Genomic DNA, 72089 nt, shown 5'->3' on the forward strand with positions numbered 1-72089 from the left:
GAGGGCGTAAAGTGATGAGACCCAAATTTTTTTTCCTATAGTTATGCTTCGAGTCGGGTCGGGTATTCGATTCAGGTCGGGTCAAATAATAACAGTTCCAAATAAAACTAAAAAAAATCATTCATTCAAAGGACTTGTTCTTGCACATAGAAAAACTAAATATTGTATAACAAGCAAAATACCTATATATAGGGGTAAGATAAAAAAAAATTTATTTTGCCTAAGTAGGATAAAAAAGAATCTTAACCATTCATTTTTCAAATCAATGGTTAAGATTAAAGTGTAGGAGAAATGAGGAGTGCAAGTGTATCTTAGGAAAAATCCTATCTCTCCACATGCAAGGCACATGCATATTTCACCCCCATTTTTTAAACATTCATAACTTTTTTTATACGACATTATTTTTTCATATAAATTTCATCATAAAATCAAGCATTTTTTTATCTTTAATTTGAGTACCATATTGCTATATAAAATATGAATGACTAAAAAACTCACAAAAATGTGTTGTATTTCTATGTTTTATAACATTTTTTTATGCTGAATTTTTATAATATATTTTTGTGCTAAATTTTTTGTGCTGATTTTTTTTGTCTTAAATTTTTTTTTCTCAATTGTGTTGGATTTTTTTGTACTACATTTTTTTGTGCTATATTTTTTGTACTACCTTTTTGTGCTAGATTTTTTTGTACTAAATTTTTTTGTGCTATATTTTTTTGAACTACATTTTTTTGCTGAATTTTTTCGTGCTATATAATTTTTTGTACTAGATTTTTTTGTGCTATATTTTTTGTACTACATTTTTCGTGCTATATTTTTTGTACTACATCTTTTTGTGTATATTTTTTATGTTATATTTTTTTTGTTGTATTTTTAAAAAACAAAAGTGGTGTCACATGTCATTTTCATTCCTATTTATAAGAACCAAAATGCCCTTTATTCCTACTTATTAGGAGTGTCACATGTCATCATCACAATCCTTCTTAGGCTACTTAGGCAAAATTCACTTTTTAGTGGATCCTTCCTCCCTATATATATATATATATATATATATATATATATATATATATATATATATATAGGGTAAGGTTCATGCGAGAACCACCTTTATTGCGAGAACCGCGAGAACCAATGTGAACACAAGCTAAAATAGCTAAAAAAACCTAAAAAAACCCTAAAAAAAACCTAACCCCCACCCCCCAAAAACCTAAACCCCCCCCCACCCCCCCCCCAAAAAAAACCTAACCCCCCCACCCCCCCCCCCCCAAAAAAAACCTAAACCCCCCTCCCCCACCCCCCAAAAACCTAAACCCCCCCCCCCAAAAGCTAAAATGCTAAAAACTAAACCCCCCAAAAAACCTAAAAAATCTAAAAAAATAAAAAAAAAATTTGGGTGTTTTTTAGATTTTTTTAGGTATTACTGTTTGTGTTCACACTGGTTCTCGCGATTCTCGCAATAAAGGGTGGTTCCTAACGGATCTTTGTCCTATATATATATATATATATATATATATATATATAGGGGAAGGTTCATTTGAGAAGAAAAAATAATTGAGAAGAAAAAGAACAAAGGGTATAATTGTAAAACATTAAATACTTTTTCATTTATCTCATTTATTATCATCTTTGACTAATTAATTAGTCATAAAAACTATCATCCTTCACACTTATGTTTTTTTACTACACACATCAAAAGTTACCCTACATCTTTCGGAATTTACCCTACACATGTTGAAATTTATCCTACACAACCCATAATTTATCATATACAAATTGTAATTTATCCTACACTCTAAATTATTTTATTTTATTTTTTTTAAATATATATTTTGAAGATAAGTTACAAATTTTAATATAGTTACCTATTAAAGATGAATACTACTAATTAATGATCTTTGTAGGTTTACCATATTACCCTTATAGTAACATTAAATACTTATAATAAATGAAGTAAAATGAAGGATTTTTATTGGTTGAAATTTCTTCTTTTTTCTTCTTAAAAAAAGTTTCTTCTTATTTGAACTCTACACTATATATATATATATATAGGGCAATGCTCTATAAAAAACCCTTGAATTTAAGAAAACTTTGCAAACCCAATGCATGGTCTAGATTTTGCCACGTGTCCATAGTAAATATCATATTCTTTTTGTCCTTGAGGGCATTATGGTATTTTCACATCTATCTTAGATATCTTCCCCTATTTGATTTGACAATAATTAATACCCATCACATCCAAATCTACTTTCAAAACCCAAGATCCACCATTCAAAACCTCCATTTTTTCATTAACTTCATCTCTGTGTTTTAAGATCCACCCTTTCAAAACCTCCATTTTCCATTAACTTCATATCTATTTCAAGTTCTACCCAAGATCCATTTCCATGAACTTCATTTCGGTTTCAAGATCCACCATTTCAAAACCTCCATTTCAAGATCCCCACTGACGGGAACGTCATTCACAACGAGTTCCCTACTGACGAGGACAAGAATGATCAAGGTTTTTCATCCTTTTTTTTATGGGTTCGAGTTTTTTTTTTCTTTTTTACACCCCTAATTCAACTTTACATGTTAATTTCTTAAAAGAAATCGAAGAACCAAGATACTGTCGAAGAATCAAGATCCTGTCAATAATAAGTTGGTTTTGGTTTTTAATTGTCATTTACTTTGATTTTCGTTCTTCACAATTGGTTTTATTTTTTCCAGAATTAAGAATGTTGCCAAAAGATTAATTATTTTTCAATACCATTGATTATTGTTTCAAAAAAAAAAGAATGACGTTTATAGGTAATAAATTTCAATACTATTGATTTTAGTTTGGTTTTCATTCTTCTGGTGTTTATAAATTTTGATTTTGATTCATGGATTACTTGTTTTGGTTTCAAACTCGTTTGATTTTGATCCATGGATTAGTTATTTTTGTGTTAAAAATATGTGTTTGTTGGTTTGGGGATTTTGATCTGAACAGTAACTGTTTTTTTTGTTGCTTTGGTTGCCTTGTTTGCTGCTTTTTGATCTGAATAGTAACTGTTTTTTGTTGGTTAGGTTGCTTTGTTTTGTTTTGGGCTTTTGATCTGAATAGTAACTGTTTTTGTGCGTTATAGTACAGAAACAGACCCATAACATGTGTTAATCCCCTGTTAGAATGATATATAACGTGTGTTGCTTTACAGAAACAAACCAATAAAGATATTCAATCGACAAGTCGGATGGATGTAGGCGACGCTAATGCAGGGGCATGTGTTAAAAAAAGATATTCAATAGGTCACATTTTTTGGGAAGGAACTCTTCGTTCATTTATAACATGTGTTAGTGGTTCATGCTTTAACAGAACTCCATGATGTAACCTGACATGTGTTCATGTATAACATGTGTTAAGCCCCTGATAGAATGATATATAACGTGTGTTAACCTTTGTTAATTTAAAAAGTATGTACAAAGGACAAAAAGAACATGATTACTTCTTTGACCATGTGGATAAATGTAGACCATGTATTTTATTTCATTTGACTAGATTGACATTCGAAATCATTGTGAAATTCTATGAAGCCAAAGATCAACCATTGATTATGTTTTATTAAATAGATCTATGGTTGTCATTTAATTGGTATATTTATAACATTTAAATAAACCAGTAGTTCAAAAGCAAACATCCTGAACCATGGCGCCAACATGGTACAAACACACAAAACTTTTATTTGTAGTTTTCCAAACAGAGATTCCTGCATTTGTTTTCTATTTTGCTGAGTGTACAACAATGACGAAATTACGTAGGGGATGACTGAGTACGAGTGCAAAAGCAGCAACAATTGAGAATGGCACATGGTACACACAAACAAAAATATAACGTGTGTAACATACGTGTTTTCATTAACATGTGTAAAGTTCCCGATATACGTGAAATATAACGTGTGTTAACATGTGCAGCCAGCAGGAGGATGGCATGTAAATGTGCAATATGATTAGCGGATCACGTATTGTAACACATTTATAGGTAGCTTGGGAATAAATAAAATGAAACGCCGTATTTATTCCTTCAATGGAAAAATGACTTTCCCCAGTAGTACCAGGGGATAGTTGTTGGCTCTTGTGTTAGTGGTTCATGTGTATAACGTGTGTTAACATGTACAGACAGCAGGAGGATGGCAGGTAACGTGAAATATGAATAGCGGACCATGTATGGTAACACATGTATAGGTAACTTGGGAATAAATAAAATGAAACGCAGTAATTTTTCCTTCGATGGACAATGACTTCCAGGGGATATTTGGTGGTTCATGTGTTACTGGTACGTGTGTATAAATTGTTAGGTGGTTCATGTGTTACTGGTACGTGTTGTTGAATCCAAAAAATATCATTTTTGTTTCTCTAAGGCCGAATGGATCGCACGATGGAAAAATGACTGCCCCCAATAGTTGGTCAGATGCTAACATGTGTTAGTGTACATGTAAGGTCACATTTGTTTTCATTAACATGTGTTACGTTTATGTCAGCGTTTGTTTTCACATTTGTTTTCATTAACATCCGGAACATTTTTAACAACACGTCCTAGATAAAATAATAAGAGTCTCACATTACATATTACTAGTAACCAAGGTTAACACACGTTATATATCATTCTAACAGTGGCTTAACACAAGTTATACATGAACAGATGTCAGGTTACATCATGGTGTTCTGTTACAGCATGAACCACTAACACATGTTATAAATGAACGAAGAGTTCCTTCCCAAAAAAATGTGACCTATTGAATATCTTTTTTTTACACATGTCCCCGCATTAACGTCGCCTACATCCATCCAGCTTGTCGATTGAATATCTTTATTGGTCTGTTTCTGTAAAGCAACACACGTTATATATCATTCTAACAGGGGATTAACACATGTTATGGGTCTGTTTCTGTACTATAACGCACAAAAACAGTTACTATTCAGATCAAAAGCCCAAAACAAAGCAACCTAACTAACAAAAAACAGTTACTATTCAGATCAAAAAGCACCAAACAAGGCAACCAAACCAACAAAAAGCACAGTTACTGTTCAGATCAAAATCCCCAAACCACCAAACACATTTTTTTAACACAAAAATAACTAATCCATGGATCAAAATCAAACGAGTTTGAAACCAAAACAAGTAATCCATGAATCAAAATCAAAATTTATAAACACCAGAAGAATGAAAACCAAACTAAAATCAATAGTATTGAAATTTATTACCTATAAACGTCATTCTTTTTTTTTTTTTGAAACAATAATCAATGATATTGAAAAATAATTAATCTTTTGGCAACATTCTTAATTCTGGAAAAAATAAAACCAATTGTGAAGAACGAAAATCAAAGTAAATGACAATTAAAAATCAAAACCAACTTATTATTGACAGAATCTTGGTTCTTCGATTCTTCGACAGTATCTTGGTCCAAGTTTTCTATTGAAAATGAATATAACTGAAAGCATATTGAACCAAATTGGAAAATAGTAAATTACCAAGAGCAATTAGACCGAGAGGAGAGAGAGCACCGGAGAAGAAGTCCGGTGAGTTTCGCTGGAGAAGGTGGTTGCTGGTGGTTGTTGTTTATTGAGGAGAGAGAGGGCAGGAGAAGAAGTCCGGTTAGTTTCGCCGGAGGAGGTGGTTGCTGGTGCTGGTTGTTTGTTTCTCCTGGAGAAGGTGGTTGCTGGTGGTGGTTGTTTCTCATGTTTGTTTGTCTTCAAGATTGGAGTAGAAGAAATGAGAAAGAGAAAGAGGTAAGAGAAAGATGAGGAGTGTTATGGTGATTTGATTGCACTGATAGTACTTCCAATTCAAAAGGTGATTCTTCACTACCCAAAATGCCCTTATAATTGTACCAGCATGGAATATTTTAATGTTTTAAATGCTAATAGTTGTCTAAACAAATCATGACCCTTAATCTATTAAGATGAAACAAGATCAATGGACCACATAGAGTTTCCAAAGTTTTTTAAAAAAGATGGGGTTTCTTATAGAGCCCAGCCCTATATATATATAGGGGACCGCTAAAATGAAAACCACCTTCAGTTGTAAGGGTGTAGGGAATGGTTAAACACTTTGGAGTGGCAAACCAAAAAACTGACCAATCAGAGCGTGCCATGTCAATCAGTCAAAAGTGTTTAAACTTTGGTGAAAAATGTTGGCAATGGTTTAGACACTTGGTGAAGTGGTAAACTATTTTAAAAAAAGGAAAAAGGTGTGCTTGGTTCAGATAGGAAAGGACCCCACCCACCACACACACACTCCCTTCACAGACGCGGTAACCGAACACCGATTTGGCAAACTTGGAAGCGGCAAAGTATGTTGGTGGTGGTGTTTACCGCACGGTAAACTTGTTTGCCGCTCCTTGCTGATCACCACTCCGTATACCCTAAGAACCGCGAGAACCAATTCCTAACCACTAGATCAAGAAAATGGATGGATGAGATTAAAAGTAACTAAATTAATATTAAATACATTTTGTCTTATTATGTCTTTAATATTTTAATCCAAAAGGGTAGTTTAGTAAATTACTTTTTTTTTGTCTTTATTATTTTTTATTACTTTTTTGTTTTATTATATTACTTTTTATTTTTTTAAAAGAATTTTTTTATTAAAAACATTTTTTGAATTCAATTTTTTTAACAAAGACAATTATTTTTGCGCGCCAGTTTTTGCACGCCGTTTTTACGCCCGGCTTTTTCACGCATCGTTTTTTTACGGGTCGTTTTTACACGTCGTTTTTTCGCTCGGCTTTTTCAAAGCGTCGTTTTTTTAACGCGCCGTTTTTTACGTCCCGTTTTAATGCGGCGTTTTTTACGTCCCGTTATTTTTCGCGGCGTTTATATTCGCCGAATTCACGCCCCTTGTTTACGTCCCGTTTTAACGCGGCGTTTTACGTTAAACTTTTTACGTTTTACGTTTTAGTTTTTACGTTAAAATTTTAAAACTTTTTATGTTAAACTTTTTATATTTTACGTTTTTACGTTAAAATTTTTACGTTTTACGTTAAACTTTTTATGTTTTACGTTTTATGTTTTACATTAAAAAGTTTACGTTTTACGTTTTACGTTAAACTTTTTAGGTTTTACGTTAAACTTTTTACGTTTTACGTAAAACTTTTTACGTTTTACATTTTACGTTAAAATTTTTACATTTTACGTTAAACTTTTTACGTTTTACGTTAAATTTTTTAAACCTTTTGCGTTTTACGTTAAACTTTTTACGTAAAACTTTTTACGTTTTACGTTAAACTTTTTACGTTTTACGTTTTATGTTAATCTATTTACGTTTTACGTTAAACTATTTACGTTTTACGTTAAAAACTTTTACGCCAAACATTTGTTTACAGGCCCGTTTAAAAACTTTTTTTACGCCAAACATTTTTTTACGCCCGGCCCCGATATGTGAAAAAGCAATATCATAAACATTTTAACCTGCAGATCCAAAATTACTAACATCTCACAAATCACAAAACAAACAGTTATCAAATTCAATTAAACAAACACCATTCTCAAATGAGTTTCCAACAAAGATCAAAATTATATGAACTTGAAACCAAGTAATTTAGAAAACGATAAAAATGCAATTTGCGTCCCTGTGGTATGTCCCAAAAATCAACTTGAGCCCCTAAATTAAATTTTTGGATGTTTGAGCCCCTGACCTTATAAATTCATAACAGTATGAGTCCCTGCCGTCAGTCTTCCGTCAGTTTGACCGTTTGCTAGTTGTAAAAAGTCCATAATACCCCCCACCCTTTAATATATACACTGAATGGATTCATTATCATCATCAACAGCCGTTCTCAACTCCCAATATCATTATCATCATCAACAGCCGCTCTCAACACCCAATATCATCATCATCATCAACAGCTCTCCTCTCCCAATATCATCATCATCAACAGCTCTCAACTCCCAAGATCATCATCATCATCTTCATCGAAGAGATCAACAGATCATCTTCATCATCGATCAGGTTCATCTTCATCCTGTCATTCGATGTGTTTATGTGCTTATATTGTGAAAAAAACAGAGCGATGATTCTGGGTTTGATTTTGGGTTCCATTCGATGATTTTGGGTTGATTTTGGGTAACATTCGATGATTTGGGTTGATTTTGAAAAAACAGAGGGTTGATTTCATTCGATGTGTTTATGTGTTTATATTGTGAAAAAACAGAGCGTTGATTTTGGGTTCCATTCGATGTTTTTGGGTTTGATTTTGGGTTCCATTCGATGATTTTGGGTTGATTTTGAAAAACAGAGGGTTGATTTTGGGTTCCTCATTTTGAATGTGTTTGAATGTGTTATTTGGGTAACAGTTATTGATTCGATGTGTTCCTCATTTTGATTGAATGTGTTCCTCATTTTGATTCGATGATAACAGTTATTTGGGTATGGAATTTTGGGTATGATTTGAATGTGTTATTTGGGGTTAGGGTTTAGGGTTGAATGGATTTTTGGTTTGATTCTTGTGGGTTTAGGGTTGAATGGATTTTTTGGTTTGATTCTTGTTCAAAATGCATCAAAACAGAGAGTTGGTTTGAATGGATTAGGGTTTAGGGTAGCAATGTGTTTTGGTTTGAATGTGTTTTGTTTTGTTGTACAGAATGTGTTTTGGTTTGAATGTGTTTAGGGTTTAGGGTATCAACTGAGTATTAAGAACTGATCGGATGTACATAATGTGTTTTGGTTTGAATGTGTTTAGGGTTTAAGGTATCAACAGAATGTGTTTTGGTTTGGTTTGTACAGATTCTTGTGGGTTTAGGGTTGAATGGATTTTTTGTTTGATTTTTGTTGTACAGAATGTGTTTGGGTTTAGGGTTGAATGGATTTTTGGTTTGAATTTTGTTGTACAGAATGTGTTTTGGTTTGAATGTGTTTTGGTTTGAATGTGTTTTGTTGTACAGAATGGCTGCGGATGTAAAGATACGCAAAACACCAACTACGAAGGCGAGAACACTTGACAACCTCCTAGAAGATGGCGCGGTGCACATAAGGAAGTGATTGATATGAATGAATATAACCCTAGTGGCAGATATGTAATTAGCGAGCTCTGGAATTTCATATCTACCGCTTGGGTTATATTCATTCATATGAATGAATATAACCCTAGTGGCAGATATGTAATTAGCGAGCTCTGGAATTTCATATCTGCCACTGGGGTTATATTCATTCATATCTACTACATTCCGAAGTGCACCCGTCAGTAAAGATCCACAATTGCTTGTGGATCTTTGACGTTTTGTCTCTATTTGTATGTTTCGATCTTTTGTTATCGAGTCTGTACGTTACGGTCTTTTGTTATCGAGTCTGTACGTTACGGTCTTTTGTTATCGAGTCTGTACGTTACGGTCTTTTGTTATCGAGAATTCTATTATGAATGAATATAACCCAATTGCTTGTGGATCTTTGATATATATATATATATATATATATATATATATATATATATATATATAGGATACATTTAATTATTATATAAAAAATAAAAGAGTTAATTTAATTATTATTAGATTTCTTAAGAAAAAAGCAAAAAATGAATTTAGGGGCTCAGGTTGATATTTCAATCATACCATAGGGACGCAAAGTGTTATTAATATATGTCAAAAGACGGTCTTACCCCTGCCTCAAACAGTCAAACTGACGGCAGGGACTCAAAGTGTTATGAATTTATAAGGTCAGGGGCTCAAACATCCAAAAATTTAATTTAGGGGCTCAAGTTGATGTTTGGGACATACCACAGGGACGCAAATTGCATTTTTCTCTTAGAAAACCCATAACAAACTTGGTGTAGTTCTTTTACATTCGAATCAAAATTTCAAAAATATGTAAAAGATTAAAAGTTAAAAACCACCAAGAACACTAGCTTACTTACCAATTGAACAATCCAAAGTCTTATAGGCTTCAGAAGAACACCTTCAACAATTGACAAAACCAAAACCTTCAGTGACCACCCACTTGAAACCCATCACCACTTGAAATCGACCACCACATGAAACCCATCAAAACCTAAACTTACACCCCATTCTTTTCTCCTAAATCAGTGACTACCCACTTGAAAACCATCACCACTTGAAAATCGACCACCATGAAACCCATCACCACAGAAAACGAACAAAACCGCAACAAATTTGAAGCTAGGGTTTCATTGGATCAAAATTCTCACAAATTCTCTACAAATTCTCTGCGTATATGTTGAATCAGTGAGAAAAACACTTGTTGATTCCTCCATCTTTTTTAACGTCTTTATTAGACGTAAAACTTTATTTTACATACGTATATGTAATATTGGACATAAAATGTGATACGCATATAAAAGTAACAACACAATCTATACGTTGTGTATCACATGACTATAAATAACATGACTACGACTATATAACACCCATCAAAATAACTACTATTCTATTTTTAACATCTTTATTATATAATTTTTTAACGTCTTTATTAGATAAATCAACCATATTTTACAATGCAATGATTTTTATCCAAAAATAAATGAACAAAAACATTAATAAAAATATAGATCTAAATCCACCACATTATTCTAGCCTTTAATTGCCCTATCATAATTGGTGTCGGTTGACTTTTAAAAATAAAGAGATTAACCTAAACACGCTACTTTCACAAGGGTTGGTGATCTTTACCCAGGGCAGAACCGTAAATAACCCCAAAACCAAGGGGCAAAATCGTCACACAAAAATTGGTGGTTGTACATCTGAATATATATACACACACTAGTGCGTGTAAATACACACAGTCTCACACACACAATCGAAGCAAGGGATCGCGTAATAGAGTGGCATATTGAAGAAGAAATGTGTGGAATATAATCGTTTAAACAAGATCGATATATGCACACACACACATATATATATATATACAGATGTGTGTATGTATATCTAGTGAGAGAAAGTTATAGAGAGAGAGAGAGTTTCTCAGTCAATAGTCGCCGCCATTTTTGTTACTGTGAAGAAGTTTTGGTTTTTGATTGGAAGAAGTTTGTGGAAGAATCGGTTAATGTGAACCGTTGGATCGGTATATTTTGATTTGTTTTGTTCATCAGGTATTTGAAACCCTAGTTTGTGCTTTTTGTGTGTGTTTGTTGCATCTGTTTGTGTGTGATATTGTGTTGTTGAGATTCGATGGTTCGATGCTTGTTAGATCGGTTTGATTCGTATATTGGAGTGATATTGAAGTTTATTGCATAACAAATCTGAGATATATGTTCCTGTCAAGTGCTGAAAGTTGAAATGAATGACGGATTTGACGGTTTTTTGTATCGGATGCGGTTGTTTTGATGCAAAATCATATGTTTCCGGTGTGTTTTCGAGTTCACCGGCCGCTTTTGTTGTGGTAGTTTTCACTCTGTGTGGACTCACTGAGTTATTGTGTTAACTCGGTTTCGAATCGTATGAATTCATTCATCTGCGGTGTAGAAGTCGATCTGATATGTCGTGTTTAGATCGATTTTCCGGATCTGTGGTTTATCCAGGCTAGTTTGATTTTTGGCGAAGCGGATCTTGATTCTCTTCGATAGATTTGATATATTTGGGGATCTAAAGTCTCTTTAGATGTTCATCGTTTGAGAAGAGTTACTCAAGTGGCAACAGTTACTGGTCAATTAGGGTTTTCGAATCGTGTTTCTTTGATTTACAATGCCATGTGTTAACAACATATATGTTTGAAGGAAATTTTGGGATTAATTTTGTTATGTATGTGTTTGATATTTTGCAGACTCTGAATTCAAGTATCTTGTGTTTTGAAAGCTTTGGTATGCTAACTTTCATCTTTAAAGACAACACAATGAGGGGCCACATCTAATGGTGGGAGTTGAAATCACTGAAAAGTCTTATGTTGTGACATTGTCGTAGGACATTTTGACGGAGATTATTATTGTTTCTGGACTTGCAGATTCATTTGTGTACCTGCATTGGGGGTTCAACCTCAACTATTAGTTCAAGAAAAAGACGCGGTGGAACTACTGTATCCTGCAAAAACTGTGGTGGGAGACCTGCGATTGATGGGAAAAGTTCTTCGGGTTGCTTGCTTAGCACTGTTTTGGAACTAACTAGTTTGATTAATTCAGACGTTACTTGGACAAAGATTTCAAAGGGGTGTAGGAGTTCATCAAGGAGACCTCGAACGTCAACTTCAAATACGGTTAATTTTGCTTGCGGAGGATTGGTAAACAACGATTCACCAGATTTAGAAATGCCTGTTTCCGAATCAGAGAAGGTAATATTTGATGTCATACACTCATACTGATTATCTCTTTGCGTAAATCGTTTTTTCTAATGTGTTTATATGATATTCGCAGTTGGGAGTATCGGTTCTTGAGTGTCGTTTCAGTGAGAAAGCGGAACACATTCCAATCAAGAAAAGAAGATTTTTATTCAAGCCGTCATCTCCGACACATAACATCTTTAATCCACCGTCGGATGGTACAGAAACACATGAAACAACTCCCAAGTTAGATGCAAGTGCAAATACTCTTTCTGCTACGTCTGGAGCAGTCACTGAAACGTGTGAAAGTGGTAGTAAAGATCATACACTGGATCAAAACAAGTTGGTGAAGGATGACGACTTTTCTGGCATATCTATACTTGCTGCTGCAGCATGCAGCAACAGTTTGGGAGCTGAAACCGATCGATGTGAAGGGTCTACAGTTCTGTCATCTATGAATGATAGCGTTCCAAAAAATGTTGAATTTAACGAAACCAATGTGAAAAAAGAACCTGATTCCCATACATCAACAACGTTAACAACGCCCTCTAAAGTTGAGGAATCAACATTGAATAATTCTTCTTCACATGCCCCTCTGGAACCAGCATTCAGCAAACCGAATGAAGAAGAACAAAGCATGCAAACATCTCCTGCAAGAGATGTCCGATTTAGCTGGGATCTAAACACTGTTATGGATGCATGGGAAGAACCAACTGTGAATGAACACGAAGTTTCTGCATCAGATGCTGCAAATAACAATGCGACATCTGTCGATGAGAAAAAGGACGATTATACGAACGACAACTCTGGAAATTTACCTGTTGAGTTGAAAAACTTGTCTCATGAAAACAAGGAGTTAAAGGTCGAAAAATGTGAACCATTGACTCATGATTTTGAAATTGCTCAGAGTGCTGTGGTTGTGAAAACAGAGTCTATGCATGATAAGCATACAGATAGTGGCAGTGTTGACGTACCTGTTACCAGAACCCTAGCCGTTGAGAACCCGACACATGGCACCTTTTCAAAGTGGGCTAATCTCTCTGGTCAAAGTTCAGGTGGTTTTAGCGGTACTCCGGCGGTCAACACCAAATTGTCAATGGACTGTTCTGTACCCCCTGGTTTTGATCATTGTTTTAACATGAATAAACATGAGTTATCGCTTAACACAGCAACATGTACGAAAAAGGAACCCCATCAAAGTGGTGTTACATCTAGTAAAGTTGACGATGAAGATATGACGAAAATGGAGTTAACTAGCATGGTGGTTGCTACAGAGGGCATGGTCAACAAGGAAGAAACCGAACAACCTGCTGCAGTTTCTTTCATGCGTGATGCTGCTCAGTCTGACGCTGACAATGGTTTTGGTTATGATAATTCTCAGAGTGATATTCGAGCGGTTAGCGGGATTGAAAAAGATAAACTAGACGAGGGTTTTGATTCCCAATACGAAGACGGAGAACTAAGGGAATCAACTATAAATGCTTGGAAAGGATATGGGTTGACCGAGGGTCAAAATGAATACGATATGACCAAGATTGAAGTAAGTGCCAATGAAAGTAATTCGAAAAATATACAAGCAAATTCTACAGCGATTAACGAATCTCCTGAACCCAGACATGGGAAAGAAGTAGATTTAACACCCGGTGCGGTTTTGCCTGAGAAACTTTGCAGTGGTGATGAAGCATTATCTGGTTCAGAACCGAATGAGATCATTAATCAAGAGAAGAGTGGAAGACAAGATATTGTAAGCCAATCAGACGAGTGGAAGATGAACGTTTCTGGATGGGATCAATTGCCTGATAATCAAAGAACAAATTCAAATAATTTAATTAGAATCCGAAACTTCACAGCTCGAAAATTCTCATACAGGGAAGAACAAAAAGATAAATTCGACACTGAGGATGTGGAAATGAAGGCGGAAGGCTCGAGATTCTATAGAAAAGACTCATTAACGCGCATTGGAGGACCGTCAACGCGCGATGTGTTTGTTAGCAGGGGTAGATTCCAGATGCGCAGGTACTGTACTCCTGTTCTCTTTTCCACATTTGACCATTTTATTTGGTCAAAATTATATTCTTATTACTAATGTTACTAATAAATTTGTTTGTATACAGTTCTAATGATGATGACGGTTTAACGTCTAGACCAGAGCGGGAATCAGGTGCGTTACGATCGTTTGGTAGGGGAAGATACTCGCCACCTAGTCGTGGTCGTGGGTTGTGGAATCGTTCTCCGGAAAGGAGCAGGGACGGTGGTCCGTCTTTTCATCGGTCTATCCTAGACGATTGCGGAGCTATGGATAACATGGCTAACGACGGCATGGGGTTAAGTGATACTGGAAGACATAATACTTCATATGTTACTCGACGACCGTTCAGAAGCAGGTCGCCTATGAATCAGGAAGCAAACGAGTTCCGTGCACGTTTAGGGTTAAGACCAACTGGAGACACGGGTCATGATAGGTTTGTGAGTCTGAGCCGAGGCAGGGGACGTGGTCGGCCCATGAGATACGGTACGCGACTTGATGATGAGGGACCCAGGGGACGTTACCATGGGCCCGCAACCGACGAATGTGATGAATTTATGACGGAATATTCACATCCTTTTCGTCGCCGATGCTTTTCACCTATAGAAAGAAGAGGAAATAATAATAGTTATCAACATCACCAATCTGATTCAAGATCACCACCGTCTAGACCCCGAACTCGTTCTCCAATTGGTAATGGCGTTTTTAGACGTCGTAGTAGATCCCCGAGTTTCAGAACCGATGGTAGAATCCGACGTCCCAGATCACCACCTGTTTATCGAGATCATCCAAGTGAGTATAATTCCGGACCACGAAACAATAACGCATCACCACCAAGGTCCAGATGGGTGAATTACAAAGAGCGGCCCGTTTTCAACAGATCACCTCCACCTGGGCGGGCCGATGGACCACCCGGAGAAAGGTTTAGTTTTTACGATTCTTCACGGAAACCAAAGCAGAACGAGTACTACAGATCAGGACATTCCGGAAGATTTTCAGACACCAACGAAGGGGGGAGAGGCAGGCCCAGGTACGTGAGTAATGACGGTGATGATCGGCCCAATAACGGTTACAGGCGTGGGGGTTTTGTTAGGCGGTACAACATGGATGGCCCCAACAGGCGGTTCCAGTATGATGATGAAGACGGATTTGGTCGTGGTTTTGATGCCCGTGACAGACATGCTTTGGAACAACATGCTCGATCTAACCCCAACCCTAACGCGAACCCGAGCACGAAACCCGGAAGTGACGGAACAGATAGCAGGTTTCGTGACTTTCCAAGGCGGCAAAGGGACGATGGTGGTGAGTTTAAAAGGCGGTCGAGAGAAGGGAAAGACCCGAAAGAAGAAAGTGAACATGTAACGAATGATTTTGAAAGAAGGCCTAAAGAAGTGAAAGATCAATCTACTACTACTACTACCCCTGCTAGTACTAGTACTACTAACCTTGATTCCGTGATCCCTAACGATGTGGTGAAGGAAGGTGATACTCGTAAACCAGTACTGGGATCTAACTAAATCATGTTACGGTTCGTGCTTGTTACCCATATTATATTTTAGGGAGGAATACCATACCATACCATACCGAGACTGAACCTTGCCGAATTTCTTCTTTTTCAGCGCCTCCTGTTATTGCTGGCTTGGTTTTAATTTGCATTCTCAGATTAGTTTAGTGTTGGTTTTCTTGAATACCCTCCTAGAGGGCTGTTAGTTTACCCTCAAATTAATTATAATCAAAATTTCTTTCACTTGAACTTTTTCATTTTATTGTCATGTGTTTCTACCTATGCAGAGCTTTAACAGGGCATGCAACAGAATTATGATTGAAGGTACATTATTTATAAACCGTTTTTAGATAACTTTACATGATGGACCATCGTAACTGTAACTATACTCTCGAGCATCGACTTTAGCTGAATAAACCATTGCTTTCATCATCAAAATGGGTGAAGAAAGACGGTCCATTGGTTAAGTAGTCATAGTTTAGCTCGCCTGGCTTGGCTGTTTTTTGCCTATAAACGAAAACGATCACTTGGTTAGGTTGGGTTGGGTGTTCTATAAGAAAAGATGCAAAGAGCAAGGGAAGGGTTGTTACCATATCTGATCATCAAGCATTTGCGGGGTCAAACCGAAGTCAATCAATTCTTGCTGAGTATGATGCACCAACAAACTGTATCTTCCACCCTGTCCTGTTTGCATGACGAGTACATTCCCGTTCTTCATGTTGTTAAGCCCCTCAAACTGCTCGACTGTCCATTTATACCATCTCATCAAGAACACTCTTAATGCTAAACCATGTGAAACTATCACCAAGTTCATGTTAGGGCTTTGCTCCCCTGGCGGCTGAAATCTTCCTATGTCAATGTCGGTTCTCAGAGTCTCCCGAAACCCTGCACCATCCCATATACTTATCATCACTCGTTAAGATATAATAAATAATATTACGGGTTAAGGAACTGACCTGTGATTCGATCGTAAACATCTGCTGCGGACTCGCCATTTGGAAAACGGTAGAAAAATCGACCATATCGAACTCTAACTGCTTTCTGAATCTTCATTTGTTCTTGATCTTGGAAGTTGCCTGCAGACACACTTAGCCGCTTATTAATACGGAACATCAACAATGCTAATCAAAATACATGATTACACGATTAGATAACTGCTCTTATGTAGTTATGTATCACTATTAAAGTTGATTAAACGTATTTACAACCAACTCTTTTACGTTACAATTAAAATTCATTACAGAAATATTATCGCATTATTATTTAAATAGCATTTATAATAAATTATGTGAGCTAAACAATCATGATTAAATTAATACGGCATACCAAATCCATTTCTTAATTTTCAAAAAACGTCAAAAAGGAGAAACAAAACAAGCCTTAAATTATCATCAATCTCACTAAAAACCACTTTTACTGTCTGTACAACCACCAAAGCAGCACAAGTTTACTCGTTTTGGTTCGTTTTTAGGCCTAATTGTGTAAACCGTAAAGAAACTCAAACGCCCATTATGTGTTTTTAGGGGTTGTTTGGCAACATCTGAATGGTTAAATGCTGAACTAGTAATAAGTCTGAACCATCAAGTGCTGAACCAGTAAGAGGTTTGAACCATTAAGAGTCTGTATAATGCTTCACCGTTCAGAGGCAAATGTCTGACCAATTCAGATTAGAGGTCTTAACCATTTATACTCTGTATAAATTTTAACCATTCAGAGGCAAATGTTTGAACCATTCAGACATCTGCTCGTGAAACAAACAGTCTGAACCGTTAAGAGACTTGTTAAGACGTAAACAAACAGCCCCTAACTCTACTACTAAACTACATTTTTTATTTTTCCTACGGGTCATTACTTGAAAAGACAAAGCCTTAAATACAACACATTACCGAAATCCTGCTCGCGTACTCGCGGCTCCTCCCTAACTCCGGCGATCCTCGACCGGTCAAACGCCTTACCTAACCCGCGAAGCGTCTCAATCGTCCGCTGATACGGCGAAACATAGAAATAAACCTTCCAATCATCAGCTCCATCTTTCTCAATCATCTCTCTTATCCTCACTCCACATTCCTCAGCCTCTCGTCTTCCTCTCTCCGTCAACCGAATATTCGGGTCAGCAACTCTAGCGTACACGCTTTCGTCGACGTTTCCTTCGCTCTGGCCGTGGCGAACGAGGATAATTCGCCGCGGCCGTGGAGGCTTGACATTGGGCGTGTGGAGGATGAGATTTTTCTCCGGGAATGTGAAGAGACCGGTGTCGTCGACGGAGAGGCGTTTCCGGCGGCCAACTGTGTCTTCGCAGCAGTTGATTTGGCGGATGGTGGATGAAGAGGTGGTGATAGACATGTCCGGTGTTTGTGGTGGGTATTCATAGCATATCATGCACATTGCACCGCTAAGTAATATGAGATGTTGGTTTTGTCATTTATTATTTTTTTAATATATCATATTTGTTTTTTAAATGTATTTATATATTTACTAATTTAAATTGCACGAGTTGTATAAAGAAAATTTATATCTATCTATACTATATAATAAAAGAAACCTGATTTGAGACATATGTCATTGAATGAAGGCATCAATAATTTATTAATAAATTTTAAATTTAAATTAAAAAGATTTAAATATTATATTAGAATTTTATTTTGATTGTAAATCTATTGATAAGATAAATTATTCGATCTGGATTGTGTTTAACCAACCAAGCTTAACCCACTTATTTAACCGTCTTAGTTTCGTGTGTTTTTAATGATTAAATTTCATCATATCGATGTTTTATAATTTCTAATATTGCTATACTTTAAGGAAATTTTCCATTATAGTTATGATTATAATAAAACTAGGTTATAACCCTGTGTATTACACGGGGTTGAATAAATAAATTTTATATACTAAATAATAAAAAAATATATTTTTAAAAACCTCATTTATTGTACGGGTTGAATAAATATAATTTTATATATTAAATAATAAAAAGTTATATCTATAAGAACCATATTGTACGGGTTGAATAAATGTAATTTTATATACCAAATAAAAAAGTTATATCTTTAAAACCACGTATATTACACGAGTTGAATAAATGTAATTTATTGTAAACTCCACTTCATTCTAAATACTAGGTATGTTTTTTTATTCTTCATATGCTATGCATATTATCTATGTCACATAGAAAACATCATGTTTTTTTAGATAAGTTTACCATGTCAAATAAGTAATATGCATATTATCTATGTCACATAGAAAACATCATGTATTTTTAGATAAGTTAGATATATGTGTTTTAAAACATGGTAAACTCTTAACATACATTTTTTTTTCTATTGTAACTAAGATGTAGAGGTCTGTGAAAGGTATCTTCACATTCGGAATGTCATAACTTTTTTTTTTAATTTAGATTTACTTAGTTGTCGTATGGTGTCTCATGTCTTTATTTTTATTTTTTCACTTATATATATGTTTCATTGGTTCAATTGTACATGTAAAGTATTACACTATACATAGTATTTTCTTAACTATAGTTAATTGGTTTTATTGATTCAATTTTTGTCTATTCATTTACATTAACATTACTTTTATCTGTCTATAAGTCCCTTTTCAGACCTTTCAAATGGTATGGGACATATTACATTATCAATAGTTTTTATTGGTTTCCTTACTAATTGTGATAAAAGTAATTATCTCGTACAATTCATATTGGTTTATAGCTTTGAATACGAGCATACCTTATATTAATGTTAATGATAGCGAAAGTGAGGAAACTATATTTGGATGGTAGAAAATATAATATTATGCCAACATTAACCCGTCAGAATAATCTATTATCAGATAAAATCAGACACATTACCTTTGAACAAGAAAATGTCACAATAAATATTAGTAGTGGTACAAAATTTTAAGTTCCTATGACAAATCCTAAAACAAATAACAGATCATATTATTATGAATGGCTATACAAACTTCAATATTTATTTCGTATTTGGTCATCATATTATGATCATATTTTTTTTATTTCACATTATAATTATGATTCACCCCGTGTATTACACGGGGCAATAACCTAGTTCTTCTTATAATTGTAATTACATTTTATGATGTTGAAGGATGATGGCCATGGGCCATGCAATATCACATGTTCACTTACGAGATGCGTCTATCAAGTTAGTTTTTGACGAAAACGTCCTTACGGAGCTGCGTGATAAAGACATACATTTCTGGCTTCGGTATGATCTTGTGGAAGATCTACCATACATTAGGAAGTCAAGATTCAGAATAGTTTATTTAGGTTTTTATTATTTTTTATATATAACAAATGGCATATATTAACTTGTGAAGTAAAACAAAACAATAATATATTTTCATAAAATAAAATATTACGTTGAATTATTATTTTTTAAATCAAGAATGAACTTTTTTAGTTACAATTAACGATAACCTTAATTGACCTTAAATAACAAAACTATGTACAAAATATACATTTAGTATATTAACAAAATCCACTTGCAATTTTTAGAAAATAATAAATGTAGCCAAAATTAGTGGAATTTGAATGCAACGATGGTTGCCATTTTGGCGTTTTGGTTAAATTTGGCATTTTGGTTAAAGGTGGCGTTTTTAGTATGATTAATGGAAGTGATGATGGAAGCGACGGTAACGTCGTTTATAGAATGATGTTCTTGGCACGTAGTTTAGGAGGGAATTTTTTGTAATAAATGTTAATAATTGACTTTCAGTTACTGTTTGTTCCATCTACCTGCTAAGCATGCAACGTGTTTTATCATTAAGCTTTGGCGTTTTGTATTAATGGTTTTTAGTCGTTTTGAATGGCTTGTAGCTCATTAGTTTGGCGTTTTGAATTTGAGCAGTAAACATACTTTTTTTTTACCCTTAATGAAGCACGTTCAAGTAATAAAATTGATATTATTTACGAAAACGCCACCGCGCTAATCTAGTACATAGATTGTTTTGATCTGACGATCCATAAGCGTTCTCACTGTTCTCACACTTTTCACCGTTTTCCCTAAATCTTGACCCTATATATATATAGGTCAGTTAACTTACAATTAGGATAATCGTGCGATGCGTACGTGACAAACATAGCCACATGATCGGATTAAAATCCTTTCAATATTAGGTGATGCGTGTGTAGTGTAATATATTTTAGATGTATATTTTAAGCCCTTTTTTTACACTTTTAGCCAAGTTTTAAATTTATAAAACACGATATTTACTAACACTAAACACACATATGGGCAAGTGCACCCATCGTGGACGTATTATAGTGTTGGTAAGATACCGAGGTCGTCCAAGGACACAAGAGCTTTTAGTACCGGTTTATCCTCAACGTCTAACCAAATCAAAATGTTAGAAAAGATTTTTAAACTAAGAAAATACAACTAACTAAATGCTAAAAAATAAAAATAAAAATAAAAACAGATAGACAAGATGAATCACTTGGATCCGACTCGTGTATTAGTATAACCTTTGAATATTTTCGCACTTTTGCACTTGTTTAAGAGATTATCTTAGTTATTGTAGTAGGCCCCTCTTTTGAAGGCGACGTTACCCTCAACCCAGTAGTTTGAGTAAGCAAGGATACAATCCTAAAGGGTCGGATTATTGAAAGATAATGAATTAAGTTATTAATGCAAATTATGGTAGGCCCCTCTTTTGGAGGTGACGTTACCCTCGACTAAGTAGTCTGAGTCAACAGGGATACAGTCCTAAATAGCCGGGTTATAGTATTAATAGTAGTTAACTTATGAGGGGGTCAAAGAGTTTGGATCCCCGCCATCCAATACCTATGGGTATTGAAGGAGATCCTACTAAATTTGACCCAGGTCCCTTGCAGGACCTCTAAACGCTGAACAAGGGCAAGACCCTTACCAAACGTTCCCTTAACCCCCGACCAGGTAGCCAACATACCTCCATATAGACCGTGGAGATATGAATGGTGAAAATCTTTTATTTTATATAGACAGTAAAATAATGCCAAGACACCACAGACAAACGATAAGGAAGAATCACCTTCAACATAAACAACTAGTTATTAAAGTCATTAATACAAAACCAAATAAAAAGTGCAAAAGATTAAAAATAAAAAGTATTATACTAAACACTTGTCTTCACCAAGTGATGTAAGAGACTTAGGCAAACATGGCCTTGATTGTCAAGAACTCTTACGATCAATCTTGGATCCCGAGACGACTCACACACTCTATGATGGACAATGGATGATGGTGGTGGATGATGGTGTTGTGATGGTGGTGGGTGGTGGATGAAGTGTGAGAGAGGTGGTGTGCCAAGGGATGAGTTGCAATGAAACCAAGCACTCCTATTTATAGGCTGAACAGAAGCCTGGGCACGGCCCCGTGTCCGCTGCACACGGCCCCGTGCCCGTCTGATAATCTCTCTCCTCATTAATTGTACTTCGCAATTACAATTAATGCGCCTGCAGTACTTTCGCCACGCCCCCGTGGTGGGAAATAGAAGCTTCTATAGGTTTGTCTTTGCTGCTGCTTCTTGGGCACGGCCCCGTGCTGGCTGAGCACGGGGCGTGTTCAGTCTTCTGCCTTCTCTGTTTTGCTTGGGAGGATGCTGTCGAGGGGTCGGGCAATCCACTTTATGTTCCTTTTCTTGTATTTATGTTAGATTTAGCTGCCTTTTTGCTTCTTTTGTTAATTTGAGCTCATTTAATCCTGAAAATACAAAAGGAAGACAAAAACACTCTTTTTCCAACATTAGTACTTAAAAAGGGTTAGTTTTATGCCTTATTTAATGTAATTTATATGTTGCATTTTACACACATCAAATATCCGCACACTTGAATTTTTGCCTGTCCTCAAGCAAAACTCTTTAATATGTGGCTTACACTCCCAAATGGAATGGGTAGAAGAGAAGGTTTTGGCTTGTCATAGAGTGTCGGGAATCCAAGATCTTTATTGGGTTTTATTTTTATTTATTTACAATCCTATTCGTTATGATTTATTTAGAACGTTTCATAAGAGAAATTACTTATTTGGGCATAACATGCCTTTTTAAATTTCCATTTATATACAAGTTCACATACCTCATGGGAGAAATCACTCACACTCGGCCGAAGGTGTCTTTTTTAGTGAATCACTCGAGAGTGGTATGGAACTTATTCCTACCATAGGCTTGCCAAGCAATCAATCCTCATCCTTTTTAACTTTTTACCTTTGTAAATATCAAGAGGACTTTTTTGGGTAAAGGCTTGCGCTAAAGGTGGGTAGTTGGGTTAGTGGTTAGTAGAAAAGGGCGAAAATCGTAAAAAGCGTCGGTTTTCGTAAAACAGTTTGTTTTAGTGACTTTTTATTCTTAATGAAGTATTTCTTCAAAAAAGCTTTTTAGGAGCTTAGTTTGTTTATTTCTAACTTCATTGTAAAATTTTCTTTTTTTTTAGTCACACGAAAACCGAGCTTGTTACTAAAATAAAGGGTAAAAATAAAAAGGGTTTTTGGTGGGTAAAAAGGGTTTTGGGTTAGGAAATGAAAAGGTTTAGGCTCAAAGGGGTTAGCTAGGGGAAGTTTTTGAGTAGGTGAAAAGAAAAATAAAAATAATGGTTTTGAAAGAAAAAAAGGTTAGTCCTAATGCCTCCATCATTTACTTACTTGGGTTTAAGTTGGTAAGGACCGGGAATGAATTGTCGTGGCAAGTTCTAGAGTTGTAAGAACCAAGCGGCTATTCACACAAGAAACGAAAAATGAGCATTTAGCGTAAAGATGTATATTTGTATGCTCAATAAAGGCTCAAAACTCACTTTTGTGGGAATGGATTTTTTATGTGATCAAGTATATATAATCGAATTTTAACTAAGCTTGTCATGCCGTTTCATAATTTTCTTATGTTGGTTCTTTTTATCACGACGCTATCGGTTGTAAATTTGTAAAAATATAACCTTATTGGTCTTAGAATTCTCAACTTAAACTTTAGACAAGTAAAAAAATGAAATTTTTTGAAAAAAATTTGGGGTGATTAGCAGTTCCAATAGAGTTTTGTGTAAGGCTTGTTATTAGGACTTGCAAAATTCAAGGTTTTAGCATCCCCCCTACACTTAAATTACACATTGTCCTCAATGTGTCCCAAAAATAAATTTTTAGGTTGACTGAATGTGTGACATGGTGTTAAAAGCAAAAATTTATGTTACTGGCAGTCTGGACACGGCCCCGTGGGGACTGGGCACGGCCCCGTGTTCAGGTGCCAGTAACGATAATTAAAGAAAAGAAACAGAAGCCTGGACACGGGGGCGTGTCTGGTGAACACGGCCCCTGTCCAGTTACCTGAACTGGGCATTTTTCTGCCGGGTGTTCAGCACGGGGCCGTGTGGGCTGGGCACGACCCATGCTGAACCTACTGTAATGGAGAAATTGTTGTCGGGTGGCCTTGTTCTTGTGCATGGGGCCAAGTTTCTCGTTTCCGTTATCATCCATTACCACCATGAGTGTGTTTTATTCCTGCAAATTAAAACTAAAAGATTAAACTAAACTAAAGATAGTTCCGCGGAATGCCTCCGTGGTGCGCCACGTTTATAAGGGTCCTTGGCTAGACCCAAGGTGAGGTTATATATTTTCTGAGTGGGATGTTTTGCATCCCATGTTGCACCGTCGGAGAGCAGCATCCAAACTCGAATCAATAACCTTCATGTAGTTGACCGGGTCATCGTCCTCTATTCTCTTCCCAACCCCGAACTTTACTTCCTCATCCCCGTACCTTAAGGTGAGCGTTCCGTCATTCATGTCTACCACTGCCTGTGCGGTGGCGAGAAATGGTCTCCCTAGTATGAGGGGGACTTCGGTGTCTTCTTCCATATCAAGTATGACAAAGTCGGCCGGGTAGACAAATTTGTTTACCTTGACTAGGAGGTTTTCGATAACACCTTGCGGGAATTTGACGGATCGATCAGCAAGTTGTATGCTCATTTTTGTAGGACTCGTTGTTCCTAGGCCGAGTCTTTTGAACATTGATGAGAGCATGAGGTTAATGCTAGCCCCAAGGTCGGCTAGTGCATTACGAACGGGGGAGTCCCCGATCGAGCAAGGAATCGTGAAGCTTCCGGGATCGATTTTCTTTTGGGGGAGTTTGTTGAGTACGAGGGCAGAGCATTCTTCGCCTAAGTTAACTAATTGCAAAGTTTTAATTTTCCTTTTATGAGTGAGGAAGTCCCTCATGAACTTAGAGTATTTGGGCATTTGAGTTAGGACATCAATAAAAGGAATGTTGACATGCAATTGTTTTATTAGACTTTCGAATTTTGCGAATTTCTCATTGGTCTTTTGACGGATTAACCTATCGGGGTACGGAACCCGAGGAGCCTTGGTAGGCTATGGTGATGGAGGAGAACCCTTCTCTTGTAGAGGCGGCGGTATAGTCTCCTCGGTAGGCGGTGGCACCTCCGTAGGACCCACGGTGCGGTTTCGTAATGTGATGAGATGAACTTGCGCTTTTGGGTTTGTTTCGGTATTGCTTGGTAATGCGCCTTGTGGTCTCTCGGAAAAATTTTGGGCTAGTTGACTTATTTGTTTTTCTATGTTTTGAAAACTAGCTTGCTGATTTCTAAAATTTGATTCTAATTGTAGAAACCTTTCCGAGTTTTTCTTTTCAGTGTCGGAGATGAGGCGAGATATAGTATCTTCAAGCCTTTCTCGTCCACCTTGTTGTTGAGGGAAATTTTGTGACTCATTTCTTGGTTGTTGAAAGTTTGTTCGTTGGTTTTGTTGGTTACTACTATTGCCGGGTTCTCTCCAACCAAGGTTAGGGTGATTTCGCCATCCTTGGTTGTAGGTGCCCGTTGGAGGACCCGACGGCCTAGGTCTATTATCAATGTAGCTTACCGACTCTTGTTGATCGTCTGTTTCTTTCATACAACTCCAATTTTCATGTGGCCCACCACACCCTTCACAAGCCATAACCGAGACTGTTTTTGTCATTTCCAATTTTTTTATTTTCGAAGAAAGGGCCTCGATTTGGGCTTGTAAAGAAGTGCTTTCATCAACCTTATAGGCGCCCGGGGCAATAGATTTATTGCCTCGGGGAGTGTGCCACTGAAAATTGGTTTGAGCAATTTCCTAAATTTGATTATATATTTTATGCGGGCGGCGATTACCTAAAAGTCCCCCGGAGCTAGAGTCAAGTGTCTGCCTTGTGTGTGGCAACAACCCATTATAGAAAGTGGATACTTGTTGCCGTGATGTGGACACTTTCGCAATAGCTCCTTGAACCTTTCCCAAGTTTCATATAAGGATTCCCCGTCCTCTTGTGAATATGTATTAATTTCAGTCATTAATTTAGCCGTTTTAGCGGGAGGGAAATACTTATATAGAAATTTTTGGGCTAGTTCATCCCAGGTGTTTACCGATCCAGCTGGGAGGGCGTTAAGCCAAGCTTTTGCTCGGTCTTTTAGTGAAAAAGGAAACATTCGGAGGCGGATGGCGTCATTTGATGCTCCATTGATCCGAAAAGTATCACATATTTCTAAGAAATTAGTGATATGTATATGGGGATCCTCGCCCGCAAGCCCATGAAAGGTTGCGGAGTTTTGAAGCATTTGTATCAAATGCGGCCGAAGTTCAAAGTTATTGGCTTCAACATTCGGTGCATTGATAGCGGCGCCGAGATTACCTACGGTGGGTCGTAGATAATCCATGAGGGTACGTTGGTCCGCCATTGGAAGTGGATTCCCCGAAACCTTCTCTTGGTTTTTGGCTTTTAGTCTTTTTCTGAGAAAGCGTTCGGGTTCTTCTAGAGGTTCTTTTATGTCCTTATTAGAACTGGAGCTCATACACTACGTAGGGGTGGTGTCTGGTTCCAAGTCATGCAATAAAAACAAAAAAGAATGCTGGTCAGAAGGTTCACCACGGCCCCGTGCTCAGTGAACACGGCCCGTGGTCGGAGTCACAGTGATTGTTTTCCAGATCCCAGTTACTGGAGAGTTGGACACGGCCCCGTGTTGCACCGACACGGCCCCGTGGTCAGCCTTCTGTAACTTGGAAAACTAAAAACTGCCAGTAACAACGCTGGGCACGGCCCGTGTCCGACCAGGCACGACCCGTGCTGAGCTCTGCAGAAGCTGAAAAACTAAGAAAATCCTAAAAAATTATAAAGAGAAAAAAAAATAAAAAAATATGATTAGGCCGTTGATTCCTAACTTTCTTAAAATCCTTGTGTCCCCGGCAACGGCGCCAAAAACTTGATGCGTGTGTAGTGTAATATATTTTAGATGTATATTTTAAGCCCTTTTTTAAAACTTTTAGCCAAGTTTTAAATTTATAAAACACGATATTTACTAACACTAAACACACATATGGGCAAGTGCACCCATCGTGGACGTAGTATAGTGTTGGTAAGATACCGAGGTCGTCCAAGGACACAAGAGCTTTTAGTACCGGGTTATCCTCAACGTCTAACCAAATCAAAATGTTAGAAAAGATTTTTAAACTAAGAAAATAAAACTAACTAAATGCTAAAAAATAAAAATAAAAATAAAAATAAAAATAAAAACAGATAGACAAGATGAATCACTTTGATCCGACTCGTGTATTAGTATAACCTTTGATTATTTTCGCACTTTTGCACTTGTTTAAGAGATTATCTTAGTTATTGTAGTAGGCCCCTCTTTTGAAGGCGACGTTACCCTCAACCTAGTAGTTTGAGTCAGCAAGGATACAATCCTAAAGGGTCGGATTATTGAAAGATAATGAATTAAGTTATTAATGCAAATTATGGTAGGCCCCTCTTTTGGAGGTGACGTTACCCTCGACTAAGTAGTCTGAGTCAGCAGGGATACAGTCCTAAATAGCCGGGTTATAGTATTAATAGTAGTTAACTTATGAGGGGGTCAAAGAGTTTGGATCCCCGCCATCGAATACCTATGGGTATTGAAGGAGATCCTACTAAATTTGACCCAGGTCCCTTGCAGGACCTCTAAACGCTGAACATGGGCAAGACCCTTACCAAACCGTTCCCTTAACCGCCGACCAGGTAGCCAACATACCTCCATATAGACCGTGGAGATATGAATGGTGAAAATCTTTTATTTTATATAGACAGTAAAATAATGCCAAGACACCACGGACAAACGATAAGGAAGAATCACCTTCAACATAAGCAACTAGTTATTAAAGTCATTAATACAAAACCAAATAAAAAGTGCAAAAGATTAAAAATAAAAAGTATTATACTAAACACTTGTCTTCACCAAGTGATGTAAGAGACTTAGGCAAACATGGCCTTGATTGTCAAGAACTCTTACGATCAATCTTGGATTCCAAGACGACTCACACACTCTATGATGGACAATGGATGATGGTGGTGGATGATGGTGTTGTGATGGTGGTGGGTGGTGGATGAAGTGTGAGAGAGGTGGTGTGCCAAGGGATGAGTTGCAATGAAACCAAGCACTCCTATTTATAGGCTGAACAGAAGCCTGGGCACGGCCCCGTGTCCGCTGCACACGGCCCCGTGCCCGTCTGACAATCTCTCTCCTCATTAATTGTAATTCGCAATTACAATTAATGCGCCTGCAGTACTTTCGCCACGCCCCCGTGGTGGGCAATAGAAGCTTCTATAGGTTTGTCTTTTCTGCTACTTCTTGGGCACGGCCCCGTGCTGGCTGAGCACGGGGCGTGTTCAGTCTTCTGCCTTCTCTGTTTTGCTTGGGAGGATGCTGTCGAGGGGTCGGGCAATCCACTTATGTTCCTTTTCTTGTATTTATGTTAGATTTAGCTGCCTTTTTGCTTCTTTTGTTAATTTGAGCTCATTTAATCCTGAAAATACAAAAGGAAGACAAAAACACTCTTTTTCCAACATTAGTACTTAAAAAGGGTTAGTTTTATGCCTTATTTGATGTAATTTATATGCTGCATTTTACACACATCATTAGGCGGTGGCACAATCATAATAAACTAAACAAATTACATAGAAAGGGAAGAATCGTCAATTACAATCCTCTAATTCCCGCTAACTTATACCAAAATTAGCCCTAAATCACTAAATATGTTCATTCAACACACCCATTTTCGTCTGCATCTTCTTTCTACAAAACAACGTAGAGCGATAAATGACAAACCAGAATCGAGGGGTAAGTTGATTTAAAATCACTTGATTTATTTTGATTACGGTTGATGATTCCTCAAAAATTAAGAGTTCTTGTTCACTGATTATCAGCTGCAAGCGAGCGAAGGAGCAAAACAAACAACGACAGACTTCAGCATGTTAAAATTTCAGTACACATGACTGTGATTATGAAGAAAAAAATACAGTAAGGTCTTCAAAAACTTCCGCACGTTGAAAAATAAGAACCGCACGTTGTGAACAAATGTGGACATGTAAAAACTGCATGTTATTTAATAGTAAACCGCACATTAGGAATAAAGCTATTGAACATTTGTCAAAAGGTTTAAAACAAGCACATACCGCATGAGAATTGTTAATGTTTATACTTTGTATATGGTTGTCTTAATGCCAAGCGCAGCCCAACCTAGATTATAGCCCAAAGTTAATAGGTCTGTTTGAAAAATATTTGGAAAAATCATTTATCGGAAGAATCGCAGGTAGGATTTAAGTTTCAACCATGGAAATCCTAACACTCATAAAAGTAACAACTTATGTGAACAAATGTACACATGTAAAAACCGCATGTTATATAATAATAAACCGCACATTAGGAATAAAGCTAGGCTGAGAATTATTAAAGACTGCATATTCTAAATAAAGTGATGGTAAAAACCATGTTTCGCATGTTCTTTATTATATCTCATTTTATTCATTATTTCCGCATGTTATCGACAAAAAAACGCATGTTGTCACTAAATTTCGCATGTTCCTTATTATATCTCATTTTATTCATTAACTCCATGTGTTATAAACAAACACGCATGTTGTAAAATAGCTATTAAATAAAATTCGTATGTTGTGAATCATAACTCATTTTATTCATTAATTCCGTACATTATACACAAAAAACGCATGTTCTAAAATAACTATGAAAAAAATATAAATCTCAATCACATCATATACTACAGAAAACACATACATACTGAAAACCATAATCTCGTACAATACTGAAAACCATCTATAAAAAAGTTTTAAGTCTCTTAGTTTAAGTTTTACTGTAAGGATCCCCTGTTTCGACGTTATTTTATATCGGATTCCCTAAAATTGCCGGTATTTTCCGCTCAGGCTAGTTTCAAAATCTTCTAATATTCAGAACATATACGAACGATAAATACCGCGATCGTGTGTAACGAACTCCTAATTAGGTGATGTATCAAATTGTCTGAATTGCCCTTTTATTGAAATAAATACGAATGCCACGCATCGTAATTTGCTTGTCGCGTACGGAATGTACGATAAGCCATATTGTATTCTACGTTTCCTCTCTCTCTCTCTATATATATATATATATACACACTTTTGTTTAAGTTTTATAAAACAAATTCTAAAACGCATAACCTTTTATATAGTTTAATAACTAGTTGTTCATTAATTATTTATTAATAGAAATGGTTTTAAAATAAAATAAGATAATAAAAACGAAAAGTGTGAAGGGTCAGGGTCGAACCCGTGACCCCCGCCTTAACAACCCAGCAAACAACCACTTCACTAGCCCTTGAGTTTATGAATATAGTGATTCACCATTTGTTTTAAATAAAGTTACAAGTTCAATCAAAACCAAAAATGCGAAAATTAAGGGGGGCGTTAGGTTCGACTCGCGACCTCCCATGTCACTGTGACTTAACCACAACCCTTCAACCATTGCACCACATACTTTGTTTTGTTATTTAAGAGAAACATATTATTTTAAGAGTGAATTGCAAATTTTGTCCTTTATTTATATACCTAATTTCAGGCGGTGTCCTTCGTGTTTAAAAGTAACGAGTTTTGTCCTTATTGTTTCAAAATCATAGACAGTATGTCCTTTGGCAGTAACCTAGTTAATTTTTATTGTTAAATCAGGTTACAAAAGGGTAATTTAGTCTTTTTATCAAATTTTAAAAATATTTAAATAATAAAACAAAACTAAATTTAAAATATTAATTTTAATATATATATATATATATATAGAAACACACTTTGTCTCATCCGTTTCTCTCTCTACCCAATCTCCATTGCCACAACCGGCCCTCTTTCTATCTCTCTCTTGCTCCAGTTATCGTCTCTGACGAGACACCACCGCATGAGTCAAATCCATAACAGCAACCACCACGTCTTCGTCTCCTCCTCCTCCTTAGACAATCAGTTCATCACCGATGAACGTTTAACTTAAGGCCGCCATCACATCTCCGGTCAGATCCATAACAACCACCATTAGTTAAGCGTAATCTAAGCCCCCCTGCCGCCGCCTCCGGTTAAATCCACAACAACCACCACCACATGGTCGATAAATTGAAGCTTCAGTTGTTTGAAGAGATTTGCCATATTAAAGAGGCGTTTCTGATAATTCGTTTTGATTTTTGCTTTTGTTAATGGTGGATTTAGAATCTGCTAAGGAGTCTATAAATTGGATATTGGTAATTGACTTTTAGACCTTTTGTTCATTTGGTGGTTTGAGCTGTTAATTTGATGTGAAAGTAAATAGATTGGTGTTTTTGGTGTTAAAGTAATGGATGGGTGTCTGTTTGATTTCAATTTGTGGAAATTTATGTACCGTATTGCTCATTTTGCTAAAGAATCATTAAATGTGTGGAAGGTTAGAGTGTTGAATCTTTTGATGAATTTATGCGGTATTTTATGTTTCTCTAGACATGGTGGTGGTGGCTAGTGGATGTGGCTGGTGGTGTCAGTGGCAGGTGAGAGGGTTAATATAAATTAGGGAAATGAAAAGGGTATTTGAAAAGACTAAACTGCCCTCATGTGTTTTGCACATGACCTAAAATAACAGGAAAAATTAACTAGGATAGTGTCAAAGGACATACCGTGTAAGATTTTGAAATAATAAGTACAAAACTCGTCAATTTTAAAGATAAAGGACACTGCTTGAAATTAAGTATATAAATAAAGGAAAAAATTTGCAATTCACTCTTATTTTAAACGAACTATGACTGTATAATCCAAAATGAAACCCTAGCCCCTTTAACCCTCGAATTCAATCAACACAGGAACCGAGCGATGAAACAGATAAGGGGCTTTTGCTCCCTGCAACACATCGATTAGAAAAGGCACAAAAAGACTTACGATTTGCGAGCTCTTACGGGGTCTGACTACTTCCAACGACTAGACACTCCGACGAACTTATAGAGATGACTCCGAGGCATTTACGAGACAAGTTGAGGGTGATAAGAGTTTCGAAACGTTGAAAGGAGGTTCGTATTTATAACAACTTGGACCGACGGCACAAATTTGCAAACGAATTCGGTGATTATGTGCTTTCCAATTTAGAACGATTTGCTTCCGGAGTGCGAGGGTTCGACCATAAATAACACGAAAAATCTGGTTCGGTTTGTTATTCAAATTCCCGATTTGCAACGCGGAATCATAATATCGAATTTTGGTAAAGATTTTGAAGGATCAAAACAAGATCCATTGATGTTCTTTGCTGGCAGTTCTTGAGCTACAAGTTATATTTCAAATACAATCCGAGTCTTTATATAAAAGGAATGTCGTTTGGATTACATCACCAAAACTGATGTAGTTCAACTGGTGCGTGGGTTATTTGTCAGCTGAAGGATTCCGGGTTCGAGTCTCGTTTTAGCCAGTTCCACCTCTTTTTTGTTCTTTTATATCATGTTTTCTGAAAGTCCAGGATCCGGCGGGTTTAGACGAAAGTTTGGTTCAGATATAACTAAGTAGAATATATTAATAAGAATGGAGTAAAAGCAGAAAGATTTGTCATAAGTTGAATGCTTCATTCATACCGAAAGAGTATACATCTTTTACAAGCTGGAAAAAACATTTCTCCAGTATTTCCCCTCTTGGAACCAAAGCTTCACCTAAGCTCTCACTCACAACTCCTATTTATAGGCGTTACCTCCGTGCAAGTGGGCTTCGTGCGAATGGCTAGTGTCCCTTCGCGTGAAGGGCTCCTTTGTGCGAAGGGAACTTTTCGTTACAAAACCGTATTTTCGCTCTCATCTATACAATATTCAACACATGCTCTATCTAGCCTATTCGCACAGTGACTGACACACAAAATATGCACTAACAATTTCCCCCCTTTTACGTCACTGTCGAAGCTTGATCTTTGAAAAAATAGAGCCGTGTTTGAATATTCTGCAACTTCAATCAAGCATTTGATATCTTCAGATAATTCCCCCTTGATTGATGATTCGGGCTTGCATTCCCCCTGAACAGAATCTTTAGGTCTTTGTTTGCATGGTTTCCAAGCTTCTCTGATTTTCTATACCGCAATCTTTATGAATAATCACCAACTTGAAATAACACAATGTAACTTCTCCATTTCGGCTTTAACCACATCTGCGCTCGGTTTTAGCGCATTCTCCTGCTTGATCCTCTGATCTTCAAAAACCCAACCGGCAAATGATAGAAACTTCGAATCATCACATCGGTAAACTTCAAGTCTATGAATACCCGCGAAAATCTGAAATCTCGTTTTCCGTAATCATCTTCAAGCACACTCTTGAACAACTGATCAGTGTAAACAGTAATCTCCACAATCAGAAAATCTTCATCGGATATCAAATCATCTGGTACCACATTTAGATCTCAGAAACATTCTTCCACGATACATGCTTACTACCTCTTGTTCGGTTATTCCAATACCATACGACATGCTTTCCTTTGATTCACATTCAAACCCGAGACCACGTGGAAGCATCTCAAGATTCTTCTAAGAGTGCAAATATTTTCTTTTGACCATTCGCCCATAAAAATTTCACTGTCTGCCTAAAATATGTGTGAGAAGTAAGGCCCGTTATTAGGTAATTTACCCCACTATATAACCCTTTACCAATCACTTTTGACATCAAAACATGAAGTGCTTCCATAACAATTAGGAACAAAAAGGGAGACAACGGGTCACCTTGCTGTAAGCCCCTCTTATATTGAAACTCCCCAGATGGAAACCCATTCACTAATACCCGAGAAAAGAATTCCCATTACCCATTGTCGCCATTTAGAAAGAAACCCCATATGACCTAGTACCGAAACTAGAAATTTCCAATTCACCGAATCATAGGCTTTCTCGATGTCGGCTTTGAAAATAAAATGCTTTTTCTTTACTTTTTTCGACCAAGACACCAATTCATTTATAACTAGTGGTCCGTCCACTATGTTTCTATTCTCAATAAAAGCCGACTGCACATTTGAAACCACACTCGCTGCCATCACTTTTAACCGATTTGCAAGTGTTTTAGAGATAATTTTATTGACGACTCCCACTAACGATATCGGTCTAAAATCCGAGATCGTAAGCGGGTCTTTCACCTTCGGGATTAACACTATAAAAGAACTTACCTTTTGTTGTATTGCACCATGTGTGTGAAACTTCTTCATCATCTCCATGATTGAATCTTGTAGCTCTTCCCAGTATTTCTTTATATATGCAAAAGTGATGCATAATCGAAACTATTCACCATATAACTAAGCAAGTAGTCAACCAAATTTATATTTAAAAAAATTATTTGGTTCCACGAATATAAGCTTTATAATTTGTGAAGGCCCAAATATACTAGGGTGTGAAACTTATAAGGGCCCAGCTTGTCTCATAAAGCAATATTCATGGGCTAATATGAAAAGTATTCTGTATTTAGTTTCTGTCTTGGTGGATTAGTTTTTGGGCTTTATAAAAGGACAGGCCTTTTATCGTTAACTGGACAGGCCACCTTAAAACCCATTCCCACAACTATGAGCACGAATAATTTTAATATCTTGTCGACCTGTCGATCTTAATATAGAAATATATCAAAGATATGAATTGTGGCCTTTTGATACCTCCACTACAAAGGCTAATGTTAAAAAAAAGGTACAACTGATTATTGGCTTATTATATCATTGCATCAACCATTTTCGACCCGATATCACTCGTGCTACATCAAGAATGTACAAGGATACTTCTAATTGTATCTAACCGACACTTCCATTAAATGAATAAGACACGACATAACTTTTAAGAGTGATACTTCTAATTATGTCAATGGTCCTTATTCGAAAGATGGGCAACTTGTATCCTGGAAACGTATTTGAGCCCATAAAGTGCGATAAGTTTGTTCTCCGTCATGTCGTATTAGAACCATTGAAAGTTTGGTTTGGTTTAGTTTAATCTTGACTATGTAATCCAGAAGTTTTTATTTGCTTTTAATTAACTCCTAAAATAACTTTTTCGTGATAGTATGTGTTTTGAGAAGGCTTTTAGAATAATAAATAAATAAAATATATAAAAGTTTTCTTTTTCTCTTTATTTTTGTTTTTTTTGTGTAAGGTTCATTGATAGTTAAAACTATTCTTAGGTCGTCCAAGTATTCATCCACTTTTGTTTATACCGAAGACTAATAAAATTTGTATTTGGTTGTTTTTGTTTTGAAGAATATATATATATATATGTAAAGGTTCAGTGGGGAACACTAAACAATTTGTGAAATTGGGAAACCATTCATTTAACATGTTAAAAATCAATTTTTAAATTTTTTTTACGAAACTTTTGCATATATTTAAATATATGTAGAAGCTTTTTTTTTAAATTAAAAAAATTCTTGAAAACGGTAATTTTTTTACAAAAATGTTTTTTTATTGGAATGGCTTCTACACATCTGTATATGCAAAAGCTCCAAATTTTTTTTAGCATTTTAAATTGAATTTTAAGATATATTTAAAATGTTAAAGAGTAAATGTCACTTTTTTGTCGTTTATGTATTATCTGAATTTTGAAACGTGCCCTTTAAAAGTTTTAGTTTCAGTTTATGTCAAAAAAAAACACATGTTTTATATCACTTTATGTCCTTTACACCAAACTAAGTTAAATTACCCAGTTAGGTTTATTTAAGACAAGGGCAAAAATGGTATTTTATAAATAAATGTCATCAGATCCCCTTGTCCCGTTTATCTTCTTCAATTTTTGAGAAACCTTAGCACACAACCCAAATCCCCTGCCTTCTCCCCTTCAAGTCCGGCAGTCGGACTCGGTTCTGCTGCAAACACATTATCATCATCCTCATCCGACGGCAACGTTGAATGTAAAGACTTTGTAAATTTTGATTCACTATAAGTTGGGCCGTATGACGACCTGTCGTAGACAACACCATAGTGTTTGGATCGCTTTCGTTGCAGGAAAACTATAAGAACTAAAATAGACAACAAGACTAGCATTCCTCCAATTCCTCCAATTATCATAGCATACGATGTTTTTTTCTTGTTGTTTTGTACGATTGGTGTTGTTGGTGTGGTTGTGGAACTAGGTTCCGGGTTTGGGCTAGCAAGATTTTTATCCATGCTCAACTTGAAGACTTCCAATCCGTTTAAATAAGCATCAAGGTATAGTTCAGATTAGGATGCATCGCTAACCACAAATCTTGCTTGCTTCGTTTGCCATCTGGATCGTTGACAAACACAATGTAATCCTTGAATACAGGATGCCCACTCCCTTGAGTCCAGTAGAATATATCAACCTCCTCCTCAGCCGTTTTATTGTTAACGGAGATCTTAAAAACAACCTGACTGCGTTTGGTGTATTGTGGTATGATGTTGCAAAAATATAGCCGGATCAGGTAATAAAACCCAGAATCAACAGGGAGTATCCAAGTTAGATTGTACTTGTCAGACATTTTGCCCATACTCCTCTGGGTTTGATAAACTGTCTCAGGAGCGGTACATACCTATATCGGTTTGATAGGAATGAGGGGTTGGGTGAGTGTGTGGCCGGCCGGAGATTGGTGCCGGACATCGCCGGAGAACCAAGTCTGGCTGCCGGACTTGAAGGGGAGAAGGCAGGGGATTTGGGTTGTGTGCTAGGGTTTCTTAGAAATTGAAGAAGATAAGGGGATAAGGGGATCTGATGAAATTTATTTATAAAATACCATTTTTGCCCTTGTCTTAAATAAACCTAACTGAGTAATTTAACTCAGTTTGGTGTAAAGGACATAAAGTGATATAAAACATGTGTTTTTTTGGATACAAACTGAAACTAAAACTTTTAAAGGACACGTTTCAAAATTCAGATAATACATAAAGAACAAAAAGTGAAATTTACTCAATGTTAAATATATTGTTTCCTAATTTCACACTTTTTTAGTGTTTCCCGTTGAAACTCACACACACTGTATATAGAGTTTTAGTGTTAGATTTTTAACCATGGCTGTTTTTTTACAGTTTTAAAATAAACAAAACATGTTTTAACATAAATAAAACAATAAATGTTTTTGAGTTTCCTATAAAGTAGTTTTAATAGCGGTATGACTTCGTTTTATACATTCTTGGTAATTTTTTAATAAACTAGTAATTATTCTAATAAAATACAAAAGAAATATGTTATTAAAATGTGATGCTTTAAGTGTGGTCGGAGTGGGTTTGGGGAAGGGTTTGGGATCTAGCAGGGTTCATGAGAACATCTCTCCGGGTGTCTTAGGGCCGACCAAAAATTTCCCTATGAGATATCTACCGCGTCACACTGCTAACTTTTGTATATTGTTTTGTTTAATTTGTTATTGTTTTCCAACTAGTGAAAAGGAGACACCAAGCAAAAAAGTTGTGGAATCAGGGAACATAAAAGGGTAACATTTATAAACAAAATGAAGTTATATGAGTTAGATTCTTTTATAAGTAAAATAGTCATTTTATAATAATTTAAAAGCAACTAACAGATAAAATTCGTTAAAGAAAACTGAACCATCAAACCAAATCCATAAAAATTAGAATTATGGATAAATATGTGATTTTTGCATACGAATATAGCAAGAAATCGTAAATAAAAATTATCAGAGAGGGATCAATTGCAAATCACCACCTAGAAAAGAGACGTACCCCGTCGTGTAGCCCAGTTGGTTAAGGGGACGTGAGATTTGCACAATAAGCTCAAGGTCACGGGTTCGATTCCGATCATAAGCGCCAATCGCCTTGTTGTTGAGTTAGGCTGATTTACCTTTCACACGTTGGGCCTGGGGCGGCCTGGTGTGGGCCGATTAGCGTGTCCGGACATACACGTTTATGCACAATGGAAAAGAGACGTATGAAGTTAGGCTCTAAACCCTAAAACCCTCAGTCCGAGTTTTTATAAATAAGATATACGCTTTATGTGTTAAATTGTAAGCGTTCATAGTAAGTTAGGAAAGTAAATCATGAACACAGAACATTTTAAAGTAACGATTTGTATAAAAACTAAATAAAACTGTCAACCCATCGTAAGTTACGAAAGTAAATCGTGAACACAAAACATTTTAACTTCATATAAAAACTAAATAAAATTGTCAACCCACGAACCTCAATAATGGGTAATTAATGTTTTTCTTGTTTTCCTGTTAGAAACAAAAAGTGATGTCGATGATATTGAGGATAATAGAATGTGAGCCTGTGAGAGTTTATCGGGATCCTATGCTCTTTTTTTGTTCTTTGTCTTTTTTCTTAGTCTTCTATACCACATGGAGAAATTAATATTCTCACAAATTAACATCATCCATCATAATAATAATAATAATAATAATAATAATAATAATAATAATAATAATAATAATAATAATAATAATAATAATAATAATAATAATAATAATAATAATAATAATAATAATAATAATAATAATAATAATAATAATAATAATAATAATAATAATAATAATAATAATAATAATAATAATAATAATAATAATAATAATAATAATAATAATAATAATAATAATAATAATAATAATAATAATAATAATAATAATAATAATAATAATAATAATAATAATAATAATAATAATAATAATAATAATAATAATAATAATAATAATAATAATAATAATAATAATAATAATAATAATAATAATAATAATAATAATAATAATCCAAATTTGCAACCTAGAGTTTAGGACATTGTTTTTATACGTAAAAAAAACTTAGTTGAAAATTTCTCAAAAAATCATCCATCCTAAAATATCTTTTGCTCAAGGACCTGTAAAGTTTTTTTTTTTTTTTTTTATATGACCCATAACCAAGATGTCTTACGAGTTATGACTCGTCATCTATTGTCTTGAGGAATAATATTGGATTAGGGTAATCTATGACATGTTATGAAAACAAAAATATACATAAATATTAACACAATATAATATGCCATCAAAATGATTGATAAATTTTCAAACAAGAAAAACATGCCACCCATAATGAAGCAAAATAGTGATAGTTCCAAGCCTAGTGAATGTTTGTTTTTTCTCCATAAGTTTATTCCGCAATATAATTACAAAATTCATTAAACAGTTTTTTAAGAAAGAAAAAAACATCTAAGAAATGTAATTTATTCAGTAAAATATACTTTTGTCCACGTCTTTATTTTTATTTTATTTCTTGTCCGGTTTCATTGTATTCAAAGGAAAAAATAAAATATGTTTAATAATAATAAGACATTATCTATGCTAGACGGTCATTGTTTTGCCTACTAATATTATTATACCATGAGGGTGGCTTCCGTGATCCTTTTAGTTTTATATACTCCAAATAACTAGATTTACCACCCGCCGCAATGCGGCGGGAGATTCAGTAGTTATATATCATGTTAGATAAAAGGCAAATGTTTCTCACATAACCACGAGCCTGTGTGTAAAACTAAGGAAAAAATAACTAAGTCGATCTCTGACTCGCACGTTGCGACAGACCTATCAAATGGAGAAAAATAGACGCGCTGCGACGGACATGTCAAACAGGAAAAAATAGATGAAAAAATGTTGAACCCCACACGCACGTTGCGGCGTGTTAAGTCAGAAATTTAGAACGACACGTTAAACGGAGTACTTATGAAAGATGAAAAGTATATAAGAGACTAAATTTGAAAGTAAAAAAAAATGTTGAGATTAAATTGCAAAAGATGAAAAGTTTTGGATTGAAAGTAAAAAAAATTAAAGGGGTTAAATTGCAAAAGATGAAAACTTTTGAATTAGAAATGAAAAATCAAATTAATCAAAGGGGTTAAAATACCAAAGATTGAAACTTTAGACTTAAATTGCCAAAGATTGAAACTTTAGAGTTAAAAAATAAATCAATTAAACAAAAGAGATAAATAGATTTAGTTAAATTGATGTTTAATATTATTATTATTTTTTAATAAAAGCGATAAATAAAAAAATAAGGGTGAGAAATTACCAGAGAGTGACACGTGTCGAAAAAGGATTTTTGTTTATTAGTATAGAAAGATGTTTTATTAGTAAACTAGTTTATAAACCCGTTTATTACACGAATTAAATATAAAAAAACTTAAATTTAAATAATATTTTAATTTATAAGTGTTACAAACCCATGTATTACACACGTAGAATAAAAAATTTTTGTAAATCATACTTCTATATAATCCTGATCACATAGTTACAAAATGTAATAATAATATAATCTAACTATTGCGTTTTTCCGATTTGTATTAATATAAGGATGGTTTAGTAAAAAAATATCTAATTATTGTATTTTTTATTTTATGATAATATTTAATAAAATACATTTGTTTATCTATAAAATAATTAAATAGTGCATCCTAATATGGTTATTAACATATTTAAATTAAATTTATTATATTAGTAAGGATAAGGATTTAAAAAATATTTTTAAATAAAATATAAGTGTAAATTGTAAAGTTAAATGAGATAGTGACCCGTGACAATAATTGGAATCTTATATTAAAAGTAAATAAGATTTGATGCTTATTAAAAGTTAAATTAGAGTGACATGTGACATTAAGAGGACTTTTTTATTAGTAGATTTGTTACTTTATCATCTTTATCAATAATTAATATTTTAAATCATTTGGTTTTAGATATATACATGGTTAATCTTAATGAGGTGTTATATTATCAAATAAAATAAATATATTAATGCATATATAATTAAATCGGGGATATTAATAATAATAAAAAAGTAATAAAAGTTTTGTTATAGATAATAATAAACCTACGATTAAAGGTTTTTAATATAGACATATTGAAAAAATATAATGACCCTTTATCGTATGTCATAGAGGTGAAAATAATCTTGATCTTTAATATTTAAAGTCGGTATACTCAAGAGATAAAGTAATTCTTATATTTTTATCTATATATAATATAGTATAATTTAGTAATTCAAGCATAATAGTATATCAATTTCATGCATAAATTTTTTTTATTAAGGTGGAGAATGGTCTTTATATTAATTTAGTTATTATTATTATTATTTATTATGGTTGATGTAGAATAATAAATTGACACATGGCATTTTGATAAAATCATTTATTATGAGAGAATGTCATGTGGCATTAAGGGGACTTTTTTTATTAGTATTAGATTAACAATCTTTTATATTTTCTTCATTCGAAGTATATTAGCTGATCATCATTCATTACTATGCTTAATTATACAGCAACTCGCCTATATATAATATAAACATATTATCATGTTTTTTTTTCTTTATATATATAAAGCACCTTACATTAACAAAAGTGATTAGTAGAATAACTATTAAAAATTCGTATAAAGAAGTAAAATAAATAAAACATAGAAAAGCTTTTAGATACACAATATTTTGAAATATATTTTTTAAACAATAAAATATTACATGACATAAAACACAAATTAAAGATCAATTTTGTCTCGTGTGAATAATTTATTTTATGCTCATCCAATTGAGGGTTTTCCTATATATTTTTATATGAGAGAAACAATAAAGTTTAGTTTGATTGGTAACACGTACATTTTTTAATAATAAATTAAGAACCTCAAGGAAACTTCGATATAGTATTATATAGTTTATTCTTACAATTTTTGTTGGATAGCTAATGGACATTAGGAGTTTGATTCGGGAGATTTCGTGGATATACACTCTAAATTGTATGTTTGTTTAAAGTCTTTCACATTCACACATAGGTTAATGAACTTGGTTTAGGTCAATGAACCTTATATAGTTATATGAAGGATAGAAGTGTAAAAGTGTTGTGTGTCATTCTGAAGTGTATAAATTTTGTGTTCAAAATTAAAAACTAACATCTTCATATAAAACTAGCCTCCAATTCATTGTTCTAGATGAACTAGTTAACTCATAATTTATTTCGTGTCTTTCACCATATATGAAAGTAATGTAACAATGTGTGTAGAATAAAACACATAAAAGCAATCCAGGACTAGCACGGGAGGAGCTTCCTGCCAGCCAACGAGGAAGCATGACAAAGAAAGAGAATGGGAAATATCCTTCTCGACTTGCTTAATAAAACTAGTAAATTTCCCCGTGCGTTGTGGCGGCGTCGAAACGTAAAGTAACTCGAACGTATTATGTTTGACCTTACTCGTTTCCGAACAAAAGTTACATCAAAGTCAAAACATAGATCAACTGAAAACGTATATAAAATAAGCACGAAAACGTATTATATTTGACCCGACTTATTTGTGAAAAAAAATTACATTGAAACGTTAACCAACTTGAATTTAAACCGACACGTACATCGAATTAAGCACGTAAGAAAACTATGTTTTTTTGGTTAAATAATGGTACGGCACGTTGTGGTGGCTTTGAAACGTAAAATAACTCGAATTTATATCGTCTAATGAAAACGTATTATACTAAAAACGTACATAAAAATAAGCATAAAAACGTATTATATCTGAGCCTACTCATTTCCAAAAAAAATTTACGTCGAAATCTAAATCAACTGGAATTTATACCGATATGTACATGAAAAAATTACAAAGTCTTTACAAAGTTGAGGGGTTATAAGTGACAATACTAAATGTTAAAGGGTAAAGCATACTTATTTTAAAATAAAATTAAGTCTTTACAAATTTGAGGGTTATAAGTATCAATACTAATGTTAAAAAGTAAAAAGAAAAACAAATGTCACAACCTGATTTCTTGGTGGGTCCGAATGTGGGGTTTATGCGTGACGATTGATAATAGATATTCACGTATAGCACAATGGAAGTCTTGGGTTTATAAATTAATATTACAAAGTACAACCGTCCGAAATTTAAAAAAAAAATATACAGACCGAAATTACTAAAAAGATCCACATGCGGATCAAAATAAGAAAATGAGTATTAAGACTACTAGGCCTTGGTGGCACCCCAGGTGTCACAAGGAGGAAGAAAGGTAGCCAATTCACGACACAAGTGGCAAGAACAGCAGCTGTAGCTGACAGCTGCCATTAAACTGCAAGCGAAAACCTTACGGACCGTAAGGCATACCGTCAACATGCCCCCGGTTTTGAATTCCCTTACGGACCGTAAGGCATAAGTCTTGCGGTCCGTAAGGGACCTTCAGAAGCCAAAAGTTTGGCATTTTATCCATCTTTAACCTCTCAACATTCAGAGTTCCACATTTTTGCAAAATTTGTCCTGTAATGCCCCGTTTTTTTCGTAACTTACCTGAATTAGAAAGCTTGCCTTGTAATTCTATTTTTGGAAACCTTGCCTCTCGTGTAATCGTAATTCCTTTTGTAACTGTGTAAACCGAGACTTTGATGGTAATAACATTCCTATTTTATACGAATTATGCCTTTACATATTCGTTATACTTACACGTTTTAATTCGTTATACGTTAGACGCCTTATTCGTGATTTTTGTAAACGTGTATTAAACTTGCAAATACATATCTTACATACTCAACTTATACGCTTTTCACTCGTGTTTATACACCTTTGAACATTCACGATACCTATTCATGATTCTCATACTTATATTTATGCCTAATGTTATGTTCGTATACACAAAATCACATTTTATTACACTTAACACATTAAAACGTACCATACTTGAAACATAAGGGACTAAACTTGACAAAAAACAACAAAGTTCTCCGGATAGGGTGGCTCGCGCCCCGCGACTGGCCCCCTAGTTCCCTGTCTCGTCCCGCCAGAGACCCCGATCCGTAGAATGTTGTTGGCAGCTCTTGGATTAGTCATTTATGTGTTTGTTTGGTTGTGTTTTCTCACTTAATTACTCAACTAACCCAAACCCTAAACCTCAACTATAAAACCAAGCCTCCTAACACTCATTTTCACTTTTCCAACTCATTTACATTCTCAATTCAGCTGGAAATACAAGTTCTTGGCAAATTATTCTAAGTGCCAAAATGAGCACTTTTCTTCACTTTTCTTCCACTTTCTTCACCATTTCTTCTTCTACAAATCTTGGAACACCTCTAGGAGTGTTTCCACAAGATTACCATGATAATCTAAGGTGGAACATCACCATTTTAAGGTCCAAACTTTCTGTTTTGGAAGAATATTGTTAAACTTTTACAAAACTATGCTTTCTTGATTGAATCTTGAGCCTACCTTGCCTCTAATCAAGTCCATGATTATAGTGCTTGTGTATGTTTGATTCTTATGAGTTTAGAGGTGTAAACACATTCTAAACTTTCTGTTTTAATAGGGTTTAAACAACCCACAAGTGTTAAAGTCACATAAGTCTACCATAGTTCATATGGCAAGACTTATGTTTGATGCAAGTGTGAACCTTGGATGCCTTGGCTATCCTACCTTGTTTCACACCTCACTTGATGATTTGCATGATAATACACTAGTTAGTTTCTTATTTCTTGTAAATCATGACCATCCGAATCATCCTCGTGATGATTTCGTGTAGTGGTGATTCATATAAAGAGGTCTCAACCTCCATGCTTGACTTACATGATGCTGTATGACATTCTTTGATTGGACTTAGATTTAAGACGTATTATTACTATATAATCTATAAGTTATTATATAAAACATGGCTGAGTTTGTGGTGTTAATCAAGCTATGACTAATCACTATGAACCTAAGCTAACATATCTATGATTCTAGAGTTGTTGTTATGATTCCAATGGGCAATTTGGGACCTATGAAACCACTTGATATGGTGTCATAAACGAACTCTTAGAACTTAGATACTACTTTCATATATTCATACTTTTATAACTTTAAACTCCTAATTCCGAATCTAAGCATTCCTTAAACTCCTACACCGAACACATTCATTTTCCTATTCACTTTAACTCGTCAATACTTGGATAATCGGAAGACTTAGCAATTTTGTGAGTACACTTGACCCCTTTTGCTTTTAATACACTTTGGGTGCAACATGTTTAACTTGTTAAAATGCACAATTCACACAAACGTGCTTTATTCAATCAATCCTTATATATGCTTTGTTATGCTTAGGTTCATGATAGAATTCATACTACTTGTTAACCCGTCTTAACAATTATAGTGCTATAGGAGTAGCACCCCACCCGACGGGGTTTTGTTAAGTTCTATTCTTATTAGTCTCGATTACTTCGATATCGAGGGACACATGTTATTCATACTTAGTCTCGTCACTTTGTGACGAGGGACACTTATATTCTTGTGGATACTTGGGTTTGACTTTTAGCTATGCATGATAGTTTGACCTTGTATATCAAATTGCTATGTTGGATTGAGAAATATTTTTATACTTATGCCATGTGCCTAAAACTAGTGTACTCGCCAATACGGTGTATTGAACTATGCTTTTTAAAACATGTTGCAGGTTTTGTTGATGTTGATGATGCATGGAACATAGTAGGATGCCTAGATACTCATTTTAAATTTTGTATTCTTATTGTAATGTAATTCTTTTATTTTAAGTTGTTGTATTTGTTTTCAATCTTTGTAATTGACTCTTTAGAAATAAAATGAAATTTAATATTTAAATACTTGTCGCAAATACTAGTGTTATGATGTCTCGAGCAATGTATTTCGTCTCACTCTGATGTTTCCGCCATCGGTTGGGGTGTGACAAGTCCCTCTCGTCCAACTTATCGGGAATATTTGAGAGTCAAATGGACACGCATTGCCATATTATTTGTCAAAATTTCTGAGGTGTTACATCCTCACCCCCTTAAAGAAATCTCGTCATCTAGATTAGATAAGGTTACTTTTGTCTCATATTTGCTTCAACCTCCCATGCATATTCTAGGCCACGACGAGAATCCCATTTGACTTTTACGATAGGGACAATTTTCTTTCAGAGGTTTTTAGCCTGTCGATCCTTGATCGAAATTAGTTTCTCAATGAACCTCAGGTTTTCATCAATTTGCACATCATGGTGTTGCATTGCTAGTGACGCATCAGCTAGACATTTCTTTAAATTCGAGATGTGGAACACATCATGAATTCCACTAAGTTCCTCAGGTAGCTTAAGTCTATAATATCTCGGGCTCAAGTTGCCCTTCTTTCCAAATCTCGTGACAACCTTCGTAGGAGAATTTAATCAAGGGTAGATGGTCATTCCAACTACCACCTAAATCAATAACACATGCTCTTAGCATGTCTTCTAAAGTTTGGACTGTATGCTCACTCTGACCATTAGTCTGTGGATGGTAAGCCGTACTAAAATTTAATCGGGTGCCTAAAGATTGTTGGAAACTTCTCCAAAAATGAGATGTATACCTAGTATCTCTATCGAATACTATGGATACTGGCACTCCATGAAGGGACACAATATTGTCCACATATAATTGAGCCAATTTGTCGGAACTAAAGGTTTCCTTAATTGGCAGAAAATGGGTTGACTTAGTCAGTCTGTCGACTATCACACAAATCAGGTCATCGCTACATTTAGTCTTTTGTAACTTGGTAATCAACTCCATAGGTACCATTTCCCATTTCCATGTGGGAATTTCAAGTTGTTGTAGCAGTCCTGACGGTTTCTGATGTTCAGCCTTAACTTGTGAACACGTCAGACATTTAGCTACATAGGTGACTATGGATTTCTTCATACCCATCCACCAATAATTCTTTTTAGATCCTGGTTCATTTTATCTCCTCCAGGATGTACCAGATCTCTGGAGTATCAGATCTCTAAGAGCTCCAAAGATGGGAACCCAAATCCTGTCATTGAATCTCAAGATGCCATCATTTCCCAGTGTTAACTTATCAACAATTCCACCCAATCCTTCATTAGGAGCATTTGCTTCCAATAAGCCTTGCTTTTGAACTTCAAGCAGTTTTTCATTCAAACTGGTTCTAAGTTCAATCCTTTTAGCATGAACCCTGATCGGTTTGATCCTTTCCTTATGGCTCAAGGCGTCAGCAACGACATTTGCCTTGCCAGGATGATAACGAATCTCACATTCATAATCATTCAGTGTTTCCGTCCAACGGTGTTGCCGCATATTTAAATCCTTCTAATTAAATATATGTTGGAGGCTTTTATGGTCAGTGTATATTACACTCTTTGTACCATATAGATAATGTCTCCATAACTTTATTGCTAATACAACGACACCGAGTTCTAAGTCATGGGTGGCGTAATTCTTTTCATGCACCTTAAGTTGTCGTGATGGGTAGGCAATCACCTTGCCTCTTTGCATCAGTACGCACCCTAATCTTGTGTGCGAAGCATCACATTAGACTATGAAGTCTTCAATTTGTAAGACCCTAAAACGTTATTGACAAAAGTCGCAGCGGAATTTCGTACCATTAAAATTTCTTTCGTTATAAACATTTTGACTTACTAAAAATTTCATGTTTAACATAGCTCTTTCGCAGAAAGTCATCAATCGACTCATTTACAATTAAAAATATAACATGAGTTTACTACATTACATTCACCAACGTTCCCGTACAATCTGTCTTGTGACTCGGTCCCCGATCTCTATTCCTTGATGACCCTCGTGACTCGTACTACCCGCGCTCACCACATAAAATTCATAACATTAGTATGCATTATAAACATACAAGACCTATTCACATTTACTCTTCGTTCCATTAACTCTTTACATCCCAGCTTTCCATCTGAACATACAATCCGTGGTGAGACTTCTATGCTATTCCTGCGTTACACTTCATTCACCAGGCACGCTATTATTTTTGTTAGTACTTAATTTCATTGAATGCATGCGTACATACTTTCATACATACTTATACATATGCCTACGATCACACATAACTACTTACATACGTACATACCTACATATATACGTACGTGCCTACATACGTTCATACCTACATACATACAAACATACATGCCTGCACACATACATACCTATTTCATGCCTTCACACAAACCTACATACATGCATACATTCGTACATACTCACTTGCGTACATATACATACTACCTACCTACACACCTACATACATACATTCATACATACATTCATATCTTCACGTATGCCTACATATGTGCATACGCTCATATATATACCTACTTGCATACATCCAATCATACATTCATTCACACATAGAGCTTATATACATACATACATACATACATACCTTCATACGTATCAACACTTCCTAAAACAAGGAATAAATTAGTCATTCTTAGCTTATACGCGTTTAAAAACGGTCCACACGGGTTCGCATCGCATATATTAATAAAATAACAATTTTTCAAGATCCAGGAGTTCGTGGCGTCGTGCGACGGCCTAGGGCCCTTGCCGTCGCGTCACGCCACCCCCTCATATGATCAGAATCCTCGCAGCTGATGCTGCATATTCCCAGCATGACTCAATTTTACGGAAACGAGCATAACTTTCTCATTTTTGATCCGTTTTACCCGATTCTTTTTCCTACGTGATCGTAATTAAATTCTCCATCACATGGAGTAAAAATACAATATTTGGACTACCAAAATTTATGAATTTTAAGCCTTCATCTTATTACCCTTTTACCATATTTTGACCCGTTCATGCATTTATCCACATAACTTGTTTGTTTGACCATAACTTATTATAAACCTAATGATATCAATGACGTCTATCATAAAAGATTAAATTCTCGGATGTCTTGCATTCTCTAAACTCATTTCACTCAAAAGCTTACTTTGACCCGTTAAGGGTATTTGCGTATTTCAATGCATTTGATTCTCAAAAACATACTTTTCGCTTCCATACTTATCCTAATTATTCACTTGATCATTTAACTTGTTTCTAAACATCTTTTAAAGGTCGTTTGCCTGATATTCCCACTAAGGGCCTTTTACTCAACTTTAGCCCCATCATTTACGACGAAGGGCTTCAACACATATTTAACCAAATCCCACGATTTAACTATGACTCTAATCACACATACATGGCTCGGGTCAAAGCTATGACCCGTTTAAATACTTCATTAACTAAGTTGCTAATTAATAGAAACGCAAATCCTTTCGTTAACTCGTAATCAAAATTACCATGATACCCCTTTACCCCATTTTAACCATCAAGCATAGTTCTTACCATAGACCCATGTTCCGACTCGTATCAATACTTATCGGAACATCGTACCTTATATATAAACTTGTCATATTCATAATTTATACATTGAATAGGTATTATATAAGGAGGGTGTAAGCTTAACTTACCTAGCGTCCGAATATACTTCCCGTGCGCATTAGTCCTGTTTGACCCGCTTCTTTTCCAAGCTTCCATGTCGCTTATCAAGTATCAACTAGCATATATCATTCTCAAGATAGTTAGCTTATTCATCATTCATCACAACCTTTTCATCACACGGATCTTATATTAAGTTTATCATTTAACCTTATAACATGCTAATCCATCATTTCTTATCCAATTTCTTTAAACGCATATACACATATATGATTTTCAAACATCATTAACATAAGCATATCATTATTTCTATCATATTATCAAAACCCACTTCATAACTACTTTGTTAATCACTTACAAGTGATCTAATCTTAAGTTCTTCATAATTTCTTCATGCTTTTGATGTATGTACTACCTCCTAAGCAAAGTGTACAACTAGTTCATGCATATCCTTCTAATCTCATACATAATTCATCAATTTCCTCCTTCTAATCAACATGAATCCTACATGCATAAACATCAAACATACTAGTATCAGATTTCTTTCAATTCCTCTAACAAGAATCCATCATACAAATCAAAATACATCAATATTAAGCAAGAATTGGACATGGGTGATCATTCAAGTCGTCATCATCACCATAATCAACGGGTTTCATCTCTAAACATCAAATTAACCTAAACCAAGCACAATCCATGTGCTATATGATGATTCTAACACATACTCATTCTTAATTTCATACAATTTCGTCAATTACAACATAACCCACTTTGTGAAAGATCACCAATCTAACTTTTAAGACATACCTTATGATCCCATTGAGAAGGTGATCATTAATCCATACTCGGTTATGGATTTAGACTTCATTTACCCTTCCAATTTGATGATCTTCATGCTTAGGGTTTTAGAGCTCTCATGGAGCTTCCTGGCTCTTCTCGAACACACATACGTGTGTGTGTTTATGTGTTTTTTTCATAAATAAAATTTAACTTTCATTTTGCCCCATTTTAGCCCCTAAAGTTTTCCACTAAATAATATGGGCAAAACTCTTGTCTTTTAATACTTTTAACCACACACTTAACTAGGTTAAATAGCCTAGTTATTTATTTCATGCTAAGTCATATAGGAACATATGACAATTATAAGCATTCGGGTTTTGGGGTGTTACAAGTCTACCCCCTTAAACAAGGTTTCGTCCCCGAAACCTTTCTCACTTCCGTTTACACATACACATATCTATGTTTGACTTCACGGTCTCATCATAATTATAAGCAATTATCCTATCTCAATTCATAAGTATTTAAAAAATTGACTTCTTCCTAACAAATCTATACTTTCCATACCATACTTCCACGTAACCTTCTCATTTCCTTGACCGGTTAGTAACAGTTCAACGTACATATATATTCAACCCTATAATAATGCTTACTTTCATATGATCCGTTTATAACCGGTCTAATACCTTCATCTCATCCTTTAAGATCACATTCTATACATATATTACATAATATTTAATTTTGTTTCGTCATTGCAACGAAGTTACTATTTCATAGTCGTGCATTCGTGCTTAACTCCAAACTTAACATCGTTATACGTTCTCTATAGTTATTTGTACTATGCGTACCTTTACGTTACCTTTGAATCATTTCATTCATTTCACATTACTATCGCTTTCACTTCATGCATTACTTAATTTACATAAGTAAATGTGCCGTACTAGTTCATCGCACGAGAGTTTAATCAATATGCAAAACTTCCACTCAAAACTTTTGAGATTTACCTTTTAATGGCATAATTTTCTTCTTATGTTGACTATTAGAAATCAATATTCCTTACTATACCATACCCATTCCATCATTCATTTCGTAGGTTGTTTTCAATTTACCAATTCATACTTATTCGACATAAGTTAAACTTTTACTAACCTCATCTCATATCATCAATCCACGATCCAGATTGATCCGCATTCTTCCCGAACACTAGCTGTACCAAGCTAGATTTCATTTATCCACATAAGGTGTCCCCACTTGTACACATCCTTCCACCAATTTGATTGGTTTCATTGCGTCAAGAGTTCTAGCATTATCATCAACCATTTAGCGGTTAGCGCACTTCATTCAAACATTCATTCTACTAGGTGTTTACTCACCTATAATTATAACAACCCTCGGTAAAACAGGCATCCTCATAATATTTCCGACACCCTAATATATTTAAATATCTCAATGTGTCTTTATATGCACCCCGTATGTGAAAACCGAGCCCCAAGATAGATTATACTATATAAAATAAATAAAAACAATAAATTATTAAGTTGAGGCGGGCCGCGTAGGGCCTCACCTCAAGTCTATGCGGGCCGCGCGAGTAGGTAACCAGAATTCACCAAAACCTTAAGCCCAAGCGGGCCGCGAACATGGTGGGTTAAGTCCATGCGGGCCGCGAGTGTCCGGACTTGTGGCATGACCCGGTGATGACACGTGTCCAACTCGTGTCGAAGCTATACGCTGACCGGACCAAGCTACGCGTTGACCGCCTGTTGACGCGGGCCGCGTAGAACCAGGCCCAATCTTCACGCGGGCCGCGTGGGGACGCGATTTCACAACTATAAATAGAGGGCATCGGGCCTTCAGTCAGTTTCGCTCAATTTCTTTTCTTTCTCTCTAGCTTTTAAATAGCGGGCATTATACCCGAGTCCAATACCCCCTAAAATAGCGAGGTTCTGCTACGATGTAAGTATTATAACCCCTGGAGACGTATTAGATACGCTGCCCGATTGATCTAGGGTTCCGTAACGGCTGTCGTGGTACTGCCCGACGTAGTCGTTGGAATGCCGTCTCGGGGAGGGTATTACTAATGTTAAAATGGGTTATTATACTAACACACGTGCATTTGTGTAATTTATAGATTATCTCCAGGAAACCCTTACGAAAAAACCTAAAACAGCAATGTGAGTGATCCTTCTTTTTATGAACTCATTTTGTGAGTTGATTCACTTTTGTAAACCTTTTTGTTTACTGTTTTTACAAAACCTCACCTAATTAAATATATACAAAGCAGTTATTGAGTATTTGTAAAGGATACAATTATAGTGGGTATGTTGGGGTTTTGTATACAAAATTGGTTACTGGCGTGGTAACATCCCATATGTTGAGTATGACCGTACCACTGATGTTAATTGTGATGTCTTGGATACAAATGTAATTGCGGATGTGCCCTCAATACTGCAAATTGGTTTTTACTCAAACTTGATTAAACTGGGATTCACTCACCAGTATTTCCCACTGACAAAATGTTTTTAAAACGCGTTTCAGGTAACAAAATGTGAAAGCCAAATAGAAGCCAGCTGGACAGCACTGAAGGCTTGGAAAAGTGGCAATAAAGTTACCTAAGAATAAAATGGATGTTTTTATTCAAATAAATAGGATGTATTCCTATGAAACGTGTGTATTGAAAACTTGGGTTTTTACCCATATGTTTAATGTTATAAACATGGTGGTTTACTCTGATTAAAATATTTCCTAACTACGATCCTGATGAAAATTTCCGCTGCCAAATTGAATAAATAAATGTGATACCACCGAAACTGGTTCACGGCCGCCCGTTCCCGGGAGATAGGGATCGGGGGCTGTGACAGAAGGTGGTATCAGAGCAATGCCACTGATTCAGCCACAGAAGTGTTCTGCTGACATCAAAAATTCAAAGTGTTAGGAAATAAATTATGGAAATACGTGTATAATTGTATTTCTTGCTATGTGTTATCTGACTATTTGTTAGTTTACAGTATGAGTGACCAAGGACCTTCTGACGCCTATCGTCAACTGTCTGGTTCGCCTAGGAGCGAAGGCACCTCCTCTTCTCAGCCTGCCCTCTCAGGGTATTCTGCTGACACAGAAGAAGGGATCTTTGTGTTTAAGGCTCAGTCTGAAGAGCCATTTCCTCAGAAAAAGAGGGGATGGTTCAGTAGGGGAGCGCACGAGCGTAGGAAAAGAATGAAAAAGTTGCAGGAACAGCGAGTGTTAGCCGCAGCAAAAAGAGAAACTGATGCTTATAATCAGGATATGCTCAATAGGGGTATCGCTAATATCCATATTTTAGCAACCACTGCTGCTGACCCAAACCTGGAACAAATGCTAGCACCACAACCACAAAATTCTGATCAACCCATGGAAATAGAAAACCAGATAGAAATGCCTGATTTCAACCCGGAGGAGATACCTAGGGTACCTGCACCTGATCCTTTAGACCCAAACAATTACGACCCCTGGTGGGACGATGTTAGGGACTACGTGCAACAAAACCCAATTCAGGAAAATGTGCCAATACCCAACTTAGGAGCTTACCCAGGGTTAGATCCTCAAGATCCCTACAACATTAGTGATGCATATGTTAGGGAAATTTTAGAAAATCCATACCCGTACCAAGCCCCTATGCCTCCGTATCAGGAACCCGTACCTCAGTTTCCAAACCCAGTCCTAGAACCTGCACCCCCAATGAGTGCAGAAAATGTCCAGGAACTTAGGACTTTTGGGGAAGAAATTTTAGAAAGCAGTGATCGTATGCGACAGGTGGGAGAACGCCTCGTATGGAAATACGATGAGCGTAATATGGATTTTTGGATGAATCCATATCAGTGAAGGTGATGGTAGAAACAGTAATAATAATAATAATAAAATAATATATGTGTGTATGTGTTAGAAAAAAAAAAAACTACGGATGCATACTATTAGTATTGTAGCTTTACATTTCAGTCGGTACTGTAATTTTTATTTCTGTACTAGTGTGTATTGATGCATACTATATAAATAGAGTAAAAGTCGCAATACTCGACGTTTTTGGGTAAACGTGCGTGTTATGTGATTGGATATATTCAAATATTAATTGTGATATTAATATTTGGTAAATGTCTAAAATTCAGATGGCCGACGCGGGAAATCAAGAAAATCTGAATAACGATAACCAGAGTAACATTAACGTGGTTAATGAGAATTCGGACAATAATGACAACGGAAACCAAATGGATAATAGTGCCGTTCAGCATATTGTGGCACAAGGAATTATAGATGCGATGCCATTTATTATTCAAACAGTTCAGGAAGCGAATAATAAAAGTAAGCATAGCAGTAAGCGACCAACTGAACCAGAAAACAGCGTGAACAATGGACCCATATTTCAAGCGCCCGTTCCCAAAAGAAGAAGAACCATGCCACATGGTTGTTCTTACAAGGAATTCTGGTCCTGCAAACCAATAGAATTCTCGGGCAATGAAGGACCCATTGCAGCTTTACGCTGGATAGAGAAAACTGAGGCAGTTCTGAAAATAAGCAAGTGTGCTGAAGAAGATAAAATACTGTTTGCTTCAAATCTGTTTAAAAATGCAGCCTTAGAATGGTGGAACACTATCCTCCAATCCAGAGGAAGTGATAGGATTTATAATATGGAATGGGGAGAATTCAAGAACATGGTAGAAAGGAAATTCTGCCCTCCCAATGAAAAAGAACAAATAGCAAATAAGTTTCTGAATCTAAGAATGACCGGGGTAGATAGTAAGGGTTACACTACCACATTCTTTGAATATGCTAGGATAGTACCTACCCTTGCATCACCTGAACCAGTGTTAATCTCCCGTTACATCTGGGGATTAATTGGAGAAATTAGACATGTAGTCAAGGCAGCTAGACCCCAAACCATAGAGGAAGCTGTAGAACTAGCTAATACCTTGACAGATGAGTTAATCCGTACTAGAGAAGAAGACCAGAGGAGAAACCTAACCCAAAGACTTACTCAAGAATTCCGTTCTGGGAATTCCAATCGTAGGAATGTAGGTTCTACCTCTGCACCCTACTGCAAAGCCTGCAGAAAGAAGCATTCTGGAAGATGCTCTACTTACTGTAATTTTTGCAAGGCCCCAGGACACAAGGAAGAGAATTGCAAGAAGAAATCCAGTAATGGAATGTGTTTCAATTGTGGGGAAAAAGGTCACATTAGGACAAACTGTCCGAAATTGGCTCCAGCTGCAACCAACAAAAATCCTAAAAATGCCAGAGCATTCGTGCTAACTACAGAGGAAGCCAGGATGATTCCAGACGTCATTGCTGGTACGTTTTTAGTTAATGATATTTTTGCTAAAGTATTATTTGACTCTGGTGCAAACCAAAGTTTTATTAATACTTCGTTTTGCAAACTCCTAAATCAATCATTAACTAAACTACCACAAGAATGTCTAGTGGAAACCGCAAATGGAGAAACTGTTAAGATTTCTGAAATCCTGCAGGGAGCAAGAATAGAAATTTTTAATCAAAAATTTATGGCAAACCTTTACCCAATGAATCTGGTGGGATTTGATGTAGTGTTAGGAATGGATTGGTTAATAGCCAATAAAGCCAGTATTTTATGTGATCAAAAGACAATTCAATTAAAATCACCAAGAGGTGAAAAGATCTCAATTAAAGGAGATAAACCTTTTAGATCCACTAAATTCATCTCTGTGATGAAAACTGCAAGTTGTATAAGAAAAGGATCTATAGTGTATTTGATTTCTATAATCACTAACACTAAAGGAAAAGAAGTAAAAGATATCCCAGTGGTATCCCAATTTTCAGATGTCTTTCCAGAAGAATTGCCAGGACTACCGCCAGACAGGGAAGTTGAATTCAGAATTCATCTGTTTCCCGGAACAGCACCGATTGCTAAAGCACCTTACCGTTTAGCACCCGCTGAAATGCAAGAACTGAAGAAACAACTAGACGAGTTGTTGGAAAAGGGATTCATACAGCCAAGCTCATCGCCATGGGGAGCGCCGATTTTGTTTGTTAAAAAGAAGGACGGATCAATGCGTATGTGCATTGACTACCGCGAATTGAACAAAGTCACGATTAAGAATCGGTACCCATTACCGAGGATCGATGATTTGTTTGATCAACTTCAAGGAGCTCGATTTTTCTCTAAAATCGATTTAAGATCAGGATATCATCAATTAAAGGTACAGGAAGAGGATATTCCTAAAACCGCATTCAGAACAAGGTATGGTCATTATGAATTTACTGTCATGCCATTTGGTTTAACCAATGCCCCAGCCGCATTTATGGACATGATGAACCGAATATGTAAGCCATATTTGGATAAATTCATAATTGTCTTCATAGATGATATTCTAATTTACTCTAAAAGTAAAGATGAGCATGCAAAGCACTTGCACTTACTTTTAAGTTTATTGAGAAAAGAGAAGCTTTATGCTAAGTTTTCAAAGTGTGAATTTTGGTTAGAACAAGTGCAATTTCTCGGACATTTGGTAAATCATGAAGGAATTCATGTAGATCCAACGAAAATCGAGGCAATTACCAAATGGAAAACCCCAGAGTCACCAACTGAAGTTAGAAGTTTCTTAGGATTGGCCGGTTATTATAGAAGATTTATTCGAGATTTTTCTAGAATAGCCATTCCTTTAACTAAATTAACCTGTAAATCTGTTAAGTTTGAATGGGGACCAAAACAAGAAGAAGCCTTTAGAATCCTTAAGCAAAGATTAACCCATGCACCCATACTAGCATTACCAGAAGGAACTGAAGACTTTGTAGTCTTTTGTGACGCTTCTAAATTAGGTTATGGATGCGTATTGATGCAACGTCAAAAGGTTATAGCTTATGCATCCAGACAGCTTAAGAGTCATGAAGGAAATTATTCAACCCATGATTTGGAATTAGGAGCTATAATTTTTGCCCTTAAGATTTGGAGACATTATCTTTATGGTAGTAAGTTTACCATATTCACAGATCATAAAAGTTTAAGATATGTTTTCGGGCAAAAAGAGTTGAATATGAGACAGAGACGCTGGATGGAATTGCTTAGTGATTATGATTGTGATATCCAGTATCATGCAGGAAAAGCAAATGTAGTGGCTGATGCTTTAAGTCGAAAATATCACAAAAAAACCAAAAAGGGTACGTTCTCTTAAATTAAATCTACAAGTAGATTTAAACAATCAAATTAGAAAAGCACAAGAATTAGTAATCAAGAAAGATACTGAGAAGTTAAAGGGAATGATTAAGGAATTAGAACAAGGAACGGATGGAATTTGGAGGTTCCATAAAAAGAGAATGTGGATACCTAAATTAGGAAATTTACGTCACCGTATATTAGAAGAAGCCCATAAGTCTAAATATACGATGCATCCAGGAAGTGATAAAATGTACCAGGACTTAAGGAAAAATTTCTGGTGGATAGGAATGAAAAAGGACGTAGCAGCTTATGTTTCTAAATGTTTAACTTGCTCACAAGTTAAAGCTGAACATCAGAAACCTTCAGGATTGTTACAACAACTAGAAATACCAGTTTGGAAATGGGAATGGATAACAATGGATTTTGTTACCAAATTGCCTAAAACAAGGAAAGGTAATGATACAATCTGGGTGATTGTAGATAGATTAACCAAGACAGCTCATTTCTTACCAATGAAGGAAACCTTTAGTATGGAACAATTAGCCAAATTATATGTAAATAAAATTGTTTCATTACATGGCATTCCTTTATCAATTGTTTCTGATAGAGATAGCCGTTTTACTTCTCATTTTTGGTCAAGTTTCCAAAGAGCAATGGGAACCAGGTTAAATCTAAGCACAGCTTATCATCCTCAAACGGACGGACAAAGCGAAAGGACAATTCAGACAATGGAGGACATGCTTAGAGCTTGTGTAATTGATTTTGGAGGTAATTGGGACGAACACTTACCTTTAATAGAATTTTCTTATAATAACAGTTATCACACAAGTATCAATGCTGCACCATTCGAAGCACTTTATGGACGAAAGTGCAGAACCCCAGTCTGTTGGGCAGAAATTGGGGAAAAACAATTATCTGGACCTGAGATAGTACAAGAAACAACTGATAAAATCATTCAAGTCAAGGAACGACTGAAAACAGCACGTGATCGCCAAAAGAGTTATGCTGATAACAGACGCAAACCATTAGAATTTCAAGTGGAAGATAAAGTGTTATTGAAAGTCTCTCCCTGGAAAGGAGTGGTAAGATTCATCAAAAGAGGAAAGCTAAGCCCCAGGTATATTGGACCTTTTAAAATTATCCGAAGAGTAGGACCTGTAGCTTATCAGCTACGACTGCCAGAGGAAATGGCAGGAATACATGATGTGTTTCATGTATCCAATCTTAAAAAGTGTTTAGCTGATGAATCACTCGTAGTACCTCTTAAGGATATAGAAGTTAATGAGCAACTCAAGTTTGTGGAGAAGCCTCTACAAATTGAAGATAGGAAAGTTAAAAATCTCAAGCATAAGAGATTGGTTCTGGTCAAAGTAAAGTGGGACTCCAAAAGAGGACCCGAGTACACATGGGAGCTTGAATCCGAAATGCAAAAGAAATATCCACACTTGTTCCAGTAGATCTCGAGGACGAGCTCTAAAACAAGGTGGGGAGGATATAACAACCCTCGGTAAAACAGACATCCTCATAATATTTCCGACACCCTAATATATTTAAATATCTCAATGTGTCTTTATATGCACCCCGTATGTGAAAACCGAGCCCCAAGATAGATTATACTATATAAAATAAATAAAAACAATAAATTATTAAGTTGAGGCGGGCCGCGTAGGGCCTCACCTCAAGTCTATGCGGGCCGCGCGAGTAGGTAACCAGAATTCACCAAAACCTTAAGCCCAAGCGGGCCGCGAACATGGTGGGTTAAGTCCATGCGGGCCGCGAGTGTCCGGACTTGTGGCATGACCCGGTGATGACACGTGTCCAACTCGTGTCGAAGCTATACGCTGACCGGACCAAGCTACGCGTTGACCGCCTGTTGACGCGGGCCGCGTAGAACCAGGCCCAATCTTCACGCGGGCCGCGTGGGGACGCGATTTCACAACTATAAATAGAGGGCATCGAGCCTTCAGTCAGTTTCGCTCAATTTCTTTTCTTTCTCTCTAGCTTTTAAATAGCGGGCATTATACCCGAGTCCAATACCCCCTAAAATAGCGAGGTTCTGCTACGATGTAAGTATTATAACCCCTGGAGACGTATTAGATACGCTGCCCGATTGATCTAGGGTTCCGTAACGGCTGTCGTGGTACTGCCCGACGTAGTCGTTGGAATGCCGTCTCGGGGAGGGTATTACTAATGTTAAAATGGGTTATTATACTAACACACGTGCATTTGTGTAATTTATAGATTATCTCCAGGAAACCCTTACGAAAAAACCTAAAACAGCAATGTGAGTGATCCTTCTTTTTATGAACTCATTTTGTGAGTTGATTCACTTTTGTAAACCTTTTTGTTTACTGTTTTTACAAAACCTCACCTAATTAAATATATACAAAGCAGTTATTGAGTATTTGTAAAGGATACAATTATAGTGGGTATGTTGGGGTTTTGTATACAAAATTGGTTACTGGCGTGGTAACATCCCATATGTTGAGTATGACCGTACCACTGATGTTAATTGTGATGTCTTGGATACAAATGTAATTGCGGATGTGCCCTCAATACTGCAAATTGGTTTTTACTCAAACTTGATTAAACTGGGATTCACTCACCAGTATTTCCCACTGACAAAATGTTTTTAAAACGCGTTTCAGGTAACAAAATGTGAAAGCCAAATAGAAGCCAGCTGGACAGCACTGAAGGCTTGGAAAAGTGGCAATAAAGTTACCTAAGAATAAAATGGATGTTTTTATTCAAATAAATAGGATGTATTCCTATGAAACGTGTGTATTGAAAACTTGGGTTTTTACCCATATGTTTAATGTTATAAACATGGTGGTTTACTCTGATTAAAATATTTCCTAACTACGATCCTGATGAAAATTTCCGCTGCCAAATTGAATAAATAAATGTGATACCACCGAAACTGGTTCACGGCCGCCCGTTCCCGGGAGATAGGGATCGGGGGCTGTGACAATAATTCTCCTACAATTTCTTACGTACACGCTATAACGTGTCACACATTTCATTTCTCACATGCAATTCTTTCATTTGGTTACTTATTTCATCATCTTTTGCAGTTTGACCTTTTAAGGTTAAACTGACTTTTCTTACTTATCATAGATGCATTGAGGTACACATTCATACTTCTTCTCATTCATGCTTACTTACAAAGACATTCATTACATCATTTCGGTATTCTTGACAAAACTTACTCTTCTTGTTCATACTTAAATCATTGTCTGGGTCGTAGCCCGTCGTTTATTATGACTCCTAAGAGTCGATTACTAATACATCTAACACATCACTGGTTCAAAACTTCTTTCGTTCGTTTTAAAACTTGGGTTTGCATGCCCATTACGATCTTTCTTTTGTTTATTTGTTTTATTATATATATTTTTTTACTCATATGACTCGTTTGACACAACCACGGTCAAACTATCGACACATTCTGATGTGGACTAATTTCATCTCTTTATTATTATTATTATTATTTTATTTTATTTATTTTATTTTTTTAAATCCAACTCGCGGATTCAAACGCACAATTCGTACCTTTTCTTCCTTCTATGATTTGAATCCATCTCATGGATTCAAACATATCATTCTCATCTTTCATTCCTTACATGTGTTTAATCCGTCTCGCGGATTCAGACATATCATTTCTACATTTTATTTCCTTGAATCCGTTTTACGGATTCAAACATTCCATTCATGCCTTTCATCCCTTGAATCCGTCTTGCGGATTCAAACATTGCATTCACACTTTTCATTCTTTGAACCCGTCTCTCGGATTCAAACATTTCCTTCATACCTTTCTTTCCTTGAATCCGTCTCGCGGATTCAATCATTTCATTCATACAATTTATTCCTTGAATCCGTCACACGGATTCAAACATTTCATTCATATCTTATTGATCCGTACTTTCTTACGGATTCAACATTCTTCATTTTTATCACTCATACTTTTCATTCCTACATAGTACTCTCAATTTCCCGAGAGTCTTACTACCCATTTCACCTGCACGCCCACCTGTTACCCAATTCTAACGGACATACCTGCGATAATTACCATGGTCTCACGAACGTCATATGCTTCTTGCGTACTGGCCAGGTGCGCAATTCACATACTAGTTCGTGCCTTCATGAAATCATCGCCTTATATCCGAAGTTGTGGGTCCCAGTTCGTGCAACATTTTTAAAATCTTACCAAGACAGTATCGTTGTCTTCCGTTTAATACTTACCCTCCAAAGGAGATTTCTTCCTTTTTCTTTTAACACCGGTACCCATACATATTAATATTGTGTACCTGGGGTCCATCTGTCTATTTGCATCCTTGCCTGCCTTAGCATCCATCTTAGACTGCATTCACGGATCATCCTCTTCAAACTTTTAAGCTTACCTTGCACATACAAAACCGTTAGTTTCCTCATATAAATGCATACATACACGCTTTCATTCCATTTCTACCTTTAGATCTTGATCGAGTCATGGATTGTACGGGTTCCTTATCACAAGAGCACACAGGTTTGAGTTCAAGTATTTATCTTCTGGTGCTTGATTCACTCAAACCAGGGCTCTGATACCAACTTGTAAGACCCTAAAATGTTATTGACAAAAGTCGCAGCGGAATTTCGTACCATTAAAATTTCTTTCGTTATAAACATTTTGACTTACTAAAAATTTCATTTTTAACATAGCTCTTTCGCAGAAAGTCATCAATCGACTCATTTACAATTAAAAATATAACATGAGTTTACTACATTACATTCACCAACGTTCACGTACAATCTGTCTTGTGACTCGGTCCTCGATCTCTATTCCTTGATGACCCTCGTGACTCGTACTACCTGCGCACACCACATAAAACTCATAACATTAGTATGCATTATAAACATACAAGACCTTTTCACATTTACTCTTCGTTCTGTTAACTCTTTACATCCCAGCTTTCCATCTGAACATACAATCCGTGGTGAGACTTCTATGCTATTCCTATGTTACACTTCATTCACCAGGCACACTATTATTTTTGTTAGTACTCATTTTCATTGAATGCATGCGTACATACTTTCATACATACTTATACATATGCCTACGATCACACACAACTACTTACATACGTACATACCTACATATATACGTACGTGCCAACATACGTGCATACCTACATACATACATACATGCCTGCATACATACATACCTATTTCATGCCTTCACACAAACCTACATACATGCATACATTCGTACATATACATACTACCTACATACACACCTATATACATACATTCATACATACATTCATATCTTCACGTATGCCTACATACGTGCATACGCTCATATATATACCTACTTGCATACATCCAATCATACGTTCATTCATACATACAGCTTATATTCATACATACATACATACATACATACATACATACATACATACATACATACATACATACATACATACCTTCATACATATCTACACTTCCTAAAACAAGGAATAAATTAGTCATTCTTAGCTTATACGCGTTTAAAAACGGTCCAGACGGGTTCGCATCGCATATATTAATACAATAACAATTTTTCAAGATCCAGGAGTTCGTGGCGTCGCGCGATGGCTTAGGGCCCTTGCCGTTGCGTCGCGCCACCCCCTCATATGATCAGAATCCTCGCAGCTGATGCTGCATATTCCCAACATGACTCAATTTTACGGAAACGAGCATAACTTTCTCGTTTTTTATCCATTTTACCCGATTCTTTTTCCTACGTGATCGTAATTAAATTCTCCATCACATGGAGTAAAAATCCAATATTTGGACTACCAAAATTTATGACTTTAAAGCCTTCGGCTTATTAGCCTTTTACCATATTTTGACCCGTTCATGCATTTATCCACATAACTTGCTTATTTGACCATAACTTCTTATAAACCTAATGATATCAATGACGTCTATCATAAAACATTAAATTCTCGGATGTCTTGCATTCTCTAAACTCATTTCACTCAAAAGCTTACTTCGACCCGTTAAGGGTATTTGCGTATTTCAATGCATTTGATTTTCAAAAACATACTTTCGCTTCCATACTTATCCTAATTATTCACTTGATTATTTAACTTGTTTCTAAACATCTTTTAAAGGTCGTTTGCCCGATATAGCCACCAAGGGCATTTTAGTCAACTTTAGCCCCATCATTTACGACGAAGGGCTTTAACACATATTTAACCAAATCCCACGATTTAACTATGACTCTAATCACACATACATGGCTCGGGTCAAAGCTATGACCCGTTTAAATACTTCATTAACTAAGTTGCTAACTAATAGCAACGGAAGTCCTTTCGTTAACTCGTAATCAAAATTACCATGATACCCCTTTACCCCATTTTAACCATCAAGCATAGTTCTTACCATAGACCCATGTTCCGACTCGTATCAATACTTATCGGAACATCGTACCTTATATATAAACTTGTCATATTCATAATTTATACATTGAATAGGTATTATATAAGGAGGGTGTAAGCTTAACTTACCTAGCGTCCGAATATACTTCCCGTGCGCATTAGTCCTGTTTGACCCACTTCTTTTCCAATCTTCCATGTCGCTTATCAAGCATCAACTATCATATATCATTCTCAAGATAGTTAGCTTATTCATCATTCATCACAACCTTTTCATCACACGGATCTTATATTAAGTTTATCATTTAACCTTATAACATGCTAATCCATCATTTCTTATCCAATTTCTTTAAACGCATATACACATATATGATTTTCAAACATCATTAACATAAGCATATCATTACTTCTATCATATCATCAAAACCCACTTCATAACTACTTTGTTAATCACTTACAAGTGATCTAATCTTAAGTTCTTCATAATTACTTCATGCTTTTGATGTATGTACTACCTCCTAAGCATATTGTACAACTAGTTCATGCATATCCTTCTAATCTCATACATAATTCATCAATTTCCTCCTTCTAATCAACAAGAATCCTACATGCATAAACCTCAAACATACTAGTATCACATTTCTTTCAATTCCTCTAACAAGAATCCATCATACAAATCAAAATACATCAATATTAAGCAAGAATTGGACATGGGTGATCATTCAAGTCGTCATCATCACCATAATCAAAGGGTTTCATCTCTAAACATCAAATTAACCTAAACCAAGCACAATCCATGTGCTATATGATGATTCTAACACATACTCATTCTTAATTTCATACAATTTCGTCAATTACAACATAACCAACTTCGTGAAAGATCAACAATCTAACTTTTAAGACATACCTTATGATCCCATTGAGAAGATGATCATTAATCCATACTCGGTTATGGATTTAGACTTCATTTACCCTTCCAATTTGATGATCTTCATGCTTAGGGTTTTAGAGCTCTCATGGAGCTTCCTGGCTCTTCTCGAACACACATACGTGTCTGTGTGTGTGTTTATGTGTTTTTTTCATAAATAAAATTTGACTTTCATTTTGCCCCATTTTAGCCCCTAAAGTTTTCCACTAAATAATATTGGCAAAACTCTTGTCTTTTAATACTTTTAACCACACACTTAACTAGGTTAAATAGCCTAGTTATTTATTTCATGATAAGTCATATAGGAACATATGACAATTATAAACATTCGGTTTTTGGGGTGTTACACAATTCTAGGGTAAATATAATATTGGCGCATTACTCAATTTCTGTCTAAGAATCTAGAAGGATTCTTTCTGTTTTAATCCCCAATCAAATTTGGCATTCTTACGAGTCAACGCAGTTAAGGGAGTGGCTATTCTCAAGAAGTTCTTAACGAACCTTCTATAATAACCAGCCAATCCCAAGAAACTAGGGATTTCTGATGGGGTTTTAGGTGCTTCCCAATTCATGATTGCTTCAATCTTAGCTGGGTCCACTTGGATTCCACGTTCACTAATCATGTGTCCTAAGAATTGGACTTCTCTAAGCCAAAACTCGCACTTAGAGAATTTCGCATAAAGCCTTTCTCACTTTAGCAGATTGAGAATACACCTAAGATGTTTCTCGTGATCATCCTTATTACAGGAATAGATAGGTATGTCGTCTATAAAGACTATGACAAACTTATCCAGATATGGTTTGCAGACTCTGTTCATGAGATCCATGAAAGCTGTTAGAGCATTAGTGAGTCCAAATGGCATAAGTAGGAACTCAGAATGTCCGTATCTGGTTCTGAAGACAGTCTTTGGAATATCCTCACTCTTGACCTTCAGTTGATGATAACCAGATCGAAGATCAATCTTCAGAAAGAAACCCGCTCCTTGCAATTGATTGAATAAGTCGTCAATTCTTGGCAAGGGATAACGATTCTTGATCGTTATCTTATTCAGCTCACGGTAATCAATGCACATTCGCATTGAACCTTCTTTCTTTTTAACAAATAGAATAGGAGCTCCCCAAGGGGATGAACTAGGTTGTATAAAACATTTTTCAAGAAGTTCTTCAAGTTGCACCTTTAACTCTTTCATCTCAGTTGGCGCCAACCGGTATGGAGCTCTAGCTATTGGAGCTGACCCAGGCAATATATCAATTCTAAATCCGACTTGCCTCTCTAGGGGTAATCCAGGTAAATCTTCAGGGAATACTTCATAAATTCAAAAATGACTGGTATATTTTATATCATGGGCTTTGGTGTATCTATCGTTACCTATGCCATGTAGATGACACATCCTCTCTTCAAACATTTGGATGCTTTAAGAAATGATACATTTTTGGGCAATGCGTAGTGTCGATCTCCATGAATGATGAGTGTCTCGCCAGATGGGGATTTGATTTCGATTAGATTTTTATCGTAGGAAATATGGGCCTGGTTATGGGATAACCATTCCATGCCTAAGACTATATCAAATCTCGCAAGAGTCATATGTAAAAGATTTATAGGAATGGAGTGATTCTTAATGGATATAGCGCATCCTTCAAGAATCTTGTCAGCTAGTTCGATTGTACCATCTGCTATTTCTACTTCATATGAATGCTCTAAAATTCTTATGGGTAGATTTAATAGTCCACTGAACTTATGGTCTACAAAACATTTATCTGCTCAAGAATCAAATAAGACACGTGCATAAATGTTATTAACAAGAAACGCACTTGTTATACATTTGTGTTCTTCACCGCCTCCTTTGCGGTTAACTGGAAAGCTCAGGCATTCAATTTCTTTGCCTCCCCAGGTTTAGCATTTCCATCAGTTGTATGCTTGGGACAAGTGGTCCTTATGTGGCCTTTCTCGCCACATCCATAGCAGACAACATTCTTCAAGTATTTACATTCATGTGACTTATGGCCAGTCCTCTTACAGATGCCAGATTGTTTTGGTTGTTGATTGGTTCGACACTGCCCCCAGTGTTGTCTCCCATAAGTTTTGCAATCTGGTCTATCATCATTAGACCTCTATTGGTTCTTATTGGAACCAGACTTCCCTTTTTTTGAGCCTTGGAAGCAGTTATCCTCACGCTTATGTTTCCCATCAATCTCAGCCTTAATTGATCTCAACCTCATTTCATTTTGGGTTAGTGAGAGAGCTAGCTCCACAGCGGATCTAAAAGTATTGGGTTTGGAGGCTTCCACCATTTCCTTGATCTCAGGTGCCAAACCACCGATGAAACGTGCAATGTGTTTGGGTTCAGCGGTAATCAGGTATAGAACTAACCGTGACAGAGAGTTGTAGTCGAAAACATACTTCCAACAATCCATTTCCTCATAGTGAGAGTCAAGAAGTCAGACTACACCTTATAAACCTCATGCGGAGGGCAGTAACTTTCCTTGATTAGGTCCACAAACTTGGACCAATCCATACCATACAGGGAGACCTTCCCTCTTGACTGAACCATGATCTTCCACCATGTCAAAGCATCGTCCTTAACGGATTAGGATATATGCTTGATAATGTCCTTCTCAGCACAACCGCTGATTTCTACTATTGTTTCCATCTCATCAAGCCACTTCATGGCATCTATAGTTCCTTACTCCCCCGTAAAGTTACAAAGTTTGCAAGAGACAAAGTACTTGTAGGAACACCCCTATTTAGTATTCCAGGGTTCTTTCTTGGAGGAACACCCCTATTTAGTATTCCAGGGTTCTTTCTTGGCAACACGTTTCGGTTCACTCCTCACACTCGAGGAATAATGTGAACTCTGGGTTTTATATGTGGAAGATGGAGGAATAGATGAGGATTTAGAGTGTGTTGGACCTGGCCCTTTGAAATTGGCCATAAAATCGGCCATTGCCTTGCTGATTTTAGCAGCAATCAGGGATCGAAGGTTATCTCCCTCGTCCTCGTGGTAGACATGCTCCACATTGTCATCTCTATTATCGGCACCACCTAAATTTCGGCTTGCCATTATAATAGTGTTTAGGCTACAGGCCAACAATAATTCATTGCTCAGGGCAAATCATTTGAATATATATACATATATATATATATATATACCAAATGAGGAATAAATATTGAATTTTGTCTTGATGGTTTGATTTTTTTATAAATGATAATATTAGCCATGGTCTCATTCGACCTCAAGGGCTATAAGGCTTGGAGATATCTCATCGACCTTTTCGGTCGGTGTGCACTGTTATAGGCCATTTTCTGAACATATATCCTGACTAATATTCTGATTGTTATTGTTTATTTGTAATCAGGATACTGGACGGGGATATTGCTAACATCCTGGGTAAATTCCTGAGGTATATTGAATTAATCACGTGCAGGTTAAAGACTGGGACTTGCTAACGGTCAAATGGACTTCATTTCCTCAAGACTCAGGCATATCTGTTAAAGGAGAGACGTTGAACCCGAAAGACTAGGTCTACAACGTTCGGCTAAGGAATATTCGTTGGATCCCGGTTATGTAGGATAGTTAGTTACATTATCTTTACTATAAATAGATGGGGGCGGATCAGTTTAAGGCACACAATTTTCCACTTACACTCTCGTACACTTTTACTCTCTAGCTCACCGCAAACACCACACTCAATCACTTGTATTGGAATTACATTGTAACACTTAGTCGATCCGCACCACATCCCGCACTGTATCCTGAAATTTGAAGCAATAAGAAGAACGAGGCAGCTGCGATTGTTAGCTCCCGAGGTTTTATGCCGGCGATCTAGATTGATCAAGGGCTTTCCTCGTACATCACGTGTCAACCTTTACTTTTTCGCTCATTGTTTGATCATTGATACAGCTCTATATCCTGAGCCGTATCCTGAATACTGTTTTTCTAAATAACTTAACCAACATATTTTCAACACATTTTTTAGCACACTACCTCACTTAACTAATTTGATCACTTAATTGCTTCGGTAATTTTTGACCAAAACAATTTGGCGCCCACCGTGGGGCAAGTGGTGCTACTTCTACTAAAAATCTTTATAAAATCATTAATCGGTTTTCTATTTTCAAAATTTTTTGCCACATTTTTTACAATGGCCTCTAGATCAAACATGAGCTCTTCCACTATGTCTGCTACGACCTCTGCTACTGCTGATTCGGTGCTTCCATCACCTCCTCCAAGGATGCCGCTTTCTTCACAATCCCAAGATGTTATCCCTACTCGGAGTGTCCAGGGATCTGCTCCCGTTTTGGCCTCTAACGATGAAATTTTGACTTTATTTGGAAGTGTGCAGGAACAAATGAGGCAGCAACAGGAAACTAATCAGATGTTGTTAAGAGAAATATAACTCTTAAAAGCTAGCTCGAGTAGACCCGCTGAAGAAATTATCACTCCTATACAGCCCAGGGCTTTGAATTTCAGTTCCGCAGTTTACACTGAGGATAATAGAGGGAATATTGTGCCTAGCCTTCCTCAGAATCATACTCCTGAAATACCCTCCTCGGTCAGGATGTCAACCATGAGGAGCTCAGGATATGCTTCAGGATATGGGCAGAACCCTCAGACTGGTAACGTGTCTAATAATAATAATACTCTTGCCACTAATAGTGTTGGATCTTTGCAGGATACAGCTGTGACGTCAGCATTATCTAGGGAGCTTCAGAAGCTAAAGGATATGATATCCACTGTACCTGGGGTGGTTCAGCCAATCCCTGAAGTATCCCAGGATAGCCACAGGATATCTCGGTTTGTACATCCTATTTGTGATGCTGAAATCCCGAAAAGATTCCAAACTCCCAACATGAAGTTGTATGGCGGGACTACGGATCCTGAAGAGTATATTGCCCAGTATAGGGAAAGAATGGAGATTAACCCTATCCCTCCGGAGCTCAAGGAAGCATGCTTATGCAAGGGATTTGGTTCTACCCTAACAGGATCAACCTTAAAATGGCTGTTAAACGTTCCTCCTCACTCAATTACTTCGTTTGCTCATTTGGTTAATTTATTTAACAGTCAATTTTCTTGTAGTCGGAGCTTTGAGAAACTAACCAGTGACCTTTACAGGATAACTCAAGGGCCTCAGGAATCCTTGAGGGATTATGTGAACAAATTCAGTCGAGAATCCTTGGATATCCCACATCTTGATGTTGCAACAGCTGTGCAAACTTTTAAGATGGGGTTACAAAAGGATTCTCAGTTTTATCAGGATCTTGTAATGAATCCCTGCAGGAATCTCGATGAAGCTCGTAACAGGGCTTTGAGATATATCCGTTTGGAAGATGACAAGAAAATGCAAGAGAGGATGAATTCTACCTCAACCTACGAATCAACCAACAGGAAATCAGAATCCTCATATAAGCCATATCGCTCTAAGACATATGGCAGAAATGATAGCAAGCGAGTGAATGCTGTTGAAGACGAGGATCCTGAAGAATATCCTGAATTATCTGAATATTGTTTTTCTGTTAATATACCTGAACTAATGTATGCTATGCAGGGTTTGGGAGATAAAGCCAGGTGGCCTCGGAAGAATCAACAAAAAGCTGATTGGAAGGATAAATCCAAATGGTGTGCCTTCCATGAGGATTTCGGACATGTTACTGAGGATTGCATTGCCCTGAGGAAAGAAATAAGCTACCTACTAAGCAAAGGATATCTGAAGGACCTGTTGGGAAGAAAGAAAAATAAAGGGCAGGATCCCGAGAAGGATCCTGAGCGAGCGGCATCACCTCCAACGGACGCCAAGATAATTAACTTTATTTCAGGAGGATCCGACAATTGTGGGACTTCGTATTCAGCAGCTAAGAGACATGCGAAAGAAGCCAAGAGTGAAAGAGGAGACAAACCAGTCAGGATGACTACCCTCATAACTGATAAAGTGATCACTTTCGATAGTGATGACAGGGATACTGTTCAGGATCCTCACTATGATGCTCTGGTAATAACATTATATGTGGCTAACCATTTTGTGTTTTGGTCAAAAATCACACAAGGATAATGCAACCAAACTCTTTGTAAACGGGGAATGATGCTTGGTATGATGAGCAAAGTAAAGGATCACTATAATGAAAATTGCACAAGTGACACAAGGATTTATACGAGGAAAAAGCCCTTGATCAATGAATGATATCCGGCATAAAAAACCTCGGGTGATGGAAACTACCGATCACCAAACTTCAATATATCAAACAATGTTTACAACTTCGGATGGTAACGAGCTAGGTACAAGGATCACTATAGTATCGTATGCTAAAGCGTGTGAGAAATGTGTTGTGTCTTCCAAATGCTGAAGAGTGCCCTTTATATAAGTGTGTGTGGTCGTATTTTAGGTAAATCACCTAACTACTAGCTCGTTACCCCTTTAGAAATAGAAGTAAATTTAGCCTAATTGATTGCCCTTGAATTGGGCTGAGTTTCCATATTCTTCATAACGTCCATCTTTGATTATGCATGTGCGAGATTAGCGTGACAGATTCCTTGTTTACGTTGCTAAGACCAGATCCAACTCGTAATTCCTGCAAGATAATATTAAGTCCAAAGAGAACAGTCGTTAGTATGAGGATCCTTAGGATGATCCGTGATCCTGATCCTGGAGCTCTTCTGAGGATCACTATATGCCAAAGAAGCAAGGATCACTTGTTAGGATCACATGTAAGGATCATAGGTCATAAAAATCCAGCCCTAACAATTGCCCCCAAAATATAAGGAGTATTTATCTAATATAAGCGAGTTATATTTTGCCGGTCTTATCCATAACTAACTCAACGGATATATAGCCGTTAAGATGGAACTATCCGTTGCGGTATTGTTTTGGTCAAAAATCACACAAGGATAATGTAACCAAACTTTATGAAAACGGGGTATGATGCTTGGTTAATTATGAAAGTAAAGGATCACTTCTGTGATAAAGATGCAAAGACACAATGATTTATACGAGGAAAAAGCCCTTGATCAATGAATGATCTCCGGCATAAAAAACCTCGGGTGATGGCAACTACCGATCACCAACTTCAATATAACAAAAATATGATTACAACTTTGGATGATAATGAGCTGAGTACAAGGATCACTATTGCTTTTGGTGTCTAAGTGTGTGAGAGTTGCGTTGTATGTCGTGTGTCCCCTTCCAAATGATGGAGAAGTGATATTTATACATGTGTAGGTGACCTATTTTAGGTAGCTAAACTAATATTCAGCTCATTACCCCTTTAGAAATGAGATACAATCTAGCCTAAATAGCCGCCCATAAATCAAGCCATGTTTCCATATCCTGTGCAACATCTATCTCTGATTTAGCTCCTGCCATAATTGTGAAGACGCGTCCCTGGATTATGATGCCTAGAGCGTATCCTGCTAGATGTTCCTGCAAAACAATATTGTATTAAGTCGAAGTGGCCGTTAGTGTGAGGATCACTATAATGTCCCATGATCCTGATCCTGAAGTCCCGCTGAGGATCACTGTCTGCCAAAGAAACAAGGATCACTGGTTAGGATCACGTATAAGGATCACCTATAATGAAAATCCAGCCCTAACAATTGCCCCCAAAATATAAGGAGTTTATTGTAAATTGACGAGTTATATTTTGTTTCGATCTTATCTCCAACGAGCGACTCCGAATAACTAGCCGTTACACATGGACTAGCCGTTGTGATCATTACGTCATGG

The 72089-nt window shown here is 36.2% G+C and overlaps 2 protein-coding genes across 2 annotated transcripts; one reads left to right on the forward strand and one right to left on the reverse strand.

Moving 5' to 3' along the window:
- Positions 1-10739: 10739 nt before the first annotated feature.
- Positions 10740-16002, forward strand: LOC110897911. Its single transcript, XM_022144643.2, has 5 exons — positions 10740-11057; positions 11729-11817; positions 11906-12229; positions 12312-14233; positions 14332-16002. The coding sequence occupies exons 2-5, from the start codon at positions 11815-11817 to the stop codon at positions 15758-15760; spliced, it is 3678 nt and encodes a 1225-aa protein (XP_022000335.1). The 5' UTR covers positions 10740-11057; positions 11729-11814; the 3' UTR covers positions 15761-16002.
- A 35-nt stretch (positions 16003-16037) lies between these two features.
- Positions 16038-18143, reverse strand: LOC110897912 (phosphoglycerate mutase-like protein AT74H). Its single transcript, XM_022144644.2, has 4 exons — positions 17634-18143; positions 16704-16823; positions 16338-16632; positions 16038-16254 (listed from the first exon to the last, which is right to left on the reverse strand). The coding sequence occupies exons 1-4, from the start codon at positions 18130-18132 to the stop codon at positions 16152-16154; spliced, it is 1017 nt and encodes a 338-aa protein (XP_022000336.1). The 5' UTR covers positions 18133-18143; the 3' UTR covers positions 16038-16151.
- Between the last annotated feature and the right edge of the window lie 53946 nt (positions 18144-72089).

This window comes from Helianthus annuus, chromosome 13 (genome assembly GCF_002127325.2).
Source record: "Helianthus annuus cultivar XRQ/B chromosome 13, HanXRQr2.0-SUNRISE, whole genome shotgun sequence".
Taxonomy (NCBI): Eukaryota; Viridiplantae; Streptophyta; class Magnoliopsida; order Asterales; family Asteraceae; genus Helianthus; species Helianthus annuus.

Bases quoted from the DNA above. Each gene is read 5' to 3' on its own strand.
- LOC110897912 (XM_022144644.2), bottom strand. From the start codon at position 18,132: ATGTGCATGATATGCTATGAATACCCACCACAAACACCGGACATGTCT. The intron at 16,824-17,633 runs GTAATGTGTTGT...GTGTGTCTGCAG, and splicing joins AGTACGCGAGCAGGATTTCG to GCAACTTCCAAGATCAAGAA. The intron at 16,255-16,337 runs GTAACAACCCTT...TTTCGTTTATAG, and splicing joins ATGCTTGATGATCAGATATG to GCAAAAAACAGCCAAGCCAG.
- LOC110897911 (XM_022144643.2), top strand. The intron at 12,230-12,311 runs GTAATATTTGAT...TGATATTCGCAG, and splicing joins CTGTTTCCGAATCAGAGAAG to TTGGGAGTATCGGTTCTTGA. The intron at 14,234-14,331 runs GTACTGTACTCC...GTTTGTATACAG, and splicing joins GGTAGATTCCAGATGCGCAG to TTCTAATGATGATGACGGTT.